The 70,455-nt window shown below is 37.0% G+C and overlaps 8 protein-coding genes and 4 non-coding genes across 12 annotated transcripts; 8 read left to right on the plus strand and 4 right to left on the minus strand.

Annotated features, from left to right (window-relative positions):
- Positions 1-23,044: 23,044 nt before the first annotated feature.
- On the plus strand, positions 23,045-23,579 carry LOC112178764 (40S ribosomal protein S28). Its single transcript, XM_024316977.2, has one exon. It carries the CDS (start codon positions 23,127-23,129, stop codon positions 23,322-23,324), a length of 198 nt encoding a protein of 65 aa, XP_024172745.1. The 5' UTR covers positions 23,045-23,126; the 3' UTR covers positions 23,325-23,579.
- Positions 23,580-25,454: 1,875 nt separating this feature from the next.
- On the plus strand, positions 25,455-25,529 carry LOC112181038. The gene has a single exon (XR_002928650.1). It is a non-coding gene; the product is annotated as a small nucleolar RNA Z267 (small nucleolar RNA).
- Positions 25,530-25,633: 104 nt separating this feature from the next.
- Positions 25,634-25,719, plus strand: LOC112181039. Its single transcript, XR_002928651.1, has one exon. It is a non-coding gene; the product is annotated as a small nucleolar RNA R44/J54/Z268 family (small nucleolar RNA).
- Positions 25,720-25,915: 196 nt separating this feature from the next.
- On the plus strand, positions 25,916-25,996 carry LOC112181065. The gene has a single exon (XR_002928675.1). It is a non-coding gene; the product is annotated as a small nucleolar RNA snoR122 (small nucleolar RNA).
- Positions 25,997-33,077: 7,081 nt separating this feature from the next.
- On the plus strand, positions 33,078-34,980 carry LOC112175852 (probable pectinesterase/pectinesterase inhibitor 51). The gene has a single exon (XM_024313597.2). It carries the CDS (start codon positions 33,099-33,101, stop codon positions 34,746-34,748), a length of 1,650 nt encoding a protein of 549 aa, XP_024169365.1. The 5' UTR covers positions 33,078-33,098; the 3' UTR covers positions 34,749-34,980.
- A 2,675-nt stretch (positions 34,981-37,655) lies between these two features.
- Positions 37,656-39,387, minus strand: LOC112176528 (thioredoxin-like 1-2, chloroplastic). The gene is made up of 4 exons (XM_024314496.2): positions 38,908-39,387; positions 38,615-38,797; positions 38,319-38,483; positions 37,656-38,216 (listed from the first exon to the last, which is right to left on the minus strand). The coding sequence occupies exons 1-4, from the start codon at positions 39,094-39,096 to the stop codon at positions 37,950-37,952; spliced, it is 804 nt and encodes a 267-aa protein (XP_024170264.1). The 5' UTR covers positions 39,097-39,387; the 3' UTR covers positions 37,656-37,949.
- Positions 39,388-42,382: 2,995 nt separating this feature from the next.
- Positions 42,383-44,024, minus strand: LOC112176530 (photosynthetic NDH subunit of subcomplex B 4, chloroplastic). The gene is made up of 6 exons (XM_024314499.2): positions 43,828-44,024; positions 43,700-43,744; positions 43,395-43,557; positions 43,258-43,313; positions 43,101-43,172; positions 42,383-42,706 (listed from the first exon to the last, which is right to left on the minus strand). The coding sequence occupies exons 1-6, from the start codon at positions 43,933-43,935 to the stop codon at positions 42,575-42,577; spliced, it is 576 nt and encodes a 191-aa protein (XP_024170267.1). The 5' UTR covers positions 43,936-44,024; the 3' UTR covers positions 42,383-42,574.
- Positions 44,025-44,126: 102 nt separating this feature from the next.
- TRNAI-AAU lies at positions 44,127-44,200 on the plus strand. The gene has a single exon. It is a non-coding gene; the product is annotated as a tRNA-Ile (tRNA).
- A 72-nt stretch (positions 44,201-44,272) lies between these two features.
- LOC112176529 (2-hydroxy-palmitic acid dioxygenase mpo1) lies at positions 44,273-46,313 on the plus strand. The gene is made up of 4 exons (XM_024314497.2): positions 44,273-44,745; positions 45,658-45,720; positions 45,844-45,915; positions 45,997-46,313. The coding sequence occupies exons 1-4, from the start codon at positions 44,407-44,409 to the stop codon at positions 46,111-46,113; spliced, it is 591 nt and encodes a 196-aa protein (XP_024170265.1). The 5' UTR covers positions 44,273-44,406; the 3' UTR covers positions 46,114-46,313.
- Positions 46,276-48,045, minus strand: LOC112176527 (pentatricopeptide repeat-containing protein At4g21065). The gene has a single exon (XM_024314495.2). It carries the CDS (start codon positions 47,896-47,898, stop codon positions 46,393-46,395), a length of 1,506 nt encoding a protein of 501 aa, XP_024170263.1. The 5' UTR covers positions 47,899-48,045; the 3' UTR covers positions 46,276-46,392.
- A 9,044-nt stretch (positions 48,046-57,089) lies between these two features.
- LOC112176838 (NAC domain-containing protein 100) lies at positions 57,090-58,994 on the plus strand. Its single transcript, XM_024314926.2, has 3 exons — positions 57,090-57,627; positions 57,765-58,042; positions 58,122-58,994. Exons 1-3 carry the CDS (start codon positions 57,420-57,422, stop codon positions 58,698-58,700), a joined length of 1,065 nt encoding a protein of 354 aa, XP_024170694.1. The 5' UTR covers positions 57,090-57,419; the 3' UTR covers positions 58,701-58,994.
- Positions 58,995-64,060: 5,066 nt separating this feature from the next.
- On the minus strand, positions 64,061-66,006 carry LOC112179486 (ATP-citrate synthase alpha chain protein 1). The gene is made up of 8 exons (XM_024317904.2): positions 65,984-66,006; positions 65,791-65,896; positions 65,247-65,423; positions 64,997-65,158; positions 64,766-64,846; positions 64,453-64,504; positions 64,259-64,373; positions 64,061-64,121 (listed from the first exon to the last, which is right to left on the minus strand). The coding sequence occupies exons 2-8, from the start codon at positions 65,887-65,889 to the stop codon at positions 64,061-64,063; spliced, it is 747 nt and encodes a 248-aa protein (XP_024173672.1). The 5' UTR covers positions 65,890-65,896; positions 65,984-66,006.
- Positions 66,007-70,455: the final 4,449 nt, after the last annotated feature.

Genomic DNA, 70,455 nt, shown 5'->3' on the forward strand with positions numbered 1-70,455 from the left:
AACGTGGAAGATTAAGTCATACGCAATATCATATATACACTTTTAATTAACCCTAAATAAAATTTTTCTTTTCGATAATCACTTCCAGAACGTACATTATGTCAAACCCTAAAGTAATATAGCATTGAATATTTTCTCTTTATTTTGTCAATATTTTCCTGTACGTGTGGTTTATGATAGTCAAATATGCTGGGATAATCAGATACACACGTAGAAATTATTGGACTTTAGTTAGTTAATTTTTTGAAAACTTCTTACGTATTCAAATCGACCATATATTTGTAAACAAAACTATGTTATGTGTCTGCTGAATTTCGTGACCAGCAAAATATTTATAGTTCAATGTTCATGTTGTGAACAACTAAACTTAAATAGCAACTTAAATTATTCAGAGCACCGCCGTGCACTTGCACAAATATAAATGAATGGTTAGATTGCATTAAATACACTTTTTGTTTATTAAAAATAAAGTTCATAATCAATATCAAGGGTTGAGATTATTTTATAAGGGTTGGGTCATTTACACCGTCGGTGCATAAAATAATTTCCATTGACTGAATTCGTATATATTAATTATAGATGAATCAATATGGGGCAGCTACAAAGATCTCAAATAGTTATAAGCTGCAGCTAGTTTGTCATGATCACTGTCATCGATTTGGCACTTGGCTAAACTGCGCAAAAACCTACCGGAGGCAGAGAGCAAGAGAATCACATGGGTGATGCAAATACTCTCTTGCTGCTTTGCACATCGATCGGTTTACTCTTAACGTGGTGATGACGAACACGTAAATTATCCTTTGTAACAAACAACTAAGGTGCTAGAGGTAAGCAGTGTTACATATATACCAAATCTAAGCTGCTTGTTCGGAGTGTTCTATAGTGGCTCGGAATTAGTAATCGTTAAATTAATTAGTTCATCATATAAAGTAAACTCGCATAAAAAAAAATCATATAAAGTAAACTGAAAATAATGACATAAAATAGATGTTGGTTTAGAACTTTTTATATTTCGGAAACTTTCAGCCTCTGGAAAGACTGAGCTTAGCTACGTGGTGGAGGACCGGAAAATTGACTGATCGAACTGAACAAGAACGGCAACAAGTCAATCAGCTCATTTACTACATTTCATTTATTGATCCCCAACTGATTCTGCAAAAGCTGCGATATCATAAATAGTTATATAAATCATTTGTAGTTGCATGCATGTGCAATTTCCAATGGATTAAAATAATTGTTCATATAATTGAAGAACCGCTAGCGTCCTCATGAGAAACTTGTACATTCACTACATTGATTTGATATACACATAATCCATTGAGATTTTCAACATGGACATGGATTCCCGAAGTTCGAAACGTGCATTATTAATGAATTGCATCCTGTATATGAGTTGTAAGCTCTACTTGGCTTATATATATATGGGCGCATGCATGCACAAATATCTCATCTTATCTTCTCAGTTCTGATCGATATATAAGTTCATAACAATGTCTATATATATGTTTACATCAATATGCAGATGATATGAAAAGATAGTACCACCCTAAAAATAGACCTCAACCAGATTAATTTGTCTATATCCGTCTAACTAGGAAATTATTCGATGGCTAGGTCTTGTATCCATTCGACAGAGGCAGTTTTTAGCTAGCTAGTGGATTAATAATATGATGATATACGAATTTTGTTTACCGTTGAAAAAAAGAAAAGAACTAGAAGTAAATTAACAGGGAAAGAAAGAATGAAGGAGAGGTGGAAAAATATCGATCGGTGGATTTGAAATTAAATGAGGCCACATACATAGCTCTTATCGAAAAGAGACGTGAAAGGACCGGGTTTCATATATTTGAAGGACCGATCGATCATTCTGAGTTTTTCACAAACGTACACGTACGTTTTGCACTACTTTGGGTTCTTTTCTTTCTCTCTTTTTTCTGGAAAACTCGTTTAAGCTAGCTTTGTCTTCTTTGTCTTATCTAATGTTATTTCTTTTTCAATCACGGATTCTCAATCTCATGAAATATCTATCTATCTCTGGAAAACACAAAATATGGAAAAGTTGACACCGGCAGTATTCATGCATATACGATGCGGACGAAGATTTGTGCGTGTAAAGCCGCTTTTAGGGCTCCTCGACTCTCCATTTGTGTAATTTACAGGTCTACAAGTGGGTGCAGAACCACCTTCAAATTCATAAGTACATTTTGTTTTTACGGTAATATATTGATATATAAAGTGCATGATATGTATAGAATACAAGAAATATTATGTGATGGCATGGTACTGCTGCAGCCTGCAGCTAATTCTTACAGTTTGTTCACGGTTAGTATTATTTGGGGTTGCAGAGCGAGTAGGTACTCAGTGCATAGATTTGAATGAACCGAATAAACATCATGGCATGCATCCACTGCTTGCTGGAAATACTGATCAATATACATGAGCTAGTTTGGTTTTTCTCGTTTGAATTTGAATTTAGTATATAACTATATAAATAGTTGCTGGTCAATATAAACGGCAAAAAGGATTACAAAGAAATATGGCACAAAAACATTATGTCAGAGAAAGAAATGTCAAATAATTGACCAATAACTGAATGTTTTTGTGAAACGCAAAGGTTACTTTAACAAAAGAAACATCCTTTTCAGTAACAGAAACCAAAAGAAATTAGAAGCATGCAACACGGAGTATATTATTCCAATCTGATGGGAAAATGTAAGAATAAGTTATATGATTAGTTCTAATTAATCATACCTACTTACTTTGACATGAAAATGAAACTTTACTTTAATTGATGGAAATGTCGTTGTACATAACCGAGAATTTATCGTTATAATTTTTTTCAATGCTTCCCCCCAAAAGAAGAAGAAGAAAAAAACAACGAATCAAGAGAAGTCAAGAAGATATATACACTATTTGGTGAGATTAGTCATCGATCAAAATCCAATATACTTGACGGACAATTCTTAGGTTCACACCTTGAGTGAATGAGCATATTCACCCTCTATTGGGATTAACGCATAGTAACTGTATAATTTTCTAATCCAACCATCCATGTTATATAATGTAATACAAAGATTAGCTCTATAAAAAAATCAATCAAATTGAAGACTTTTTGGTTATTCATTTCTATATGAAATACATTGACGGTTTCTTTATAATAGTAGAAAGTGTTGTTATAACCATCCATTCAGAGCCGGCCCTGAGGGCTGCTGCCTGAGGCAGCCGCCTTAGGCCACCACTCTCTGACTGGCCTCCGTCAAGTTTTTTTTTGTTTTTTTTTGTTTTACATATATTCGTCTATGATTATATAATTTGTTTTCGCGTATTTGCTACAATGCGGCCACGCTAGCGCAGTGGTAATATAGATGTGCTGTTGTTTGTAGCATCAAGGTTCGAAACACAGTGGCCTATTTTTTGTCTTAATTAGTTTCTTTGCAATTAAACTTTTTTGTTCCTTCTTTTTACAGCTTATATGGAAAGAATATTTTGAAATTAAATATTAATGTACTTGCCCATTGTTTTTATTGGTTTCTTTTGTAGTTAAATATATTCTGTTCTTTTTTATTTTTTCAACTTCTAAGTGAAAAATTATTTTGGAATTGAATTTAATTATATATATAAAAAAATTTGTCCGATTATATGAATTTTTTTATGTGAGGCCACATTTAAATTATTTGTCTCAGGCCATCAAAATGTCAGGACCGGCCCTGCATCCATTTGTTTGATTCAATTGGATAGTTACACGATTTCTAATTCGATTGATTTTTTACAGAGATGATCTTTCAAGACTAATTTAATATATGGACCGTTTGATTATAAATTTATTATTTAAAAGTATGTTAATCGATAATGGGGTGAATATACTCATTCACCATATGGGTGAACCTAAAAATTATCCATATTTGACCATGATATCTCCTCTATAACTGTCTGGGCACTCTACGTAAAGTACTAATTACCAGTTTATTCTAGGATTTTAGTTAAGCCTAATTGCTCGAAGTTGACCCGATTAAACACACATGCATGGTACGTACGTAATTAATTTATATCTTACTTAACTTCAAACAGCATTTCTTTTGGTTAGTAGTAAGTACGAAATTCTTAACGATCATTCAAGCACATACAATGGATGGTCATTTTTGTCATGACAAGGACAGTGCCGTGATGTATATGCCATTTTGTGGACTAATGGAAACTAATTACTTTTTTAATTGTAATGAGATTTAGTTGTTCCCCGTTAATGGAGGCTAGGGATTAACGTCAAGCCCCACGTTGTGGAAATTTGTGAGAAATACGATCAACTCGAGTTCCATACATATAATAATCTACATCAATTCAGCGGTATCAAAAAAACTGCAATATCAAAAACACAAGACAGTTGAAACAATTATGACATAACGAACTAAATGAACACGACATAGATCAAGCAAACATTGAACATTTTTTTTTTTTAAACCCCATCGGCCCATCCCATCCCTACACTTGATGACCTTCCGGATGAAAACAATTGCCTTACCACCCCACAAAATACATATACCCAAGCATTAGTAAACGAATTAGGCAGGTTGGGATTAGGGCATCCACGAGCACGAGCATGAAATCAACTCTAGTGAGACGTGGTCAACGTGAAGTAGGTGATGGAATCAGGATTAGGATTAGAAGTGTGACATAACTTTTATCCTCGATCAATAATAGGATGGAGGTGCACTAGAGAGGAATAAACTGAAGGTTGTCATAACTGACTAGGAAAATCGTTAAAGGTACATGCAATGCATGTATCAAACAAAAGATAATCTTTTGCGGTGCCTTTTCATATTGCAAGGGTAATGTTAATTGACTCAAGGCCTGAAGCAGCTGCCTCAAATATACATAGTACATGTGCCGACAAAGTAAGTATCACAATGGGTATTATATCAAAGGCAGATCGGCCCTGATCCAGTGGGCCAAAATTTTGCAGGAAAGGCTACGCCCAGTATGGTTGTCTAGCAGTTTTGTTTGGGCCTTGAGACCCGTTGTACCTAAAACATTTGTATTTAACTCTATAACCTACAACCTATTTTTCAACCGAGATTATTCTAGTTAGATATCTAAATTTGATATATTTTTCAATTATTAATAAACTTTGTCAATTCATATGAAAAGACAAATAAAGACAAAGAAATGAATATTACCTCCTCTATTAATATAACAAATCGCATTAATATAACATTCAATTTTATTCTGGAATTTCCTTATATTGCGTACCTATATAACCTTATAATTTACTTAAAATAATTTATTTCTATATATTAATAATAGGAATTGGAGTGGTAATACATCATGAGAAGAGACCTATTCTATCCTCGGGTTTTTTTTTTTAATATTTTTTTTAAGGGAATGGAATCTGGTTCCAATATATTACGACGTCACAGCGTCAAGCTAAAGGGTTCCGAGAAACCACTCATAGTACAAATACAAGCACAATACAGACTGCGCAGAGCAGCCAAACTCCTACCAAACTGCACAAAGCAGCCAAATTATTACTAGCCTAAACGAGAAAAAGAAAATGCAACAAGTAAAAAAAAACTCATCACCTAACCAACCCTAAATTGAAGCAACTGACAAACTCCTACCAAGCTGCACAAAGCAGCAAAATTATTACTAGCCTAAACGAGAAAAAGAAAATGCAACAAGTAAAAAAAACTCATCACCTAACCAACCCTAAATCGAAGCAACTCACAGAACAAGCATTGACGCCTAAGACTTGTATGGTGTACATCGCCACTCGTTAAATCAGCACACAGCAACGATCAAGGCCAATATAGGAGATGAGCCGAGCCAAGCTCAATTATTCGAAACAAAGAAAATGGAAAAAACTACTACTCTCCCAAAAACCTAAACCAGGCCCGATCCAAGAAAAGAAAGGGAATAAGAGAATGGGCTGTCCAGCTAGACCACTAAGAGCCGCCCAGGCAGGCGGAGGCCCACTGGCCAAGGCCCATCTCTGATTCCTCTCCTTCCCAGTCCCGACTGCTTCAGACTCCAAGAGAGCAGCCTCTATTCACCAGTCCGGCGGCCGGCTGTGGACCTCCACCATGGCCATGGTCAAGACTGGACTTCGATCAAATGGCCTGTGCAACCCCGCCGCCTCCTCACTGCCGAGCTCGGCAGGATGGAGCAGAAACCGGATCCAAACACCGTCTCAACCCGAAACACCCGAAACCACGACTAGAACAGGACACACCTGGAGCGAACAACGCCGTCGACCGCCGCTGCCCACGCCTCGATCAAAGACTGTCACTGCTTGGATCGAAGCCTGCCAACACGATCTGATAAGCCACCAAATCAGGAGCCCCTCGCCGCACCCACGATCAGAGAAGCCTCCGATCGAAAACAGCTGCCGTACCCCACGATCGTCGCCAAGATCCCACCTCGAGCCGTCGCCGTACCTCGTCATGGTCGTCCGCTTGCCTGAGGGGAAAGCGCCGCCGCCACTCCACGAAACCTAGGTTTCGCCCGTCTAGGTCGCTCCGCAAAACGCGGAGGCCTCATTTTATTTCTATATATTGGTAAATCCTTTGGATACTAAATGAATATTCTATCCTCGGGTATTGGATTGCCTCAACTGATTGAAACCTTGGTAATTTAGATCATAAAGGCAGATGTTCTATTACTATCCTGCAAGTCTGGGAATTGAATCTTCAAATGAGAGGAAAGTTCTCTTGGTTGGTGCGATTGGAAATTTGGAAGAGAGGTAAAGAAGTGAGGGTAATTGTGGAAGAGAAATTGTCAAATAATATTAAACAATTCAAATGGAGTGTGGTCTGTAAAAGTTGGAGTGCATATTTCACTACCCAAAAATATTTGTAATTGTCTACTTGTTCAGCCTTCTAAGAATCACTTTCTAGTTTCGTCTCATTGAAAGTACACCAAAAATGTATTCAACTCACTTACAAATTCTTCATGGTTGAATTGATAGAGACCAAAACAAATGTTAGAGATATATATTTAATTGTTCAAATGTGTTTTGGTAAAATTAAGGAGGTATACTGAGCTCTTTAAGTATTTAAAAAAGTGAAATGGAGGTTTGATAAGTAGGAGATGTCTAAATATTAAATTTAAAGTCTACGGAAAATATACTGAGGCTGGACAAAGCAAAGGCTGGTAAAATTAAGGAGGTATACTGAGCTCTTTAAGTATTTAAAAAAGTGAAATGGAGGTTTGATAAGTTACTGATGTCTAAATATTAAATTTATAGTCTACAGAAAATATAAAAAGTGGGGAACATGTGAATCAATTCTGAATAATCACTAATATAGCACATTCACATATATATAAACACAAGGCTGAAGGCATGTTAAACTAGTATATATATTGGTTAGAATAGAGAACATACCTAATGCCGAAAAGGAGTCGAAAGCCATTGAAGCAAGGTTGGTCTTCTGCAGTTGCTCTAAGTCTGAGTTTACTCTTAATGGGGCTGAGTTCCTTTAAGCTCGTGTGTAGAGAACGCAGGGACCAAACCTTATATATATATAGGTAAGCTATCAGAATTCTTCCCATTAACGAATCCTAATACTTCAAGTAATATCCTCTATCTTGTATCAATATATTACCTGATTCACAAGTATATCAAGTTCCCTAAATAATAAGGATACAGATACAATTCCTTATTACAACAGGGTAAGAATCCAATGCAATCTCAGTTATTCCATTTACAAGTAATCATATACAGTTGCTCTAGGTGATTAATGTATGTCCACATCTTACATTCTCCCACTTGGACTACATTATTCACTCAACTGCAGACAATTAAAACAATGATATAACCTCTGAAGTGTGCACATGAAACTGCATAAGATTCAGAAACTTGATACAAACTCAGTCAAGCCAAACAGTAGGAAAAGAGCTAAGGAAAGAACATGATTTTTCAAAAGCATGCTGATGCGCCTAAAGCAAGCGCATAATTTAACCCTGAAATATCGTTAGTAGTATAAGCAAATAGGGATCGTTCTATTCCGGGGATTGAGGGTACACCTGTCATTGTGAAACAATTAAACAAAAGTATTATTTACAAAAATAAAATAAAGAATATAAATATATACAATTGTATAAACAAATAAAGAATTAAAATAATAAAGTATTATTTACAAAAATAAAATAAAGAATAAATATATACAAGTAAACACAAATAAGGGGGGGATTAGGATTCTTAAAATTAAAATTAAAATAAATAAAATAAAGAAAACGTAAAAACATATATACAAGGGTGGAACGCAAGGAACAAAGATCAAAATCAATTCCATGTAATCAAATTCGATTCAAACCCTATAATTGTTCTTCCAAGTCATGAGAGAGAAGTTGATCATGTGAAACATTCGAAAGCAAATAATTTCCCATATTTTACTTTTCAATGCTAATTAACCTAAGCGAAAGCACCTAGATTAATCCTATCAAACATGCAATCAAGCCCTAGAAAGCTAGTCAATCATGACATGTTCAACGCATTAGACATAGAGAAAGGCTATCAACTCAAGTGTACAACTTAGTTATGGAAAAGTCCACCTAATTGCAATCCTCTTCAATTAAATTCGATTCTTGTCCAGAACCTTTACTACTTTTGATTCAAGTTACACAAAACGAAAAGTCGATTTCATGTTCTTAAACCTAGCACCAATTACATGCAAATCCTATAAGTGTCGACCCAAATAAGATAAACATATAAAAGTTTTCTGTAAAGCAAATTTAATCGAACAAACTCACATAAGCAACTTAGAATCACAATTATAGAATTCGAAAACTTTATTTAAACATAGAAATTGGGCTTAAACTTTGCCCTAAACATTATTGTTAACTAGAAACAAGTTCATACGAAATCAAACAAGGAAACCAAAAAGGTTACAAGGAAAAGGAACGAATTACACCGTGAGTGGAGATGGAGATGGAGAGCTAGATGGTTGGATCTTGAATCTTGGAAGCAAGCCTTCAAGGTGGATGATGGAGGATATGATCTTCACGGCTCCTTCTTCTTCTTCCTCTCCTTGCTTGAAAATGCAGAACTTTGCAACTAGAGAATGGAGAAGGAAAATGGAAAGGAAATGGAGAGACAAAGAAGATGAGATGGATGAAGGAATTGGTGACTAAGGAAAATGGAGAGGAAATGGTGAGACAAGAAGATGAAATGGATGAAGGAATTGGTGACTAAGGAAAATGGAGAGGAAATGGTGAGACAAGAAGATGAAATGGATGAAGGAATGTGTGGGAAAATGGAAAGGAAATGGAGAGACAAAGAAGATGGAATGGATGAAGGAATTGGTATTTTGAGAGTGAGAGGAGAAGTGTATTTATAGCCCAAAAAATGATGAATGGAGGGTGGAGATGAACATAAATGAAAGGCTAGATATGTTAGACAAATTTGTAAAAAATATCTTCCCACTTGTTTATCACTTGTTCAACTTGAATTGATTTTCCTCCTCAAGATTTTCCACTTGGTTGCAACTTTGATTTTCCTCCTCAAGATTTTCCACTTGCTTGCAACTTTGATTTTCCTCCTCAAGATTTTCCACTTGGTTGCAACTTTGATTTTCCTCCTCAAGATTTTCCACTTGATTGCAACTTTGATTTTCCTCCTCAAGATTTTCCACTTGCTTGCAACTTTGATTTTCCTCCTCAAGATTTTCCACTTGATTGCAACTTTGATTTTCCTCCTCAAGATTTTCCACTTGCTTGGAGGTCCTAAAAATAGAAACTAATAAGAAAAATAGAAACTTTCCTAAAATGAAAAATGGCAACTTTCCTAAACTGAAAATGGAAACTTACTAAAAATGATAAATAGAAACTACAAAAATATAAACTTTCTACAAATAGGAACTTTCCCAATCAAAGAATGGAAACTTTCCTAAACAGGATTTTAATAAGGAAATAACGTAAGAAATGTAGGGAAATGCAGTTAAAACGTCGCATTAAAATGCTCCTATCACATGCCATCCCATAACTACTAAACTAACTGCATAACTCACAGGAGTTCAATTGATACAATTTTAACTAAATTCATACATGCACTTATGAGTATCTGTCAAAAGTAAAGTGTATTATTTGTGTATGATGGTCCAAAACAAAGGATTTTGACTATCAAAATCTCAAGCACTACTGAAACCATTATAATCCATAATTTAAAGTACTTGCAACTGAAGTAGGAACCTGCAGAGTTGTTTCATTCAACTTATTCCAATTGTCACAATACAAATAGCTATTTGCAGAAAACTGAACACAGAAACATTACAAAACACAAGGCTGCAGCAAGAAAAGCTTCTGAATAATACCATGGTTTTATTGAAATAAAATCCAATCATTACATGAGCTTCAAATTTCAGACAACAAAAGAGAAAATAAACTCAAATATAACAGTAGAACTACTCAAGTTCCAGCGACACCAAAAACGAAAACAGACTAAAATTAAAACTCCAACAACAAAACGTAATGCTCCCACTGATCCTAGCTAGGCATCTAGAGCGGGAAGAACTCCCATATCAGCAACATGTTTCTGAAAAGCTGCTACAGTCAATGCCTTGGTGAATGGATCAGCTAATTGAGATAAGGTAGCAATCTGTGTTATCTCAATTTCTTTGTTCTTAACTCTCTCTCTAACACTATAATATTTTATATCAATGTGCTTAGAATTCGTTGACCTCTTGTTATTCTTAGTGAAGCAAACGACCGCAGAATTATCACAAAATACTCTCAAAGGCCTGCTATTAATGGAATCCAATAACTTAGTATGCAGCAGAAAGTTCCTCAGCCACAACCCTTGACATACCCCTTCATAAATAGCAATGAACTCTGCTTGCATAGTGGAGGTAGCTGTAAGCATCTGTTTGACACTTTTCCAAGCAATTGCCCCTCCTGCCATCACATAAACATACCCAGAAGTAGATTTCATAGATTCCGGATAATGCCCTGCAAAGTCTGAATCAGTGTACCCTACGACATCTAAGCTTTCAACTTTTCTGTACACCAACATATGATTTTTGGTTCTCTACAAATATCTCAAAATTTTCTTCCCTGCAACCCAATGTTCGTGTCCAGGATTAGACTGGAACCTAGCCAACATCCCTACTGCAAATGCCAAATCTGGCCTTGTACACACCTGAGCATACATTAGGCTGCCAACAAGTCTAGCATAGGGTCTACTACTCATTTCATTCCTTTCCAATTCATTCCTTGGACACTGACCCTTATGTAATTTATCACCCTTGGAAATAGGCACTTCTCCACCAGCACATTTTTGCATTTCAAATCTAGCCAAAACCTTGTTAATATAGCTCTGTTGACATAATCCCAGCAAACCCCTCTTTCGATCTCTTTTAATTTCAATTCCTAACACATAAGAGGCTTCACCAAGGTCTTTCATATCAAAGTTTTTAGATAGAAAAGTTTTGGTGGTTTTCAACAAAGTCAAGTCACTGCTGGCAAGTAATATATCATCAACGTACAGAATTAAGAAAATAAAATTCTTGCCTACAGTTTTCATGTAAACACATTCGTCGACAAGATTTTCAGTGAACCCAAATGAGGTAACCACATAATCGAACTTCTTATACCACTGCCTAGATGCTTGCTTCAGTCCATATATTGACTTTTTTAATTTACAAACTAAATGCTCACTGGCTTTTTAATAAACCCTTCAGGTTGCTGCATATATATGTTTTCTTCAAGTTCCCCATTCAAAAAAGCCGTTTTAACATCCATTTGGTGTAATTCCATGTCGTAATGGGCAACTAAAGCCATAACCATTCTAAAAGCATCTTTTGTTGAAACTGGAGAGAAAGTTTCAGTGTAGTCTATCCCCTCCTTTTGTGTGAAGCCTTTCGCTACTAACCTAGCTTTGTATCTTTCCACACTGCCATCAGCATTCCTTTTGGTTTTGTAAACCCACTTACACCCTACGGGTTTATAGTTTGCTACAGGCTCGACTAATTCCCAAACTCCATTATCATGCATACTCTGCAACTCAGCCTCCATTGCCTTACCCCATTGTTTAGAAAACTCACTCTCATTGGCTTGTTTGAAGCTATTAGGGTCATTATCTTCCCCCCAATCAAAATCTGGTTCCTGAAGATACACTTCATATTCGGTTGGATCAATGGTAGGTTTTCTAACTCTGTTTGATCTTCTCACTGGTTGGGGTACTTCTGTGTTTGCATTTTGAGGTGGCTCAGGGTTATTTTGAGGTGGCACAGGTTCTGGTGCATTAGGAACAGGTCCCTGATTATTTAAAAGTGGCTGCTGCAACTCATCTACAGGGAGTGAAGGTGCAAAAGGCAAGACTGTAACAACATTTTCTATTTCTGCAGTAGTAATTTCTTCAAACTCTGATTCCAAATTTTCTAGTTCTTTGTTGTGTAACACCTCATCTAAAAATTTTGCTTTATTGGTCTCGATGATTCTGGTGTTATGGTGAGGGGAGTAAAACCTATAACCCTTCGATTTCTCAAGATACCCTATGAAGAATGCACTTATAGTTTTGGGGTCTAGTTTCTGAATCTGAGGGTTGTAAACCTTAACCTCGGCCTTGCAACCCCACACATGAACATGGTGTAAGCTTGGCTTTCTGCCATTCCAAAGCTCAAAATGTGTCTAGACACAGCTTTGCTAGGTGCTCTATTGCAGAGATAGTTGGCTGTTTTTAGAGCCTCACCCCACAAATACCTAGGTAGTCCAGAAGTACACATCATACTTCTGACCATGTTCAACAAGGTTCTATTCTTCCTCTCTGCGACACCATTTTGTTCCGGTGTCCCTGGCGTGGTATACTGTGCCTTAATACCATGTTCTTCAAGATACAAAGCAAAAGGACCTTTGCTTTGTCCAGCCTCAGTATATTTTCCGTAGAATTCTCCCCCCCCCTATCAGACCTGACCACTTTAATTTGTTTTCCCAATTGTTTTTCTACTTCTGCACGATAGATCTTAAAGGTTTCAGAGGCTTGAGATTTTTCTGAGATTAGGTAAATATGACAATACCTAGAGAAGTCATCTATGAAGGTAATGAAATAAAAGTTTCCACAGATGGTTTGGGTTTTAAAAGGTCCACATATATCAGTATGGATGAGTTCTAAAAGATTTTGGCTTCTGGTGGCTTTTTTCTTTCTAGAGTTGGTCATTTTCCCCTTAATGCATTCTACGCAGTCACCTAAGTCATCAAAATCAAGTTCAGGTAAGATATTTTGCTTAACTAGAATCTGTAATCTTTCTTTCGAGATATGTCCTAGTCTCCTATGCCAAAGGACTGCAGATTTCTCATTAAAAATAAATCTTTTAACACCAATAATGGAATTGTTTATTGTTGTGCCATTTACATTGTTTTCAATAGATAAAATCTCTTTAGGAACTGAACAATGCAATTGTAAATAGTCATTCACAATGGCACCAGAAGCAATAGGTAAAGAATTTCTTGAAATCTTTATTCCATTATCATCAATGAGAAACTTACAACCAAGTTTAACTAAAAGGGAGACACTAATCAAATTCCTTCTCATGGAAGGTACAAAAAAGATATTATCTAAAACGATGAAATTTCCAGATCCTAAATCAAGCCTAACAGATCCTACTGCCTTGACTGCTACCCTCATGCCGTTGCCTACACAGATTTTTTGTTCATCACTTCTTGGGGTCCTCTTCCTTATGTATCCCTGCAAGGAATTGGTTATGTGTATAGGAGATCCTGAGTCAATCCACCAACTATTTGGAATGTTTTGAATTAAATTTACTTCTATGGAAAAACTAGGGATTAAATCAGAATTACCTTTTTTCAAAAGCCAATTTTTGAAACCGGTGCAATCTTTCTTAAGGTGGCCAGGTTTTCTGCAGAAGTAGCATTTTGTCTGATAGGGCTTGTGGACTTTAGATTCTGAGGCTGGAGCAAGGGCTGTTTTAGGGTTAAATTTCTTCTTCCCTTTCTGGTTGTTCCCCTTCCATTTAGATTTCCCCGTAAGATTGACAACTTTCTCACCCTTTTCTTTCTTAATTCTGTCATCTACTTGCACACAGATTGAAATCAATTCATTGATGTTCCACTTATCCTTTTGAGCCAAATATGTGGTGTTGAGGTGTTCAAAACTAGGAGGCAGCGAGTTCAGGACATGGTGAATGATCATCTCATCAGAAACTGGATTTTTCAAGGTTCTTAGCTTGGCTGCATAATCTACGAACTTCAAAATATGCTCTCTTACTGTCCCAGACCCGGTGTACCTAGTATTCATTAATTTGTTCAACAATATAGCAATTTGGGCTTTGTCACTTTCTGTGAACCTTTCACCGATTGAAACTAGAAACTCTGTAGCTAGCTCTTTTTCCTCAATGCTACCCCTGATTGTTTCTGACATTGTTCTTTTCATGATGTTCTTGCAAACTCTATTAAGCCTATGCCACTCATCATGGTATTTTATATCTTCGCTGGTACTAGCTATGGTAAGAGCTGCAGGAGGGTCCTTATACATAGGCAAGTCTAAATGATGAATACACAAATAAATCTCTATGTCTGCTTTCCATCTCTTGTAGTTGGATCCAGTCAGTGGTTCTATGTTGATGAAGCTATAAGGGAGAGAACCTATAGGAAGCATTACAATATTGTGTAAGTTTTATACAAACAAAGTTTTATGATTAAAGCTTAAGCTGCTCAATAAGTGTTTTCTGTTATAAGTTTTATGAATAGGTTTCAGCAATCAAGCAAACAAAGAAAACACCAGTACAAAACAATAACCAAATTTGAGCAGAGTAAATCAAACATAATGCAAGAAACATAATTGCATCAAAACCCCATTATAAACTTTGCTGAAAACATGCCAGGTATCACATATGAGTAGAAAACATGGCATAGCTGAATCACAAGGCCAAACCAGATAACACATTGGTATATAAAAATCAATCATCACCTAAATGGCAGAAGAATAAATTCTTATATCTGAATATGTGTCATTCAATTTGCAATGTGCTATTTCTGTGTCTTAAAACTATGCAAGGAAAAGACCTTCTATAGAAGCTACAATCATAGCTCTAAAACACAGGAATACAAGTCTTGATCGGTTTATACCGAATGACTCACCAAGAAAACTAAAGAAAAAGTGCTATGGCTCCATCTCCCTTAGCCTTCCCAGTAAGTCACAGATCAAAGTATCAGTTGATATTTCAAACTTAGACATTTCATTCTTGTCAACTGATTATTTATAAACAACAATATCAATACAGGGAGAGAAACATAGATTTGTTGTTATTTGTATAAGCAACAATTGCTTGATAAAGCTGCATCTAGACATAATTTCACATATATAGACAATATCCATCAACATTTATATAGAAGGTTCCACAAAATATCTAAACGATGATAGTTCATCTAAATATGCAATTCGAATGCAGAGCCATCGCAATTTCTATAAGGGAGTTTTGAGAAAATACCAAAGCAAAAAACTCCAATCTTGACCACACAGATAGAACACAGCGGAAGCAACTTTAGTGTGTAGCCGCACAAACGAACTTATCTGACCACAAATCACTGAGCAATATTGCTTTATTTGCCCAGAATCGAAAAATCCCAATTTTGGGATTGAGGTGAACCCTGAGATCTCATACCCAGCAAGCGCGAACTGGGACCGTTGTAATATAACGGGCAATTCGTTGTTGTTTTGTTATGTTATCAAATAGGCTGAATATGGGCTCTCAGGTTTCTTCTTAGGTGAATTGGGTCAGAGACTAAAGGCAAGCCTTGGCCTGCTTAGTTCGAATTTGCTTGTTCCCCACTTTTTATTTTATTTCATTTTATTATGTGTTATGGAAAATTGAAAACGTTTTCAGTTTATACAAAATAGTTTGACATGCATAATTTTCCAAAGTGGTTTATAAACATGCAAACGTGGCTCTGATACCACATGTGAATCAATTCTGAATAATCACTAATATAGCACATTCACATGTATATAAACACAAGGCTGAAGGCATGTTAAACTAGTATATATATATTGGTTAGAATAGAGAACATACCTGATGCCGAAAAGGAGTCGAAAGCCATTGAAGCAAGGTTGGTCTTCTGCAGTTGCTCTAAGTCCGAGTTTACTCTTAATGGGGCTGAGTTCCTTTAAGCTCGTGTGTAGAGAACGCAGGGACCAAACCTTATATATATAGAGGTAAGCTATCAGAATTCTTCCCATTAACGAATCCTAATACTTCAAGTAATATCCTCTATCTTGTATCAATATATTACCTGATTCACAAGTATATCAAGTTCCCTAAATAATAAGGATACAGATACAATTCCTTATTACAACAGGGTAAGAATCCAATGCAATCTCGGTTATTCCATTTACAAGTAATCATATACAGTTGCTCTAGGTGATTAATGTATGTCCACATCTTACATAAAGGTCCAACTAAAACCACCCTACATTGTTTAGACCAAAAAAAAAAATATATATATATATATATATATATGACATCCAATTCATACATACAAGAGTTACATTTACAAAGAAATTTGGCTATAGTATTCACTCTTTTGCAATGAAGATTATGAAGCATACTGAAATCACTTCAATTTAGCACCTCAATTTGATGAATTCTCTCGATCTTTTTCGATAACCTTATGGAGCTAACAAACAATTGATGGAATTTTGTTTAGGTACTAAACTAATGTAATTTGGTGATCTTATAGGATACGAGAGTTCAAAAATCAAATTCTCATAAGTCAAAATTTACATACTGTTGAAGGAAAACCTAATTTGTGTTTAGCCCAAACTCTAGGTTACTTGACCTAGTGGTAATAGGATTTAATTAGAAGGATCTAGAATCCTAATCAATGTAGAATTACTTTCCTTGTATGATTGAGATTCTATGCATTGTAATCTTCTATATAAAGAGGCCCCTATTATCAATGAGAATACACAGAAAATTTCTCTTAAATTCAGTTTCTCTACAACACGTTATCAGCACGAGCCCTAACCCTGAAACCCTATAATCGTAGCCTTCAAATCCCAGAAACCTCCGCAGCTACAGTAACGTGCTACAGTACTTTTCGGCTGCTACAGTACCCCCACGGAGCTACAGTACCTATGCTACAGTACTTCCGACTGCTACCGTGCCTATGCTACAGTACCCCCGCTACAGTACTTCGGCGACTTTTCTGTCCGGCTTCCGGCGACTTTTCTGGACAACTTTTCTGTCAGCTACAGTAACTTCCGACTGCTACAGTACTTCCGGCGACTTTTCGGTGACATTTTTCCCCGGCCATCTTTTAAGGTAAACTTTTCTAAAAGTTCCTGTTTTTGAAGTTTTTCCTTCAATTTCATCTTCTTTTCTCGGGGACTTCCAACATCCCTTCTTCTACCCCCCTTTCTTCTTCATAGGGGAGACCAAAAGCCGAACTGTGGGGGTTCGCGCTCACTCCAAGCTTGGAGCTTGTAGAGTCCTCCAAACTTAGAGTTTGTTGAGAAGAAAACGATTGACCATATACATCGTCGTTTCGATCTAATCCAAAACCCCTCTTGGAATTGGATTTTCTTGGAAGCGACTACGCTCAGAAAATTCCTAATTTCTTGGAAGCGACTACGCTCAGAAATTTAATAGTTTTTCGTGGTAGCCTTTTTCGCTCCGAAACTAACCCTAATCTTGTGTTGTTTTTCAGGATGAGTTACCTGAACAAGTTGAGCTTTGTCCCACTCGAGACAACTGGCGCAGGATACCATAGGTGGGTCCGAGTTGTGCGCCAACATCTTAAGGCTGATGGAATTCTGGAAACCATCCAAGAGCCTGGTCAGAACGTGCTCTCAATTGAGCAAGCTACTGCTTTTGAAGCAAAACAAGCTAAAGCCATAATTCTCATGACAAGGCACATGAATGACGCGCTCCAAAATGAATACCTCAATGAGGAAGACCCAAGAAAGCTATGGGTAGAACTAGAGCAGCGATTTGGCAACGTTCGTGACTCCCTGCTTCCTGATTTAGAAGTGCGATGGCATAGCCTCCGCTTTTGTGATTTCAAGTCTGTGCTTGATTATAACTCGGAAGCTCTTCGTATCAAGTCTCTGATGGAGTATTATGGCCAAGCCATAACTGATACGATGTTGATCGAGAAGACTCTCTCTACCTTCCCCGTCTCTGCATTGATGATTTCAAAGAATTATCGGATTAATGTAAATGCAGGACGTATCACAAGGTTTCATGAGCTCATTGGCGCCATGAACGTAGCTGAAAAGCACGATAATATCCTTGTGAAGAACTATAATGCTAGACCCGTGGGAACTAAGCCTATTCCGGAGTCTAACTATAGTGGATCCCCAATGGAGGACGCAAGGAGCGAAACCCTAAGGATAGGGACAATTCTGGACGTTCTGGTCCATATATTCGCCCTAAAGAGGAAGGAAATCGCCAAGAGAGGCGTGCACGGAACCGTAGAGGTCAACGTGTGAAGAGAGAGAGAGGCGGAGCCTCCGACCATGGTGGTAACGACACCAAGAGGATAGGTCGTTCAAATCGCGCCCCAATGGCGCCTCGATCAAGGGAGCCTGACCATGATGATGTTTTTTTTCGATGTGGATCAACTGAACATTGGGCTAAAACATGTACCGCACCCCAGAATGTTGCAAACGCATACAAGACGTATCGTGAAGCAAGGGAAACAAATTACATGGCACAAAAAGATCAAGATGGTGATCTAGATCTAAGGGTGGAAGACTACAAGGATCAAGACCCAGAAATTGGCGATTTTGATTAAGTCTTTTTATTTTCCAAGAGATATAGGCGATTGCCATATTCCTTTTTATTGGATTAGATTTTCTTTGATCATAGAAACAATGATGTATTTCGTTGGCTTATGAATAAAATTTCGAGTTCTTTTCATTATGACTCAATTTTGATTCTGAGCATATGACTTTGTGACTACGATGGCTAGACCATCAGTATTAATTTAAGGACATGGAATAGCCCAAGTTCCACTTGCCAAATGGCACCTTGATTACAGTTGTCACAGAAACTCTCTACGCTCTTAGGGCAAATAGTACCCTACGAATAGCCAACGAATTCCATGCGAAAATGCATGTAGAGAACGGAAATGAGTTCCTTTGCATTACCTCTAATGATTGCGAACAAAGACGCATCTTAGAGACGTTTATGTGTCTCTCTAGTGGACTTTATGTCACTATTCGAGCTATTAAATCCAATAAACTTATGAGAGAAGATCTCTTGGATTTAGACACATATTGGCTTTGTCACGATAGGATAGATCATCTTAGTCATGATATGATGATCCGTCTACAAAAGACTTCACATGGACATCATCTTTTGAGCAACATGAAGCAAGATACTGCCATAAATGGCACCAACCATGGGCATAACGCCATGGTTGTTCCTCCTTGTGGCCATGCGCCATACATGCTAATTTCCATGGCTCCCACGCCATGATGGGAGATGTAGTCACACATTTTGCTTCTAATAGCGCTACAGACGCTTAGGCCTAACCAAAACCCTCATTGGTTGCTTCTATGGCCCCTCGCTCATTTTACAAAGCCCATTCCTTAGGGAAATTAGGACTGAGACCGTCCTATGCAAAGGATATGACAATACTCATTCTGTTCTTACAAAGAATCCGTAGGGATTTTGTGGATTGATTCAACCAACTTGCGGACGCTTAAATATTTCATGATGTTGGTTGACACGCAAACACGCCGGTCACGTGTTGTGCCATTGTCCACCTATCAATGCTCCTTATGCTACACTCCTAGCACATATCATGTGACAACGGGCTCACTCCCCGAATCATCCTATTCAGTCAATTGGATTTGACTATGCTAGAGAGTTTACATCGAAAGACTTTCGATGGATATTGCAATGGGTTTGATGTTGGACATCACATTCCCATGTACACACCCAATTGGTCTCACGGAAACGACTACGATGGTAGTCCGAACATTGGTAATGCGCACCAATCTTCTTACATCCGCTTGGGGTGATGCAATATCGCATGCAGCCTTGCTAATTCGTCTACGACCTCACGCCACTCAATGTACCTATGCGTTACAGCTAGTGACTGGGTACACGTATTTTGTACTTACGCACATTTGAGTGAGCCATTTATGTGCCACTTGCGCCGCCACAGCGCTCTATGATGGGTCCTTACAGACGAATGGGCAACTACGTTGGATTTGCGCTTCCAACAATCGTCCGCCACTTAAATGCCCTTGCTAGGCGATCTCCTTACCGCTAGATTTGCGGATGTCACTTTGATGAGACAGTCTTCCCGTCGTTAGGGGGAGATAAGAACATGAATGTTCAACAGGAACGATAGGAATTGTCGTAGTCTGTCCCCACTATGTCTCATCTTGATCCCTGTTAAAGTGACGAGATCACACAAATATGCTGCAAACATGCCTGCAAGGAAGGACGTCCCTACGAGAGGACGTAAGCGCCACCCTACACGGAGGTAGGCATGGCGCCAATGCCAAAGAGAGTGGCACTCTGACATTACAGGCCATGGCCCCAGCTAGGATGCGTGGGAGGCCCGTAGGTTCGAAGGATACTTTGGCACATTCCAATCCTTTAATCATCATGACTCAAAATCTGTCTCATGAGTATCTTCCGGGTTATGGTTATCGTTGGGGGACGTCTCAACGTCAAACCTTATTCCTGAGAATATAGAGCTCTATGAAACTTACACTAGTGTACATGAGACGTGGGATAGAAACTCCATCATAATTGATGATGTAGTTACGCATTTTGTTGCGCATGAGTTTGCTGAGTCCGATGATATCGAACCACGCTCCGTTGATGAATGAATGAATGCCAACGTAGAGAGTTTTTGGCCTAAATGGAAAGATGCGATCCAGGTTAAGATGGATTCTCTAATGAAGAGGAAGGTTTTCGAACTAGAGATGCCAACACCTCCTAACATAAAACCTGTTGAGTAATAGGTCTTCGTTAGAAAGCGTGATGAGAAAAGGAGATGGTAATCTCGCCTTATGGCGCAAGGCTTCTCACAAAACGCCCTGGAATCGACTACGATGAGACATATTCTCTCGTAATGGATGTCATTGCACTCCACTACCCTGTCAGTTTGGTAGTTTCCGAATAACTGAACATGCAGCTTACAAATATGGTCACTACGTATCTCTATAGGGATCTAGATACGGAACATACATGAAGGTTCATGGCGAACTTCATTTACCCAAGTCAAGAGGTTCTAGACCATGGAGCGCGTTTACAAAGAGGTTGAAACGCTCACTAAAGTGACTACTTGATTGGGAAGGGATATGCCCACGCGTTTATATAACAAGTTTCAGATTCTATCGCGGTTCATGTTGGACATGATCTTCATTAGAAGCCCTTAAAGAGTTAAGGGAAACCGCTGAACACATGAAATCCGAGTTTGAGATGAAGGATTTTGGGAGAACACGATTATGTCTCGGTTTGGAACTTGAGCATCGTGTCGATAGATGCTTAGGCATTTTGACAAGGTCAAGCCTCCAAGCACCCCCATGATCGTCTGTAGTCTTGATCCTGAAAAGGATCCTCTTCGTTCGAAGGATGATGACGAAGATGCGCTAGGGGCAGAAATTCCCTAGTTAAGTACAATAGGCGCATTATTGTACTTAGCTCAATGCACAAGACCGGACATCTCATTTACCATGAACTTGTTAGTTAAGATATAGCTCTGCGCCAACGCGACGCCATTGGATTAGTGTAAAAGATATCTTTCGATACTTGAGATGTACGATTGATATGAGCTTGTTCTATCCCTACGAAGAGATGATGGATTCGGACCCATCACACACAAGAAACGCCGCCAACGCTGGCCTGCGTTCTCTATCCCCATCCCAAAACGACATGTGTTTTGGAAGGTTTTGCTGATGTTGGGTATCTGTCTGACCCACACAATGGTCATTCCCAATCCGGTTAAGTGTTCACCATGGGAAAAGACCGTGACATCTTGGAGGTCTACATATTAGACCCTAGTCGCTATATCTTCGAACAATGCAGAGATCATTGCTCTTCACGAAGTGGTTCGTGAATGTATATGGATTGGATCCATAGTTACGCATGTTCGAACAATTGTGGTTTGAAGTCTACCACAGATGAGCCTACAAGCGTTTAGGATAATGCTACTTGTTTTGAACAAATGAGGCAAGGCTACATCAAAAGCGACAACGCCAAGCATAATCAGCAACAACAGACACTCCTCGAGATCAAAGTGAACTAGGTTCGATCTGAGGACAGTGAGGCAGACTTGTTTACTAAGTCATTGCCCAATACCACGTTCGAGAAACATGTTGCAAGAATTGGCTTGCAGAAATTATCTGAACTCCCATGATCGTAGTCATCAGGGGGAGATGCAGACATCAGGGGGAGATGTCTACATGTTCGTCTCGAATCGTGAAGGGTGTGTTGTGCTCTTTTTCCCCTTCGACCGAGGTTATTTTTGTCCCACTGGGTTTTTGTTACTCGGCAAGGTTTTTAACGAGGCAACGAGAGAAGCACCGCGTTTGGGCAACACAAGGGGGAGTGTTGAAGGAAAACCTAATTTGTGTTTAGCCCAAACTCTAGGTTACTTGACCTAGTGGTAATAGGATTTAATTAGAATGATCTAGAATCCTAATCAATGTAGAATTACTTTCCTTGTATGATTGAGATTCTATGCATTGTAATCCTCTATATAAAGAGGCCCCTATTATCAATGAGAATACACAGAAAATTTCTCTTAAATTCAGTTTCTCTACAACACATACCATATTCTCATAAAATTCTCATAAATCAAATTCTCTTTTCCTCTCAAATTTTATCTCCGTGTTTCTTGCATTTTGGGGTAATAGAAGATGTCATAGTTTAACTGCGTAGCTGTGAAATAGGGAGAGGCTCAGAGGCCTATAACAAAAGAAAAAATCAAAATAATAAAAGACAGAGGCAGGCCTTACATATTTACAAAGAAAAAACAAAACCCGGGGCAGAAATTAGAATAACAGAAATACCAGGCCCCGATTTGCAAGTCAATAAACCACAACCCCGCTCACTATATATCAAAACCAAAACCCTACTTGGTTGGCCTCTTGTCTCATTCAACCTCCAAGCCAAAAGCCGCCTCCTCTCCTCCAGACCCTCGTCTCGAATCTCAGCATGGAATCGACTGTGAAGCACGCCCTGGTGGTGAAGGTGATGGGCCGGACCGGATCTAGAGGTCAGGTGACCCAAGTCCGAGTCAAGTTTCTCGACGACCAGAACCGGTTCATCATGAGGAACGTCAAGGGACCGGTCCGGGAGGGCGACATCCTCACCCTGCTCGAGTCCGAGAGAGAAGCAAGAAGGTTGCGTTGATGGGTCTTGGTCTCCGTCTTCAAAGCTATGTTCTTTGCTTTTTACTGGGTTTATGTTTTGTGGTGTTGATTAGCGAGAAAGACTGGTTCTTGTAGTGTTTTGGAAATTGGGTTATGAGCTTTTGACGTTTTGAGTTATGAATCCGAGACTTGAATTCGTTTTGATTTGGTTGTGATTGTAAGATTTATAATGTGCGCACACTCATGCCTTATTCTGATGATCATGATCTGCTATTTATATGGTTCTCTTGTTTGCTGGATGTGCCTTCTAAATATTAGATGCATGTATGGTCGTGTAGAGTATTTACTATTTAGAATGAAAGGTTATCATGGGTTATTGTGTTGGTAGAATACACGGCTGATTAGTTGTTGTTTTGATTGCAATCGAATAATTTAGCGTTGCAAGTAATAATGCAAGTGCTGGGGTGATTAGTTGTTTATCCTAGAAGGTTCTCTAGGTACTACAATTCATACTCTGTTTAAAGGTTGTGCAGATCAATCCCGTTGCTAACGTCTGCAAGGTTATTTTGATTTTACACTTCAGTATATGGCTCCTACTTATGGAGAGTGCCCTTCTGCTCATTACTTGTATGTGTCTTTTAGAGTTTAGACTAGTCGGAGCCGTAGAACTCTGATAATTTCATGAGTTGGTGGGATCTGCAGTTCATGTAGGATGATTTTTTGAAGTTGTAGGATGTGTCCTTTAGAGTTTAAGACTAATCGGAGCCATAGGGCTCTAATAATTTCGTTAAGTGGTAGGATGTGCAGTTCGTATAGGATAATTTTGTTAAGACTTTTGGAGTTTAGACTAATTGGAGCCATGGAAACTTTGATGATTTAATGAAGTGGTAGGATGTGCAGTTCATATCGGTGCTGCAACATGTAGGTTTGACCTAAGACACTAAGCCATGTTGACATGAAGAAATTGATACACTGCCATTAATTGGAGGACATGACAGGCCTTTGTGCTTTTTGGCTTTTTCTAGCGTGGAGCTAAACCCTTTTGCTCATATTGTGGGGATGAGGATGAACTAACCCTCCAACTAGACCTTTAATCACTGGGCATTTTCTGTTTATTTGAGAAAGATCACAGCTTGTTAAATGCTAATACGCTGCCACCAGAAGGCAAATATGATTTGTGAAGTGGAAAATGTAAAGAAAAAGGGGTATGTTATTTGCGATTGGGGATGAAGATATTCACAGATCATAGACATTGGCAACATGGTACGATGATCCACCGATATGGTTCATTACTCCAGTCTGCCTTGAGTATGAGGCCCCAGTTTCAGTTTCTAACTATGATAAATTTCAGTTTCTAACTATGATAAATGAGATGAATATCTCTGAAGAATCTTTATCAATCAATGATTAAGGGAACGTTTTCTTCCTACAATGTTACTTCTGTTTAGAATCAAAACCATTTCCTTACAGCTACATCAGATAGAACTTAGAATCAACCAATTTGGCAAAGACGCCATCCATTGAGAACCAAGTTTACATCAGAGTGTTTAGCTATCTAATGTGCCACAGTTACCGTATTCTCTAGCCACGTATCTAACATTCTCTCGAAATCGCCATAGATGATTCTTGTCGTCGTCCTAGATAACCCTTTGGTGCCGAAGCTGAACTCGAGGTCATTAAGAACAGAGGCAGCAGCTCGTCATTTTGATAACTTTGGATGATATTTATCGTAATGTACTCGATTGTGTACCTTCCTCATTGCATGGGCTAACGTCAAGGACGTCTTGTAAAAGATGGTCCAACACAATGCCGGAGAGGTCGCTCATCGTAGAATCACTCTCCGTTCTAGTTCGGCCGAAGAAAATAATATAATTAAATGGTGTAGTTGGGCCTTTGGGTCTCTCGTTTTAATTAACAAACTATCCATGTTCTTTTTCTGGGCCGTGTATTGTTGTGCCCTAATTGCCCTGTCCTCCACTATATATACACCCACTATCACCTAAAACCCTAAATCACAACCCTCTCTTCTTCTACGCCTTTCTGCTCTAGAGTCTTCCTTAACCTTCATGTTTGAGGTTCATAACCCAAACCCAGTACTTTGGTTTGGCTCTATTTACTTACTCTTATTTGTTTTAGTTCCTCTTTCTGTCTGTTTTCTCTTTTAGATTTGCCGATGCCTGTGATGGTGTTAAATATACTTTGCAGATTAACTTCTATGAAAAAACCTTCAAATCTGAGGCAACAGGCTTTTGGATCTTTATATTCTACACGGTTTTCTCTCTTTTGTTTCTTGCTCAGATCTGGGCTTTGATTGTTTGTTACAATGATTCAAATTGTTTGTGTTTTTGGATTGCAAGTGATGAGAAAACAGACAGGGACATCTGCACTCCACGGAGATTGATGACTTGTTCTAATGGGAATCTCTCTGATGCTTTGATTTACTCTAATTTCTTGTGTTCTCTCTTGATTTTTTTTTCATTTCAATTTTCACCGTTTAATGCTTACCCAAAAGTTGCAAGCTTCTTTCAGAATTAATCCAAAATTTTGAGCCTTTATCAGTTTATGAATGCCTTTAACCCCAATGGGGACTTTTCTGATGCAGAGGCTTTGCGGTTTTAATGGTTTTCTCTTTGCCGATGATGTATTTATGCACGTATTATCAGATATCAAAGTGTGATGATATATGTCATTGTTGTCACTACCTCTGAGGCAATATATCACTCTGTTTTGCTCCTGATATCTTTTATTTATCTTTGTTAATGTTTTGAACTTGTTTTTCTACAAATGTGTCCTGATTTCAGTAGTGTCTTTTGTTTTTTGCTATTGGTTGAGAAGGCCTGATGATTGAATCAAAGAACGGAGATTTGAAATGTGCTTTTGTGGAAGCTTGATTTAGTTCTGGCTCCAGAAGCACTTCATGAAATTACTTTCACACCGCTGGATAGTATATGAAGGCTTTTTCATTACCAATATTCTCGACTTTTAATGGGATTTTGTCCTCGGGCACAGTTTGTGTCATTTGAGTTTCTACTTTGTATTTTTTTTTTGTATCTTCATCGTGTGGTAATTCTTTATCCATTTCAGGCTTTGACAATTAAAATTCTTTTCTTCCTTGGTTCAATTTTGGGCTGCCATGATATCCTCCGTCAACCAATTAAACAATCTCCCATTTTCAATGCTATTTTGATTTGTTCAGAAATACATAATTCAGTTATGTACTTGTGATGTTGGTCTTCCACAAAACCCAATTTAGTAAAATATGAACAACACTAGGAACTTCTAAAAGGACATCAACGGGAACATTTGTAAAAACAGAACTCATCTCTAAACATATCTCAATGCTTGTTCTGTAGTTGCACCTAGCTTCTCCATGCAAGAAGCAATTTGATATGTTATGTATGATCGATCAAGGGCTTTTTTATTCATGAACAAAAATGTTGCATCCAGTTTCAATTTGGGAGTGTTATCATTTATGAAAAATCTTGGACTATGGACTGATCTCAAGCTCTTTGAACAAGTGATGAACAAATCACCTGAAAGCAGCTCCTTGCATTCTACAATTTCAGATTTTCAGTACTTGAGAATGTTCTGGCACATGTCTCTGGAGCGTTCGATACCACAATGTACGGTACATGATAATGTCCTGGCACTTGGGGCTGTGCCGCTGTGGGTAACATAAAGCTCAAACTGTGTATGAACTGTGAATTAATGTAATCCATGACATAACGACTGGGCCGTTGGGCTTTCAGGTTCTTGTTCGTGGCAAGCTATTTCAAGTGGTGCGCCTCCACTTCAATTTTTTTGGCCCATTGCTTACTCGGCTCCAAAAGGAATTGTTAGACATAGAACCCAAATTTATTGCCGGTAATGAGTGAAATCCAATTTCGGCATAGGCATGAAAATGAGACAAATGGTATTTATAAGTTTATAACTAGGTCTAAATCAATGGACATATTGTTCGACATAGTATTTTACACTATCTAAAAACACGAAAATGTTCACTTGGTCAGTTGCTGACCAAGAAAATAAATCTCAATCATCCAAGGGCAGAGAAAATTATTATTAAGTTGAGGTGTTTTATTTTCCACCCTTAGATGTAAATCTAAGGGTTGTTGAGCATAAATTCTTTGGTCAGCAACTGACCAGGTGAACACCACTGTCTAAAAACATCTAGTGATTCTGATTAGTTATCTTTAATGACATGACATTAAAGAGGGTGTATTCAATTTAGATTTTAAATGATTTTATCTGATTTTTTATAATCCGTGCATTCTTGTGAATTTTGCAGAATACATGGATTATTTTAATTCCATACAGATTTAGACAGATTCTAATGTATTATACTAGAAAGAATTGTTTGGATTTTAACAAGATTTGTATTGTATTCCAAAATTTCGACCTTTCGGGCCCAAAAATCCTCTTCTTCTAGATTTCCAGATTTCACTAATAATGTACTGTAAATTTGTACATTGATAAAAATTAATGTATGCCCATACCAAGATGGGTCAAGCATGAAGTAGGGTTGGGATTTGGAACTGTAAAATAGGAGGAACCGCACCGAAAATCTCAGTACGGTTCGGTTCGGTTCTTGGTGTTGTTTACACGGTTCGGTTCCGGTGCTTGTTTTTAAAACCTCCTTGGAACCGAAATATAGATGTCAATGTATAATTGGATAATAAGGCCGAGCTTATTTCTGTAAAATAGACGCTTTCTTATGTGATCAAGCACTACTTCCATTCGATCAAAACCCTAAAAATTTATCTCTTCCCTCAAAGGCTCAAACTCTCACTCTCTCAGTCTCTATCCTAGATCAGATCCGACTCTGACTCTCTCACTTTCTCAGCCAGTCAGATCTAGTCTAGCGAGACGAACCCAGACGAGCGAGAGTGCGAGATGAACCCAGAAACATCGCATCTGCGATTTGGTTAATGCAGCTCCGCCTGGGATTTAGTTGATGATCCGTCTTCGATTTGGGCCATGGCTCTATGTAAGCTTTCAATCCTTTCATTTTTCTCGCTATACTCTCATCGCTCTGCAATTTCCCGTGAAATCTGACCACTTTTTCCTTTTCGTTTGAACCCAGTCTTGCAGTGAGTGCAGTCCAGCGACCATAGCCTGTGGCCTTGTGATTTCGAGTGAAATTGTTAAGCTCTAGAGTCCATAGCATGTGATGCCCGTGAGCACTTCGAGTGAAATTGGTAAGCTCCAGAGTCCCTTGAAAGCTATGGTCTTTGAAGTGGGTTTATCGAATCCCTAGTGAAATTTGAGATTTGATGCCGTAGAGTTAATTCTGCTACTTTAATTTGTGTTTAGTGCTTGTTATGTGCTAATTGGGTCTCTGGTTTATATAAATATATGTTCTTTGTATAGTTTTCAAGAAAAATTTAGTTTCCTGGAATTGTGATGATTATAATTGAATGTGGTTTGAACCATTGTGGTGGTTAATTCTGTTGATTGCATATTTGCATTGCTTATACTAGTATTAAACTCTTACTGTTGATGCCGGGTTTTAACTAGTTGAGTGGGCACAGTTAGGAAAATGGATACAGTTATTGTTATTCTTATTTTTGTGATTTGTGCGTTGTTGAATCTCTCACAGATCTAGACTTCTGTAGTTACAGTTTTTAGATTTCCATAAGATGCTCCAAGGCTTAAGACCAATATTATCAAATTGGTGGTGTCTTTTGTACCAAATGATTCAAGGGTATTTTGTCAACTTCATTTCTATCTGTTTGTAGGGAGGAGATTGAAAAACAAAAGGCTCATGAGCGATACATGAGGTTGCAGGAGCAGGGAAAAACTGAACAAGCGATACATTTTTACTTCATTTGAAGTTCAATTTTTTTTTTTTTTTTAAATTAACCTAATACCATTGATTGCATATTTGTAATTTTCTATGTAGATTTAGTATTGATGGAAGGCTGGAAGCTTGGTTGCATTGAGGAAGAGGATGCCATGCTGGAAATATGTTTGCAGTTGTGCATTGATGAAATATTGATGCGGCTGCATTGTTCAAATTGGACAATCTATTGTTTATTTTTATTTGCTGTAGTTTGCTGGGAATGTGTATTATTGCAGACTTGCAGCTTTGCATTGTTCTGTAATCTGCTATTTTGCAGTTCTGCAGTTTGCAGATTTTGAGTTTGTAGTTGTATTGTTGGAAATTGTTTGAGTGTTAAGTGTTTGACAGTTTGAGAGTTTTGGAAGTTTGCAGGAAACTGAAATTTGTAGTTGTATTGTTGGAAATTGCTTGAGTGTTGAGTGTTTAATGGTTTAACTTTAATGCTTTCATCAGTTTCATCTTTCATGCTTTCAAAGTTTGGGAGTTTGCAGGAAATTGCTTATTTGCTATGTTGATATTGATTGTAGATAATGTTGAGTTTGAATGAGTGAATAGATTGTGCAATATTGAATCATTTGAATGTCTGTATGGAAATCAGGAAAACTGGAAACTAGAAACTGCTAAAAAGGCAGTGTTTCTATATGAAAAAACCGAGGAACAGAGTTTGGAACCGAAAAACCGAACTTGGAACCGAACTGATATTGGAACAGAAAAACCGACCCGAGAATGGTCGGTTAGGTTCTATATCGGTTCTTGATAAAAAAAACAGCAAACCCTAACCGAAAAGCACTTGTCCGTTCCGAATCCGGATTCAGTCATTGAAACTGCAGAACCGACCCGAGGACAGCCCTAGCATGAAGTCATGTATATTTCAAAAGGTGACTAGAGAAGCTAGAATTACAGCCACACAAAAATATACAAAGATTGTACATGCTGATTACGAAAACAATGCCTAGTTGCCTACACAGTATCCTCCTGTTCTTCACTATCTTCCTCTGTAAGGCCATTGTTTCTCCCCATAAAATGAGACAACCTTGAACTAATTGACTCATTGCTCTCCTCAAACATATCAAGAGAAAATAGGCATAATCCTGTTTCAGGGGGAAAAAAGATTTTAAGTGAGATATATATGTGATGTTTATAGTAAAGATAAACAAAGCAGGTAATTAAGATGAAAGCTTAGCTTCACGAGAGATGCAAGTAACAAGCCTTTCTTCAATGAGTACAAGACTTTCATGCACAATAAAAACAAAAAAAGAACTAGACACACTGTATTGAATTTGAGAAGGGAACTTCACTTGTCATATTGGTCTATAGCAGAGAAAAATAAATTAAGCAGGTTAAGACAAAAGCTTAGCTTCAGGAAAAACGCAAGTAACAAGCCTCTCTTCAATGAGTACAAGATTTTCAGACACAATAAAAACAAGAGAAGAATTGGACACATGCTATTGAATTTGAGAAAGAACTTCACTTGTCATCTTGGCTTTGACAAACCACTACCTGGAGAAGATTTGCTTGATAAATTATGCGGTTAGCAGCTGGCAAGAATTACATTTAGAATAATAAACTTGCTTATAAAGCAAGCTATCACAATAAGGATAAGGAACATCTGTGCGCATCCAATAAAAGGATGATATCTACCAAATCACATCAAGAAATAGTGAGAGGCATTAGTATATCTTTCTATTCTCTTCTGAATTCTCACAAAGCTTACAGTTTGTTATTATGGTGTAGTTCTAGTGATCCTATCATTGAGCTTTCTATTCTCTTGTGCCTTTTCACTAATTTGTTCTTCCTATGCACCTCATGTATATGTATCCTATCATTTTGATGTTTTAAATAAATGAAAAAAAAAAGAGAAAAGAAAACATATATTAGATCAGGATTCCCCTTAGAAACTCATACCTTAGTGATCCTGGCATTAACTTTCTAACATAAACAGGAAAAGAAAATGGTTTTAAATTTCCAGTTCTTCCAATATTGAGATTGGAAAATGCTATTATTGCTTTCCCGTAAAGGAGAAGTACCAAAAAAAAAAGCCGAACAAACATAGTGCAATCAAATATAGTTAAAACTATACTCCCACAACAACATACTAAAGCAGCTAAAAATTAGAACCAATTCAAGTTCAAAATATGTTCTGATTTGAGCAAGTTTTATAATCCTCAAGACATGATACAATTAATGCTATGCTAATAGCATTGTCTTGCAAAATCTGCCATTCAAGTGGATCCACAAATATCCTATTCAACAGCACAAACAAACATCACCATTCACCACTAAGTATTAAATTTCTTAGATACTCTTTCTCATGCGATAGCCATTGACATATTTCAAGGAATCACAAACTCTCATTTCATCCAACATTGGCAGTCAAATGACACTCAAATTTCTCAGAAGCATATCCACTTTCAAAATTCATCACAGAAAAACCAAAATTTAATTGCACTTATTTTAACTATCATGGTAATAAGCCCAAACCTAAATTTTTCAATAGCATTTCAAACTAGAATCAGAAAGAACCAACCCAAACTCGTGCTGAGATTCACAAATTGGTAATTTACCTTAATTTGGGGTTTTAGGGTTTTCCTCCTCCACTCAGGCGCTCACCAAATCGAGAACTGACTGATAGCCAATTTGGTCCGATTTCCAGTCTCAATCAATTAGAGACATGAAAAAAATGAAGACGCTATAAACCAAATGGATGTAGTTCGTCGTCGATTCATCTTCTATCGTTTAAGGTATTTTCATCTTCATAATGAGAGAGAAAAAGAAAGACGTCAAAATCTCACATCTTGAGAGTGGATTTCTGATTCAGTGTTTGATATTTATACCAAACCCCTAGAATCCTTCACAATCCAGCATCTAATAAAATTCTTGAAAGTCATTGGATTTTTGAATACCACAAGAGAAAGACTTTTTGAAATCTTAATTGAATACCATAAGATTTTAAAGGACTTTTTAAAATCTTAATTGAATACCCATGGATTTTTAAAATCCAAAACAATCCAATAGACTCCTAATTGAATACACCCCCTAAATTTCTGTCCAACAAAAAGTTAAAATTGAATTAAATTAAATTATCTTTTCATATTTATGAAAAAAACTAAAACACAAGATAAAAACTAGATTTTATCTAGAAAATCTAAATTGAATTAAATTAAATTTTCCTGGAGTAATTGTAGTTTAGCTTGTGTAGACATGGTTGATGGTATAATATTGACGCTATTTAGAGGCAATGCAATTGAATTAAATTAAATTGTCCTGGAGTAATTGTAGTTTACAATCCCCGTTATCTTACCATCAATTGTAGACATGGAGTGATTGCAGTGTTTTAAGATTTGATTAAATTGAATTAAATTACTCGAGGACAAAATTGAATTAAATTACTCGAGGAGTAATTTAATTCAATTTAATTGTAGACATGGAGTAATTGTAGTGTTTTAAGATTTGATTAAATTGAATTAAATTACTCCAGGAGTAATTGTGTTTTAGGATTTGATTAAATTGAATTAAATTAAATTGTCCTGGAGTAATTGTAGTTTACAATCCTCAATTCCAAATGAGTTATCTTACCATCAATTGTAGACTTACTGTTTTAAGATTTGATATAATATTGACGCTATTTAGAGGCAATGCAAAAATTAGAATTAGGTAATTTAATAATTTAATAAGAATTAGGTAATTCTTACTATAACTTCTTTTGACGCAATTAAGTATCAATGAATTACTATGGTATAAAATCTCATAAAAAACATGACACATTGTCAACAATAACATGAAGTAATTACAAAATTAGAATTATTAGTTTTTATGTGTACAACAATTTTCCTATTTTTATCAGGATCATGGTCAAGCTAGATTTTATTAAATTACCTAATTCTAATTTTTGCATTGCCTCTAAATAGCGTCAATATTATACCATCCAACCATGGTAAGAAGAATCAAATCTTAAAACACTACAATTACTCCATGTCTACCCGCGTCTTTCTCCTCACACTCGCTCTCTGCATCTCTCTTTCCTCCGCCTCAGCCTCCGCCGCCCGCTTCCCCTCCATCCCCAAGCCCACCGCCACCGCGGCCGTATCTCCGATCCAACAAGCCTGCAAATCCACCCGCTTCCCTGACACATGTCGGGCCTCCCTGACCAAAAAAATCCATGACCTTCCCCCAAACCCTACCCCTCTCCAAACACTTCAACTAGCCCTCAATGTCTCCTCCGACGGCCTCAACACCGCCAAAAAGATGGTTTCCGACATTCTCAAAACCGCCGCCGGCAGCCAGAACCGCACAACCGCCGCCAAAAACTGCCTCGATTTTCTACAAAATTCCGAGTACCGTATTTCACTCACCAATGACGGCCTCTCAAGTGGCCGTACGAAGACCGCACGAGCCGCCATGAGCTCCGCCCTGATGTACCAGTACGACTGCTGGTCCGCCTTCAAGTACGCCAACGACACCCAGTTAGTCGTCTCCACCATGTCGTTCATTAACGACACGCTGACCGTGGACTCCAGCAACGCCCTTAGCATGATCTTCTCCTACGAAAACTTCGGAAACGACACCAAGTCCTGGACCCCGCCCAAGACCGAGCGAGACGGGTTCTGGGAACCTGTCACGCCCGGATCACATAAGTCCCCTCCAGAACTTTCGATACCGAAAAATCTGATGGCGGACGTGACTGTTTGCAAGGACAAAGGTGTTAAGTGTTACCGGACCATACAGGAGGCGGTGAACGCGGCGCCGGAAAACTCCGACAAGAAATTCGTGATTCAGATAAATGCCGGGGTGTATGAAGAGATTGTTAAGGTTCCTCTAGGGAAGAGAAATGTTGTGTTTTTAGGGCAAGGGATGGGCAAAACAGTAATTACAGGTTCTTTGTTTGTGGGCCAGCCGGGAATTTCTACCTACAACTCCGCCACCGTGGGCGTTTACGGCGACGGCTTCATGGCCAGAGACGTCACATTCCAAAACACGGCGGGCCCCGACGCCCAGCAGGAGGTTCACCAGGCGGTGGCTTTCCGATCAGACAGTGATCACTCCATCATAGAAAATTGTGAGTTCCTAGGGCACCAAGACACTCTCTACGCCCACGGCAACCGCCAGTTCTACAAGTCATGCAAAATTCAAGGCAATGTAGATTTTATATTTGGAAACTCGGCTGCCATTTTCGAGGGCTGCACCATCCTCATTGCGCCGAGGCAAGTAAACCCCGAAAAAGGCGAGAAGAATGCCGTGACGGCTCACGGCAGGACCGACCCGGCGCAGGCCACAGGGTTCGTGTTCCGGAACTGCTTCATAAACGGAACGGAAGAGTACATGAAGTTGTACAACATTAACCCCAAAGTGCACTTGAACTTCTTGGGGAGGCCGTGGAAGGAGTTTTCGAGGACGGTGTTCTTGAACTGTAGTATGGAAGCTCTGGTTTCGAAAGAAGGGTGGTTGCCTTGGAGTGAGGAGTTTGCTTTGGCGACGCTTTACTATGGGGAGTATGGGAACTCGGGACCGGGGGCGGATTTGGCCGGTAGGGTGAAGTGGAGTAGCCGGATTCCGGTACAGCATGTTGGTGCATATTCGGTGCAAAATTTTATTCAGGGAGATGAGTGGTTGGTTTCCAACTAGAGAAGCGGGAGAGTTTTAAGAGTATGATATTGTAATAAACTTTTAACAGTCCATTCTCTATGAATTTAGATGTATGCTTGCAACATGAAAATCAACTACAATAATATTTGTTAGGAATATGTTAATAGAGCGTATTAGGATCATGAGCTTATTTCTCCTGTATATAAGCTATGGTTGCACAGTTTTTTTTTTTTTTTTTGCTCTCTCTCTCTCTCTCTGGATTCATTGTTGCAGAGTAACAGAAAAATGACAATGTACAGTCCTGTAAGCATTGTCTCTCTTTTCTTCTTCATCTCCTTCTTCCTTTGTCTTTGGTTTTTAATAAACCAAGGATTGGTTGAATTTATCAATATTTTTTCAATGCTTAAGATTATTGTTTTTTTCTCTTTGCCCGCATCATGATTGTGTTACATTTCACGTTTATTTTTCTAAGTATTCTATTTTTTTTATAGTTCTTTATTCATACTCCACCACCATGGGTGTTCACGCTTCTATTCGTACTTTCAAAATTAGTATTTAGACCTCTCTCTATTTTTTCAAGTGATTATTGACATTATCGATAAACTCATATGAAATGACTTGTAAGAGCAAAAAGAAGAACAAGAAAAAAATAAAAAGACATTTCTTATCTCAGAGCGCTGCAATTTAGTTTCCCCTCAATATTGCTCTATGTTCATGTCCGCTTAATGCAAATCTTCAGTTTTGAATAAACATGTGGTCTGTTTTACTTAATTTTAGTGCTCACCAATGTTGAAGCATGTGGTTTGTTTTATATTAAATGTTTGAAGAAAGACCATTATTGTTTGATTTGTTCCCTAGCCTTCAATTCTCTATTTAATTCTAATTTCTAAAAAAAATTAAAATGATGCACATTCCAAGGCTCTACAATATTACAATATTATAGAAATTGAACATGTTTCCAAACAATGCATGAATAATATTATATATATATATATATATATATATATATATATATATATGATCGAATACTATCACACCAATCTATATGATGTTCGCCTTTGATTTTGATATGGCTGTAACTCTGCAAGGCAAACCAAAACCCACTAGCTCATTGAAACAATAGCTTTGATGCAGCTTGCTGTTGTAAACCACCGACCAAATGCAGATGGGAAAAAAGACTGAAATTGCAAAATTTTATTTCAATATTGTCCGTTGATGAGGTAGCTGTTTTGAGTTTTTATTATGAAACCCTAACTCTCAAAGTTGAATTTAGATTTTATTGCTATGGGTATTTTGGGAGAAGTATGAAGGTGTAGTTAGTATATTGCTTTATTAACAAATGTTAGTTCGAGGTCTACTAATTAGGGAGCTCCATCATGTTAATTTTATTGAAATAGTTCAATTTCTAAAAGTTGGTCCAACATTTTTGAGTCGGTCAACGAATTGGATGTTGAAAATTCATTGAAAACTATTTTGGTGTGGTCAAATTAAGTTCACAATGAAATCGATCACTTTTTATAACACATTATTGATAAAAGTTTTAAATCTCGAAAAAAACTAATTGTATAATTTAAAAGCTTGTACAATTTAAAAGCATGACTTATGTACGACCTAAAACAACATATACTTTCCTATGTTAACACTGTTAACGCTTGAGCTTACGTGACATGAAATTTTGCAACCAATATCACAAAACACTGCTATAACGTGGTGAATAAGTTGCTGCTCCTAGAAACACCGATTATTACTAAAGTGGTGGAATATTATTACCAAGTCATAAAACGAATTATGAGATAATTTTCCACTTGGGGGAAGAAAGAGAAATATCCCGTCCCTCTTATCCATTACTGAATACGTACCGAAAGGTGTGCTGGATTGGATTTGCATTCAGTACAGAGCTTCCTTACTGCAAATGATAAAGATGCTGCCTGCCTGACTCAAACCACTTGACCATAATTTCAGATTTTGCAGTCATATTATATCCTTCTTCGGACCCATGCTGAGTCGGATTCTAGGTCATCCACATCATTGCCATTGTATCTGACCCATAAAACTCGTTTTCGACCTATATGCTGTCATGGCAATTGAGTACTTCTTTCTTTGTTGGAGATTTTGGATTGCAACATTCCTTTATCCAAATTTACCTTAGTAACTCGAATTCCATGTTTGGTTTTTACTAATTATTATTATCAAATGTGTTGACTTGGTTACAGGTTTATAGTGAATTCTGCGGTTGTCTATCATTAAATTTGATATATGAAGAGTTGAATATATGGACAGATTATATATTAATTTCAAAAGTTTGAATGCACAGAGACTTTTTCAAAGTGCTTATAAAAAAATTGCTTCCTTATAAAATATACACTCTTTTCTTCAAAAAAAAAAAAGGAACAAAAAATTGCATATTTTATTTCAATTCGTACGAAAAGGACATTAACCTAACTAATATACCTTAGCATGATAATGATGGGTCTTATTCTACACCTCAAATGTCACACACCATTTCACATATTACTTTCTCAGTTTCTCTGTCACCAACCAAATACACAGTTAAAATGAGAAGAATGGGTTTTTCACGTGAAATCTTCATTAAACTTTTGGAAATGAAAATTTGAGGAAGAGGAAAATGACATTGAAAAGGAATATAAACTTTGGAAAATAGTTTATGGGCCTCAGCCCCCAAATTGATTCCCAAACGCCAAGTGTCAAGAAGATCCCACCTCCAAAGAAAGCCAACGCACTACCCAAATCCAGCTTTTGTTTCTTTTTCAAATTCAAAATGCAGAACCAAAATCAAGCTTTGGCTGTTCATGGCATACCAGCATTGTCAACAATTCAAGGCCGGCCACGAATGACTAACCCAACTTATATCAATTTTACTCGTGTTTTGAATGAGTCTGAGACTCATGGCTGGAATTATTGACAAAAAAGTCTAACTTGGAAAGATCTTTGGCAGGACCCCATTCAAGATTCACTAAGAAAAAATGTTGTAGGTAACAAGAACAAATTGACACGGGTAACAATCTAGATCTGTATTAAGCTCTCAATCAGATCTTACTGCACCTGCACTCTCAAATCCAATAACAGATTAACCAAACTTGCAGGGTTCAATGTAAAAAAGATATGAACTCTCCTGCTTATGGAAAACCTAATAATAATGATATATATACAACATCAAGCAGAAAAATTGATATGACAAAACTGGAGCTGCTTTACTCCAACATGCCTAAACTGTAACCTTCAAACCTTCAGCAAAGCACTTTCTTCTTCTTCGAGTTCTACGCCATGGTTATGGATTACATTGCTCCAAACACCAGACAAATCTATGCTTTTCATGACCAAATCCTCCTCAACTCTCTCTTCTTTGGTTGATGGTGGAGAAGATCTTGCTGATATTTCACCTATCTCAGCTAAGTGTAATATCTCAGACTCATCCAAGCCTTTTGCTGGGCCAGGACTACAACCCTCAGCCCCATATTTAGCTAATGCATCTTTGAATTTCTTGATCTGTAAAACAACAAATCCAATTAGCATAATTCGAAGCATAAATACCCACTAATCCTTTTATCGAATATTACAAACCAATATTGACAGGATTGCAAGACTTACAGTGGCATTGGTGCAGCTGAAGCTACAAACTCGCCCTTCTGCGCCTCTATAAAACCTAAAGAATGGTAGCACATGAATGTGGAGACCATGGCACATAGTCTTGAGCTCCTCATAGTTAACCTTAAGAAAAATTGCATCTGGGTTCTGTTCAGCCAGCTGACAGATCTGGACAAATTCACAAAACTATTGGTAAACTCATATTCCAAAATGCTCCAAGTTAAAAATTAGATTTGCTATAATTTCAAAAGGGGATTTCTAAATTGAATTATAATTATCATCCCAAAAATGATATATACCTTGGGATGGAGAGCTCTACAACCTCCACAACCAGGTGAGTAAAAATCCACTACAACCAATCTATCACCAGCATTATGCAAAGAATCAATGAGTTCTTGAGCAGAATGGATCTCCACCATGTTGGGTTTTAGGGTTTTCTCCCACCATTTCATAGCTTTGCTTACACAGATTGATGCTTGTGCCTGAAACCAGATACATATAAATGAGTTGTGCAAAAGAACATGTAATGTTTGAACACAGAAATTCACAGAATTGAAAGCTAAGAAGAGAGAAAGCAGAAAGCTTTACATACATGAACAGAGAAATTTCTCGGGGCCTTGACCCTCAAATTCTTCAAACCCTTGTGATCTGAGATGGGTTTTCCCCAAAAAACAACACCCAAAACAGGAAAAGCTCTTGAATTTGATTCTGTGAATTTGGAGCGCAGACTCATCTCATTTACCCCAGAAATGTACAAACCACACTTTGATGAAATTGCCATGTTGAATATGTCAAATCTGAACCCTTTTCCTTACACAAACAGCTAAACCCGCAAGAACCCACTTGACCTCTTGCAACAAAAACCCAGTTTCCTGAATCAAAATCCCTCAATTCTCTCACAAACTTGATCAAGACCTGTGCTTTTCTCAACGAAAAGTGACTAGCTTATAAACAAAAAGATGCGGTCTTTTTGACTAGCTTGAATTGGGTGAGACAGATGGAGAGAGAAAGAGCTGTGGTTGTTAATCTTGGAAAAACTTGGAGGAGGAAGAATAAGAAGAATTAGAAAGAAGCTGTATATAGAAAAAAAGTGAAAAAAGGGTTGGTGGGGTCTTTCTGATTTGGATTTTACCTTATCCACATTTTTCTTTTTGGATAAAATTTTGGATTAAGTTGCCCTTCTGTTCTGTTTTTAAACAATCAGGTATTCAGGTACATTACCGGAAAATGTTTACCGCCATGAAAAAATGGAAACCGCGTAGCTGACTGTGTCTGCCTCTTCAAATTTTGGATAAGATGGCTCTTTTCTTACTGGACATGGAAACGAGTAAATTTTTTTTTTTTGACTTTGTCTTCTCAATAAATTTCTCAGATGCTATTTTGGTAGCAAAACCTATTTTGTTGTTGAATTCTATGTATTTTTTGTAATTTTTGTCAAATCCTATTTGAAGAATATCAATATCTATTTCTCTCTTGATCAATGTGAGTTGAATGATTAATAACGTTTTTACTTAATTTTTATATCAATATTGCACAAAAATTATCTTCTTTTTTTGTTTGATATTAGAAAATTTCATCGACAATCTAACACACCATTATTCATTTATCGGATGTTACTTAATTACAAAGGAAATTCTTTCATAATCTAGATAATTTTCTTTTGTTTTGCTGCGATTGTGCAAATGCAAGAGAAACTAGTAATGACAAGATCTATCATAAAGCTAGTAATGATATTTTGGAGTGGTGGCACAAGCGTTTAGGTCACATGAATTTTTGAGATCTTCTTAAAGCTAAGCTCTCCCTTGCAAGGATTGCCTAAATTGGGAGGCAAGTAAGAAAGCACATGTCAAGGATGCTAATCGGGTGATGCACAAGTTGGTTGGTGACTCGAATATTATTGTTGCAGTAAAAACCAAATATAGTGAAGACAAGAAAACGATCTGGAGCCAATTTCTGTAAGCAAGAGCATAGAAACTTTCCAACCCTTATTGAGAAAGGAATGATTTAACTGAGTAAAAATATAAATTCATACAGAAATTACTTCATATGAAAACATGGCATCCTGAATTCCTGATGAGAGCCATAACATGACTCAAGGCACTTTGTTTGTTTCTGGTGTTTTGCCTAGTAATCTTGCTTAAAAACAAAAACTAGGAGATGCTGTGTGCACAGTGCTGTTACACCTCATAATGACAAATGTTGAACAAATCGCGGCATATAACCACCACATGGTCATGGATTAAGTAATTAAGGGTTTGAAATCAGATCAGGATATTGTCTAATTTTTCTATTAACAATCATGTGCTGCTGATTCCTGATGATGTAAGGGTCCAACCCTAATCCTAATGAAACCAAGTTGCCTCTAAATTAACTTTTGATGATACCAAGGAGTTCAAATTGAGATCACATCTCTTAGAATGCAAGTCAGCTCCTGTTGGAGTAAGAGATGTCTAATTTTAAATTGGATTCATAAGAGAATGAAATCAAAGTATATGGAACTTGTAACTTGAAGGTGATCCAGATTGACTGATCTATTTAATCTCACCTTTAAATCATGTTTATATATATATATATATATATATATAGGTGTATACTGCATGTCTGTATAGGACCATCAAAACCCACATTCATTATGGAGGGTCATGCATGAAAGTGCATAGCTTAGGCCATCTCCAATAAGGAGGGTTTTAGGTGACCTTAAGTCCTTTTTGCTAAAAAATGGACTCCAATAAGGGAAAGTCCAAAGGGCTAGAGGTGGAGAGAATTACATTTAGCCCTATGGGTGGCCTTTTAGCCCTTGGTGGGACCCACAAAAAATCAGCCCAATCTTGCTCTTTGTGATGCAATAGTTCAATCCAATGACTCATAATCATGCAAACAATTAAATCCAATGGTGAATAATTAATGAGTATAAACTGTATAATTATACATATTCACAACTAGCCGCTGGCTTCAATTTTTTTTTTTTTTAGTATATATGTATTTCTAAACAAAACGGTAACATTTGTGTTACCAAGAAAAAAAACGGTAACATTTGTGGAGATGGTTCACTTGTTCATAAAAAAACGGTAACATTAGTCTAAATTAAAATATTATTAAAATAAAATAAAATCATAAAAATTAAAAAATATAATGTAAAATCATAAAATACTTGATAGGACTAAAATTTAGCCCTCCGTGAAGATTGCCTTAGCTTAAATCAGATATTTTCTTTGGACATATAGTATTATGGTGCATGACAGCGAGAGCACATATGATGATGGCTACCTCCACTGCTTCTGCATGTGATCTGTTTATTTCAGTTCAAGTTCACCCCTTTCGGATTCTCCGATTGATATTTGATAGGGTGTGGATTTGATTTCATTGGGGGATAGAGCTGATCATACAAGCTAGCTAGTCTGCCCACAGGTTATGGAATTGTTTTATGTTATAAAAAATTGGCCCATTGTTTGGATTTTGGAACATTACTGGTTTCCCAAAACCAAGGGCCAACGCCAAGGTAACTTCTGGAACAAGTCCATGAGTTCTGGGAACTAATTTATTAAGCAAAGAAAGGAGCCAAACATTGACAACGTTCTCCCATACTCCCATACTTCAATTCACCAAGTGGATACCCTTTTTTTTTCCTATAATTTTTCTTTTCTTGGATTTTTGCTCCACGGCTGAGTAGCTGACCTTTAAATCCCAAAAAGAGTTCGGTTGAATTTAAATTCATTACACAAAGGACAGATAGGAACTGAAGAAATGAAGCCTACATTCTTTTCTCTATTGCAAACAAATTTGATGCAGGGTTTGAGCATCTAAAGTCATGTGGGAATTTCTCATATCCCACGAAGATCGGCACATATTACGGCAGCAGGATTTGAGTTTATATAATCCAACTAAAGTTGCTACTAGCTAAGTGGCTAGTAGGTTTTGCACTAGTCATCTATGAAAGACATTTTAAGCAACGTGATGCCTTTTTTTGGGTCGTTAAAGACTCTCATGGCCTGTATACTGAATTCATGACATTTAATTGTAGCACTTTCTTCATATATGTACACTTGAAAAGCTAGCAGGTATTGTCATTTCAACATCAGTTTAGATTTTGGTGTTATATTTGCTTCAAGCATATTTCCTCTTTCCTCTAAGAGACGCATACAGACTGTAATAGTTATGGTTGTTTTTCCAACTCATCAATGAGATGAAGCCTTCAATATGGTATATTTATAAGGGTGGAACAGCATCCATCAGCAAATGCATAAGAAACTAATGACTAGCTACTTGACAAGCTGCTCCTCCTTCTTAGCAGCCTCTTCCAACTCTCTCAGCCCTCCAACTTTCTGCTCTATCTCCTCAATCAGCTCCTCCCTCCACAATTCTGATCTTGCAGATTCTTCAATGTCTTCTTGCTGCATGTATACACATATCACCATTAATTAATTCATACCCATGTGTATATGGGAGTTGCCAAAACAAGTACATTGAATAAAAAACAAGCCAAAAATCACTTCACAAGATAGGTCATTGAAAATCATTTCCGAAAAAGAAAAAGAAAAAAAAAAAGATAGGTCATTGAACAATGTTAAAAGTTAAAGCTGAAGCTAGCTTCAAGTTGTGTCATCTGCTAGAAATTAAAATCCAAAGGCTGGCCACAACAGTCAACAGGATTGGTCAAATATTAAGTAATCAAACTATACTAAAAAGCATCAAGAGAAACAAATAAGACGCAAACGAATTATTCTAATCTATGTTCTCTAGATTAACATTTGATCAAGTAGTCATATAAGAGTAACAGGCAAGTACCTTCTCATATATCCAATGTCCAGTACCATCTCCTCCATCTTTCCTGTACTGCTCTGAATCATAATATGGATCCTAAAACAATAATGTCTCAACCGTTAGATTAATTATCTTCAAAAGTAATGACATTATAACTTTAATGTTCGTTTAAGTGCTTTACCTTCATGGATCCAAAGAATAAACACCCCCAAACAGTGAACATGATGTAAGCAGTATCTACAAATAGGAATGGAAGAATTGACGAAATAAGAAACTAAGCAATAGAAGTGATAAAATAGACTTTATCAATATACTTACAGACACTTTTTATGGAGTCATCACTGAGATGCACAATGGACTTGTGGGATATAAAGTCTCTCTGGCCTTCAATATGCTCCACTAAAACTGCCATCAGAGGCCAATCTGGGAAAGCATTGGTTCTGCTCAAAGGGGCTCTTTTACTTTTTTTCCCAACCTCAAGCTATGCAAATAAATTCAAGACATGAGAGTGTTACCTAACAACTAGTCCTACATCCCAAATTAGTACTACATGATTTGATGTACTCAAATTTTCTTTCTTTTTGGGCTAGGAAATTCATGAACTGCTTTTAACTTTTAAGTACCTGCTTGCACCCACCGAAAAGTTCAGAGCTTGAAAACTGCCTAAGCTGCAAAAGAAGGGTACTACTTCAATTAGTAAAATGCAATTCCACCATCTAAAGTAGAAGCTCATGTGGATTGGATGTGTTACCAATCTTGTAGATGAGCTCATGTGGCTGATGTCCACTTTTGTTGTTTGGAGAGAAGAACTGTGAATATGTGGACTAGTAATGGTGAAGCCCATGATAGCTTCTGCCATCAATGTCTTGAATTCTCAGCTGAGAAGATGAAGTTGAACTAAATTGAAGCCAGGTTTGTGTTTTGTTGGGTTGGAGGGAAAAGTGGATAAGAGAACCATTTGCATCCACCCATATTTTACACATTTTCAACCATGATGTCATTTGTTTACTTAAAGGAATAAATTTTTTAGTTTCTAAACATCCATCAACTGGCCTATTAGCTCAGCTGGTTAGAGCGTCGTGCTAATAACGCGAAGGTCGCAGGTTCGAGACCTGCATGGGCCAATTATATTTTTGCAAATATAATTTTTTTTTATGGTCTTTTTTCTTTTTCCAACAGACTTGAAGTTGCCGGCAATTCCAATGTGCTATTTTAGTCTCCGTCTTCTACCATCTATCTACTTCTTCATCCTTCTCATACCCCAGTTTCCTAAACTGAATACCCACTTTATTTCCAACAAAAAAACAATTGAGTTTCTCAAGAAAATTTCATGGGGGGAAGAGGATTGTTTGATCTTGAAAACCACTTTGCCTTCTATGGCGCATATCACAGCAACCCAGTAAACATTTTCATCCACACTCTGTTTGTGTGGCCAATTCTCTTCACCTCTCTTGTTCTTCTCTACTTCACACCTTCCCTGCTGAATTTCCCAGCTGGGGTTTATCATGGGTTTTTGTTTAATTTTGGGTTTGTTTTCACTGTGATCTATGCTTTGTATTATGTTGGATTGGATAAGAAAGCTGGGTCCTTGGCTGCTTTGCTCTGTGTTCTCTGCTGGGTTGGAGCGAGTGTTCTTGCTAGTCGCCTTGGGTTTTCTTTGGCATGGAAGGTAAGGGCTTTCTTTTTTCGGCTTGTGGTTATTTTTTCATTGCTTTGATTTTGTTTCTTTTTCGTTTGATCAAATTTTCTCTCTCTTTTTTTAGGCTATGTATAATTTGTGGGAGGGTAGTGGGAAAATAGTAAAAGATGTGGTTTTGATCTATTTAAGTTGGAAAGCTCTGGACTTTGCTTCGTTTTGCAATTCAAAGACATATGTTTCTTCCAGAAACACTGTTGGTTGTCTTCTTCCAGTAGATAAAATACACATGAATCACAGAAAAAGTTATATGGGGACATTTGAGATGGTTGTTGCTTGATTCCTCCTGATTTTTGCCTCTTGTTTGTTTTTGATATGTAGTAAATCATTTTCACATTGGAGTATTATTGATTTGATGGCTGGAATAGATGAGAACAATAGTAAATAGTTTGGGTGATCATTGTATCTGTATCTTTGATCAAGAGTACAGTGCTAAGTCTTGACTCTTGATTATATATTTGTGGAAGAATGGAGGTCTCCCAATGGAGAATTTCATTTCTGTCTGAAATTCACTAAATCGACTTGAACGTATGTGGAATCCCAAGTTCTAGTTGTAGCATTGGAAACCAGTTAGTATGCTCAGTGCCTCAGTTCAATAATGAGGTCCATCTCAGACTCAGTAGTCTGATTAGTTTCTTGCATGCTATTGTGGTAAATATGTACAGTTGGTGATTCTTGGCCATGAAGTTTGGTTCTACATAGTAGCAATAGGTTTTAATTTTCTACATTCCTTGCTAGTGCCTGTAAAGTTGATAATAACTACAGAACTTATAAAATACAAATTCCTTTCTTACCTCAAGATAGAATCAGCATTGATCTTTCTCCCTAAATGCTATTATACATTGAGAATCAAAGTCCTAAATGTATGGTAAATTACTTTTTCAGGTTGTGTTGGCAGCTCAGTTGTTCTGTTGGACTGGACAGTTCATAGGCCATGGGGTGTTTGAGGTGACTAATTTTGTGGTTTTCAACTATTTGTTGTTTTAATGCTCCAAAGTCCTAACATAGTTACATCATACTGTAAGACTTGCTTACCAAAATGTACATCTGACAATAATAATTCTTTTTCAGAAACGAGCACCAGCTCTTCTGGACAACCTTGTCCAAGCATTTCTAATGGCCCCTTTCTTTGTGTTACTTGAGGTAATTCCTTAAATGCTATCTGAATTTGAGATGGTTTCTCTGTTTGATGATGACTTAATCATGATATATTGCATCATGCAGGTCCTTCAAACGGCCTTTGGTTACGAACCTTATCCAGGGTTTCATGCAAATGTTACAGAAAAGATAGAGGCTAATATCAAAGAGTGGCAAGAAGAGAAACAAAAGAAACAATCTTAGATAGCTCACATCCAGAGAACAGTTCTGGTTAACACTGTAAAGAATAAGATGAATGTGTTGGTCTGTATCCGTATATGCCATTTGTCAAGTAGTTTTCACCCGATATTAGGAAGAATAAAACTAAAACTTTAGATATAAAAATTGTTTACAATGATCAACGACTTTAAACTTGTCCTTGAATATCATGTCATATTCTGATCTACTGATCTCTAAAATTTACAGAGTATGCTTTCTGAGTAAAATTATCACAGGCAACAATATTTTGATATGGTTCTAAAATTATGAACTAGTAACTGCTGCATTTATATCTTCAGAATAGGCTTCAGTTGAGTCCATTTTCAACTTCATATGAAGATCTGCGCCAACCAAGCTATTACCGGGCTCAGGTTTCTCAACTCCCCTGTACTGCATTGACCTTCTTACTCTCATAGCTTCGTTCCACTGGCCTAAACTTGCATACATGTTAGCCAGAAGCACATAATCGCTGCTATGATCTGAAGCCAACTCCAACAGATGACTCCTGACCTTCTCTCCAAGCTCGACCTCACCGTGCACCTGACACGCCGACAACAATGTCCTCCATACAATGGCATTACACTTCACCGGCATGCTCCTTATCAACCTATAAGCCTCTTCCACAAACCCAGCTCGCCCCAACATATCAACCATGCATCCGTAGTGCTTCACTGTTGGTTGAATCTGATAGTCTTTGCTCATAATTTCAAAATATCTTCTTCCTTCATCAACCATCCCTCCATAACTACAAGCACACAGAACTCCCAAGAAAGTAACACCATCCGGTCGCTCAAGCTTCTCCTCCAACATTTTCAAGAACAGGTCCAAAGATTTGTCCGCATGACCATGCGTCGCAAGCCCGAGAATCATCGTGTTCCAAGATACTATGTTCTTCTTCCCCTTCATCTTATTAAAAGCATCATACGCTTCTTCAACAGCTCCACACTTCGCATACATGTCAATTAACGAATTAGACACCGTCACAACGTTGCCAAGATCCGTATGATCAACCAAACAATGTACCCACCTCCCAAAATCTAAAGCACCCAATGTAGAACATGCCGAGAGGGTCACAACGACAGTGGCCTCGTCAGTATCTACACCCCTATCCATCATCCTCAAGAACAAATCTAGCGCTTCGTTGCACTTTCCGCAATTCACATGACTATCAATAATGGTATTCCACGCCACTAAATCTGGGCTAGGCATTTCATCGAACAGGTGGAGAGCAGTTTTTGCATCCCCAAACATACCATACATATGGATTAGAGTGTTCCTCACAAACACATTAGAATCAAACCCATTTTTCACAGTAGTACAATGTATCTGCTTCCCCAATATATCCGATCCCAATTGCCCAGAAACCTTGAGCAAGAACGAGAGGGTAAAATTGTCAGCTACATTTCCTTTCTCCTGCATTCTCTTACAAAACTCAAACGCCCTTTCAGGCTTATCAGTCTTCCCAAACCCTCTAATCATGGTGTTCCATAAAAACCCATCTGGGCTTTCAATGCTGCTGAACACAGAGACCGCATAGTCCATGTCTCCGAGGTCCGAAACCGCGCAAAATGAGATGACCTTGCCGAGAACACAGAGGGTTTGATCGAGCCCGGTGTGGGTTATATGGGCATGGAGTTGCTTGACCTCTTTCATGGTGGTGCACTGCTTGAAAAGGGTCATGACCCTTTGTGCCTTGTGAAATATGTTGCTGCGCATTGTTGGCTTGGTGGGAAAGGAAGAAGAAGAAGAAGAAGAAGAGAGGTGGAGCATTTTGGGTTTGCCAAAATTGATTTTGGCGCGTTGAGGCTGTTAAATGGACCACGATCTTCAAGTGTCAACCGCCCATCGATTATAAATTTTGGTGAAGTATCCATGGTGTGTGACATTGAGGTTTCAGTATTCCGTCCATTGACACACATTCTGAAAATCATGCTCTATGAATAATGAACTTATGGTATGGGAGAATCTCAAGAAAAAGTAGTGTTAACAAGGTTTAACATGTTTCAACATGCCATTACATCTCACATGTGCTCTATTTTTTAAAACGATTTTCTTCATTTTCCGACTTTAGAAAAGGAAATACTTTTAGTCTTGACAAAATATATACTACTGTAATACGTATAATGACCGTATGGTTAGTTTGAAACTTTTGAATAGTGCCAGGTGATGATATGATACGTTAAGAGTTGGATCCATTTCAATGAAATTAGAATTATTGATTCTCACCTACATAGAACATAATGCTAATGTGGATTCTATCTTTTGATTCTTTTTCCATTATGGACGGTTACTTTTGATTCACTTTTTCCTTGTTTAGATGATACTTTTGGATTGCTCTCTAAAGAAAGTTTATGCATCTGCAAATTTCAACCTGGTTTGTTCTATGGTTGGGCTTGCCTTTTAATGCACTGAGTGGGTTTGGTTTTTCTAAACCATCGATCATGTCATGCATTTATTTTCTCACATGGGTTTGTAGTTGGGTGCATGGTGTGCAGAGGCTCAGATGGTAAGTAACAAATTGGCAGATTCTCTTTTAGGGCGAGGTTCCAACCAAAGTTGGTGTGCTGCAGATATGGCATGTTTGATCACCGGTCGTACAATCAAACTCAGAGAAACACTTAAAAATCACTCAATCAAAAGTCTCAAATGGCCATTTCTGCTTTGGCTTTTCAGTCTAGCGTGAGTAGAAGAAGCAAAAGTGGTTTTGCATTTTTGCGGTGGAGCTAGCTTTATCAATAAACCCTTGCTGTGATTAATTGTACTTTCTTGGATGCCATAAGGGGCGAACTATTATGGAAAACTCTGCACAAAGAGATACAACTGCATCGATCGATCTTCTTCAAGCTGTGTAATTCACCTGCTTGTGTATTATTGATACTTTATGTCTTCATCAATCACTATTAGAGGATTATAGCTAAAGCTTTAATTTACTTCAAGCTAGGCTAGGCTCAACTTGTCCAATCTTTGGGAGGACAAACTAAACCCTCATAGTATGTTTGTATAGTATGGAAAGTGTCATCTTTTAATATACTTGTTGAAGCAATATGCATTAGCTAGGTTAATCAATAGCTCTTTGGCCTATTCAGTACATTATCCCCGGGCTTTTCTTTTCTCAAGAATGAAAAAAAAAAAAAAAAACAAAAAACAAAATTCTTTGAAAAGCAACTGCATTCTCGTCTTCTAAACATCTACATGTATATGCTAATATTGCATAATGACTTAATTTAGTTGTCACAGTCTCTTTCATTTGGTTACTTTGTCCCACCGAATTCAATTATTAGGGAATTGATGTTGTCAATCCTTTGAATGTAAGGCCATCACAGTATTTTTTATACTTCCAAAATTCTAGATCTGGATTAAAGTCATTAAACAAAGAGTGAAAGCTGTAAGGAGGCCCTGGCCCTGGCTACATTCATAAAAAATGATAAAAACATAGAACTAAAAATCCTTTTGACATCATCATATTGCTCATTAGTTGTACCAAATTAATGGTCAGATATTTGAATGCCTAAACTTGTGTGGCTTTAAGATGATTTGATTTCGTCGACATAACAGATTTCATGAAACTATATATTAAAGTACCCATAATGTTGTTATCAATTACAAGAATCAATACTTATATACGATCGATCATAATGTAAGGATCGTTACATTGTGAAAAAGAAACAAAGATATAGGCATAATTAATTATACTAAGGCTTTTGACACCTGCATATATGAAAAACTTCGTAAGCTATTAACACTGATTGATTGGTCTATTGACACTTATACTAAGGCTCTGTGCATAAATCATTAGAGTTCATATATATATATATATATATATATGATTTTTCTCAAGTAAGGATATCCTTACCTAAAATTATAGAACGGATTTTCAATTTTTGGCCACTTTTTAATCACATATTCACACCTTAATCGTTCAGTTTTTAGCTCCTAATGTATAGATCACTTATACAAATTTTCAGCCAAATTGATGATTGTTAAGACATCCAAAACTGCAATTTACACGAACGAACCGAATATGTCGAACCGAAACCGTTCGTTTTCATTGTTGTAACTTACAGTTTTGAATGACTTAACGATCATTAATTTGACTGAAATTTTGCATGGATGATCTATGTATTATGAGTTAAAAACTGAACGGTTAAGATGTAAATATGTTATCGAAAAGTTGTCAAAAACTGAAAATCCATATCAAAGCTTAAGTAAGGATGTCCTTAGCCAAGAAGGACTGTATACACACGCATCTATTTACGCGACAGTTTGAAGTGAGCAAACTCTCTGTATTTCTTGATGTCATGAAAATATTAACACATTCGTCTGATATGTATGTCTCTTTCCCTCCTATTCCCAACCACTTTCCCGGCCCCTTAATTTGACATAAACAAACATTTACTTTAAAACACGATGATATTATAATATTTTTGTGGCATGTACGTGCATCTTTCTTCTTCTTCATCTTCCTTCTTAATTTGCTTCACCTTTTCCCTACAAATACCTCCAACCAGAGTCTTGCTCCACCCCAGATTCTATTTGTTGAATGAATTACACATATTTTGCTTAAGGATAATTATCTTATCTTAAATCCCTTATTAGCGGCTTCTATTTGACTATAAATAAGTATGGCCAAGACTAATTAGATTTTTTGAAACTCTACTTTTTCTCCAACCAGCAAATATCTCGGAAATTGTCAACGATCAACATCTTATTATATCATATACTAGACACCAAACACACCCTATGGGTGTGGATAATTATGTGAGAAGTTATTCCACAGAATGTGGAGAAAATTGCTGCACATATTTTGTTTTTTTTTTATAATAAATTTCTCTTGTTTTTCTTTTATTTGTGAATTGACCATTTTGTCTTTCTCAAATATTTCAGTTCAAATGTTTTTTAATATTTGAGGGATATTTTGGTAAAAAATTTCTGTTTTGGCTGACAAACTCTCTTCTCTTAATAATAGTATAGATTTATCTGCCCCGTAGAGGAATTCTGAGAAAGACCCTTGCTGGCCTAATCTAATCCCCCAATGCTAGCTCTCACCAAAACATAGAAAACATGACAATCGTGATTAGTGAGTCATCACCCCGAAAATTTTAAACACGTTTTTGAGTTTGTAACTTGTATTGGTTGGCACAAAACTGGGTGCTTAAATCTGCCGAGTAGTCTAGATAAACAAAACAGAGTATCTTCGATCAAAATAGGGCTAGGTTTCTGCCGCAAATTAATCAGACTATACTAATGTAATTGCAAAGAAGCCACGAACAAATTCAATCGAATCCAGACGTATATAAAAAATTTCCATCACTGCTAGGGCTGTCAATGGGTCGTGTCGGGTTGGGTTCGTGTCGGGTCAAGATATTTGTCGTGTCTTAAGATACAAACCCAAACCCAACCCATTTAATAATCGTGTCAAAAATCTAAACTCAAACCCAACCTATTTATTAAACGGGTTACCCGTTTCCAACCCGCTTAACCCATTTAACAAATAGGTCATGTCGTGTTAGACAAAATGACTCATTTAAGGGTTAACAATGCGACCCATTTAACTAAAAAAATGCATAAATTGATTAAATTCACTAAAAACTCCACAAGACGAATAATATAAATTATTAAATCCAATAATTATAAAGCAAAATATTTCAAATTGTCTAATCCTATGATCAAATACTCCTAACGTCCAAAATTTCAAGAAGAAGTATAACATAATCGGGTTATACGGGTTCACTTCGTGTTGGCGGGTTGACCCGTGGCCAACCCATTTATTAAATGGGTCATGGCGGGTTGACCCACGACTGACCCGCTTTTTAATCGTGCGGGTTCAACCCGCTTTATTTCGTGCGGGTTTCGAGTCGTGTTATCGGATCGTGTCGGAATTGACAGCCCTAATCACTGCAATCACATCCAAAGTTAGGCAGCGCATCAAAATGAGTCAACCATATTCATTCATCAGTACCAAAAAAAAAAAAAAGAGACGTTGAATAATATTAACGGTGATTAAGATCTTCGTCGTCTTCATAATCCATATCAAATACCCTGAAGCCAAGGATGTGGTTTTCAATATTCAAAGAATGACCTTTGCCTAACTCGATCATATATAGTCCCCAATAATATAAGTCTTGGCTTCTTTACCAACCAGATATTGCCACCTCTCTGCTCCTTTGCAATTCCTTATGTTGGGACCAAGGAAACAGGGCCCTAGGGTTTGATTAACTAAACTAGTCCTGGCTTAGTTAAGTCTCATTAATCAAATATCAAGAACTTGTCGAACCAGAAGAGGCCAAGTGGCGAATTGCCTGACTGTGATCGGGTGCTGTCAAATCCTAGCTATCGTGATACAAACGTGGAAAGATAAGGACATCGCCGATTGGTCCATTTTTGCGAGACTACTGACCGGATTGAAATTCCTAAGACAAAGCCAAAACCCTAGCACACGCGTCGAGGGGTGACATGTTTCCAGAAAAGGAAAGTCTGGTTTTGTTACGAAACCCTGAAGTGGCAAAAGTGCATGTACAAAAGTCAAAACAATTGGAATCATTATTGGGTCAAATTACAATAACAAATTACAATTAGGAAATGACATATATTGAATATTTTCCATCACTTTTGGAACAAATTCTAAATGCAACTTCGGCGTTGAATTGTAAACTTCGTTTTAGGCCCCTTTTAGCCCACACTAAGTAGATATTTAGGCCGCTTCCGAGCCAGTTTTTAATTAGTCGAGTTGGTTTTAGACTTTTAGGTCAGACAACTTGGAGAAAAGCTGGTTTGATTTGATCCTCATGGTGACCAAAATTGCTGACCTAGCTAGCTAGCAATTCAAGATCATATTTCAAATATTTCAATTGTTATTTAATTAAAACATAGGGAAAAAAGCTAATAAATCAATATGGAAATCACCATTTTACATAGACATTTTACACTATACTCTTTTTTTTTCCATAGGGAAAAGAGTTAATTTCGCTCATATACTAAGTGGACAGGACCTACGATATATGTGTATTTTTTTTTATAGAATATAGAGAAGTTTTATATACACATCCCCATTTACTAGATACACACCCATAATTTTTTTTTTCCATCATCTTCCTTAAACTTCCTCTTATGCACTTCTTTCTTATTAGGAAACTTTTATTTACACATATCTATTTACTTATGGTTTTATCCAATTTTTCTTTTAAAATTCATCTTTTAAAACAAATAAAAGCACTACGTCAATTCATTAAATCGACCACCATCCACCTCGTCATCGCATCACCTCTATCTTACCGCCCACCATTGATCCACCAGTTGTTTACATTGTTGAATGTAAAGTGGATGGAATAGAGTCCATCTTTAGGTTTCAATCTTCATTTTGACCCTCACATGGAGAATAATACAACAATTGGATTAATATTTTTGATAGATTATTAAACAAATGCTGACAACAACAAGTATCTCCTACTCAATTCCTCACTTCATTAATTGTGTTTGTATGATGATTTGATTATACTTGTGAAGGTTAATTGTATATTTTCTCCTTTAGCCTCACTCCAGTACCTTTGCATTCTCACCTTCTTTGAAACTAGAAGAACATGTAGTAAGTGATGGTCGTACATGGGAGGTCATATAATAGTATCAGATTTTGAGTATCAAGTAATTAGATATGTACAAATAAAAATTTCCTAATAAGAAAGAAGAGCAGAAGAGGAAGTTTAAAGAAAAAGATGCACAAAAAAATTAGGGGTGTGTATCGAGTAAATGGGGATGTGTATATAAAACTTCTCTAGAATATGTGTATTCTAGTTCATAGTTGTTATATAAAAAAATATTAAAAAAAGTCAGAAAGTGTAAAGTCTGAACAGTATAAACATGTACTTTCTTTAATTAGGTTGTAAATTATTTTTAGATAATTTTTTTTTTGGAACAATGAATAATTTGTTGAAGTGATCATAAAAATATTGGTACTTACATGTGGTTGACAAATAGAACACTTAATAGTAAAGATTGATTTATATACAATGAAGCCAGTGGGAAATTCAGAATTTTTATTTTATTGTTTGAGATTGTCAAGTAGTGATCATCTCACAATGTATCATTCTAATTTGAGATCGATCACCACCAAATATAATTTGCACCCGGTGATCATTCAGGCGTATGATGGCCTAGCGAACCTAATACAGTGGCAATGGAGTCTCTCTTCTTCTGGGTTAAGATCGACAATATTCCTCCTGCATTGGAAGTCAGGACCACATCGTCAATGTGGCCTATGTTGCGGGAAATTTTTAAGACATGGACACGAAGCTTTTTGACAGAAGTCACAGAACGGGCAAGAATAGGGTAAGAGTCTCTCATGATATCTCTAAGCCCTTTTTCCTTGGATAAAAAAAAAAAAAAAAAAACCCCTAAAGCTGGCACCAAATGTGGTGGAATAAATCTCGTTCTTTTTCAAGAACTTGGTTGGTGAGTGCAAGACCTGTCACTTGATCTATCATGTGGATAGAACTTGCAAGATGACCAACACACTGGAGCAGCAGCAACAGGCCGCCGACCCCTGAAACATGTGACAAAATAATTGGACTGTGCAATCCTTTTTGAAACTTTGCAGATATCTTCAATAATGGAGTTTTTCGCTTTAAGGGAGTGCAGACCCCGATTTTACCCTTATTGCTCGAAACCTATTTGGCATAAAAGACACTATGAAGCAGCGCAAACCGGTCCTTATCCGGAATGCACATATGCAGGATGCAACTGGCACTGACGAAACCTTAGCATTGATCCCAGTTGATGAGCAGCAACTGGATCCACTGAAGCGAAGCCGCCCTCCCTCACCATTCTCCTCACTAAAGAAAATGAAGTTTATGATGGATGAGTTTAATGGCAATACTGCACCCATGAAGAAGGTAAAGATTCCTGCTCTTCCATTCACTGCCAAATCACTTGGTTTAGTTGAGACTCCTAGTGGTATGCTAGTGCCAGCGGAGGTCATGATGCCCAAGGATGGAGGGCAGGCTGCAAAGACTGATGGTAAGAAGAAGAAGGGTTGTCATCTGGGGTCAAAGAACAAGAACCCCCCAAAGACCAAGAACATACTAGCTGAAGAAGTACTAAGTGTGTTTTGTCTGGGAAAACCTCCTAGCCCTAGTGTTAAGGGCAAGTAAAAAATTTGAATTTATTTTTCTTTTATTTTGCCAAGTAACTTGTCTTAGGTTACATAGTTTCTAGACTTTCTTGAATAAGTAAGCATGAGTACCGTTAGATGATCGGACCTAATCTATGTATCGTTGTGGTTGACCATAAACTCTTTATCTACCCATAGATGGTAGAGGGATATGTAATGGTCCTTTCTGTCCTAAGTATTAATATATCGACATGATATTCTTAAAAAAATAATAATAATATGCACCCATCACGTGTAAAAGTTCTATGAAAGAGGTCCTCATAAGATTTTTATGAATTTAAGTCAAATGGGAATTCCTTAAAGCAATATTTGAGAATCTACATTTAACCATAAATGAAAAACAACAAACGTTACAGGTTCAAATTGTTGATACTAGCACTAATCTTCTCAACATATTGGACAAATTAGCTTAGATGCATTAACAAACTTTCTTTCACCTAACCAATAACCACTTAATGGCTTTAATCAACAAGCACCTTTTACGTCACCCCTTGCAAGAAGTTGAATACTTTATTTAATTGTTGCGGTCAGGGGGATCATATCGTGTGTGTTTGTGATGCGTTTAATCTGTTATGATCATATTGGTACTGTCAATGGTTACCAAAAGAAAATTAATAAAGTTCAAAATTTAAAGTTTAAGGTTTAGGTAAATTGACTCTAATTTGATATAAATTCATGAGTTAAGCGATATCAAAGATCGCAATAATTAGGCTGTGTTTTGATATCTAAACAAGTTAGAATTTTTTTTCAATCGTTTTTTCCCGTAGATCTTTTTGAAATCATTTGTCTATTATTAGTTGAAGTTCTTCTTCGACCTAATTGATGTCACTTTTCATTGACAATCACATAAAAAGTCTGTGTAGTGCCTGTCGGCTAATCGCCATTTCACATATTTCTGATTTTTCTTATGAAAATAAAAGGGCTATAATGGTCTTTTAGACGGAACTAATTTGCAAGAGGTGAACAATTTTTTAATTTTCTATGCATTCACACTCACAGCTGTATCACTTATCAGCTAACATAATGTTCACTACAAAAAACAACAGATTATATTCTGAGCTCCTTGATGGTTTTAAACTTATTGTCCAAAATGAAAAAATTAAAAGAAAAAAAAATTAATTATGATGTATGCCTGTGATCCTTGTACACAAATGAAACGAACAACATCAAATCAGAAGTCATATCAAAGTATCAAACTAATGAATCAAATCATGTATGGACAATTGCGTCTGTGATCTATAGTTACACTGTAACTTAATTTAGTGCACAATTTGTTTTGTGTATTTGATGATTAATATTTAAAATGTATGTCAATTCATTATTTTGGCATTACAAAATAATTGTATTGCTCACTTATACCACGAATGCTCTCTTTCTATTAACTTCAAAGTCTATTTAATCTATAATATAAAAATAACTAAGATACGTGTGGTAATCAATAATCGTTTAATTAAACATGTGAATCAAAATTTAATGACAACACAACAAGCAAGCATACAGTTATATCTACATTGTATGTCTTTGATTCAAATGATGAAATAGTTATTTGAAGTTAGAAAATCTAATTAGTTGAAATTAGTAGGGCATTGACAAAACTAAAACATATTAAATTGGTAATAAATCAATTAAAATCACATGCATAGTACTTGGATGGGTTCATTTGTCTTTGGTCAAATTTGAGGAGGGTAGAATTGGTTTAAAAAAAATGTTAAAGAGAAACTAAAACGACCTTCCTAACCAGAGTTGCCTTCCATACCACGTTTCTTTCTCTCCAAACACACCAGTATTTAGGGGGCTTCTGTTTCTCGTATTGCTTTTCTTTCTCTTAAAATTTCATCCTTCTCTCACAACTTGTTCCATGGCTTCTCTTCTTTTCCTCGAGCTTTACCCTTTTGCTCCTTGACAACAAACTTTTTGCTTCCGATCTTCCTCGGTTCTGTTTCATGTTCTGAAAATCTGTGAGCTGAAAGCTGTATTGGTCACAACTCATTGAAGTTTGAGAAATCCAGAGGACTCTATTTGTAGAAATTGAGGTTTTATTTTGAAAACCATGCCGTGTTGATCAAAACCCTGATTCTGAAAAAACGGTTTTCGACAAGAAAGCTAGAAGTGAGGTTTTAAGGTATCAATGATGCAAGAAATGGAGAAGTTTGCTGTTCAAGCTGGAACTTTCAGGGAAGATGATCAGATTGATTTGCCACCGGGGTTTCGATTCCATCCAACCGATGAAGAGCTTATTTCTCACTACCTGCACAAGAAGGTTATCGATTCCAACTTCGGCTGCAAAGCAATTGGTGATGTGGACTTGAACAAGTCTGAGCCTTGGGATTTGCCATGTAAGTTTCTCAAGAAAAAGAACAGTTTCCCATTTGTTTTGAACGTCTATTTCAGTGTTTGCAATTTTCAATTCGATTTGATTATGGGGTTTTGGTTTTTCTTTCGCTTGATTTTAATTTTTGGTTTGTGGATGAAGATAAAGCGAAAATGGGAGAGAAGGAATGGTACTTTTTCTGTGTGAGGGATAGAAAGTATCCGACTGGTCTGAGGACAAACAGAGCAACTGAAGCTGGATATTGGAAAGCTACTGGGAAAGACAAGGAGATTTACAAAGGGAAATCCTTGGTTGGCATGAAGAAGACCCTTGTTTTCTACGGGGGCAGAGCCCCAAAAGGTGAAAAGAGCAACTGGGTCATGCATGAATACAGACTGGAGGGTAAATTCTCAGTCCACAACCTCCCCAAATCTGCAAGGGTATGACATTTCTCTCTGTTTCACCTTGTTTACTCTGTTTTCCTCTGTTTCTGACCCTGTTTTGATCTCAAATTTGCAGAACGAATGGGTGATTTGTAGGGTCTTTGAAAAATCTGCTGGTGGTAAAAAAATCCATATTACTGGACTTGTGAATTCCGGTCCTCATGGAACTGAAATGGGTTCTTCTGGTTTACCACCTTTGTTGGACTCAGCGCCTTACAACGGCGCCAAGACCAGACCTGCTTCAGAGTCGAATTACGTGCCCTGCTTCTCCAACCATGAGTCCATTGATTCTCAAAGAAATCAAGGGATTGTTGATTACATCAACAGCAATCCTCTTTTCTCTGTTTCTTCGAATCCTTTAAACAACAACAACGCTTTCCCACGAGTCACGTATCAGAATTCACTCTGCTCTGCTCCCGTTTCATCTGCGAATTTCCAGTTTCCGAGTTCGGTTTTAATGCAAGACCATCTGAGGGCCTTGCTTGAAAACAATGTCTCATTCATGAGGCAGAACTTCAAAACAGAGAGGGACATGGTCAGTGTGTCTCAAGAAACAGGTCTTACTACTGATGTGAACCCTGAAATCTCTTCTGTCATGCCAAATCCTGAGATGGGTAGGAGGCCATTTGATGATCAAGATAACTTTTGGATGTGAATCTGTTATGTGTAGTGAAAGAAAGAAGTACAGCTAGCTTCAGCTACTAGCTTATTATTATTGTTAACGTTTTATGAGAGTTGATTGATGGTTTGGGTCTGTGAATATGATATTTTCTGAATTAAAAAGAGAATTTGATGAAAGTGAGGCCTACGTTATGTAGTAATGTGAGAAATTATTATGATGTGAAAACTGCTTTTGTATTTAAATCTAGCTTGTTGAAACTGTTCAGATATTGGCATCATTCTTGTGAAGGTGCTATACAATATTGGTGACATAAGCGAATGAGATTCAGTTGGTGGTAATGATCTTATTTTGTATGCTCTAGTTGCTGCAATCTTGCACCTTATTAGTCCTCTGGAAATTTATAATGAAATCAGTGACATCACTCAGGGTATGATGGATCAGTTTCATTCTTTGTTGTTTTTTATCACAATATTTTGGATTATCAATTTCTAGTTGTGGGGAGGAACTCAGCTAATTTCGGGTGTCCGAGTGTTGACCTTATTTCTCTCTCCTGAGACATATAAAAAATGCCAAGGATCAGTTCAAGTAGGAAATGGTGAAGGTGGAAATGAAAATGAGTTGAGAAAATTAGGTCGATTTCAGTCTGTTTGAGCTCTCCAACGTAGTGAAAAAGGAACTATAACATTCGAGTTCCATATCTTTCGGGGTAGGTTCGATCTCTCTCTCAATATGTGGCGCTTCAGTTCATTCATTTGTATGTTCATGGACTTGTAGACTTCAGTAGGCATGGCATTGATGGCAACGAAGTAGATGGCATGGAGAGCCGGGATTACAGTATCATCTTCGAATCTCAAACAATTATCATCCTATATTCTATCAATACATTTCCATTTATGTCAGAGAATATGTTCCAAACCCTCGCAAGCATATCATATTCACATTTGTATTCAATTTTCCACTGTGGATAGAAATCACAACATTATCTCCCTTCCATCTCCAATTCAGACACCAGACGTTGGAGGTCGGAGATCCAAGTTGATGTCATTAATTTCTTATCAAAATTCCTCTTTTAGCTTTGGAAACCTATTGAAAACCCGACCTAATAGCTAGAATACAAGAAAAACTTACTTTGACTTTAGAGAGTAGTTGACACTGAAGTGTCTCTATAATATATATATAGTGCGAGTAAGATCATGAAGATTGATTTAGTGTGCCCTAGGAATACATGCACAAATATATCTAGGTATTTTCTTGATTTGATTAGCCCATTGACTAGAGAACCTTATTAAGAAAAACAACCCGATCCCTACCAAAAAATTGTTGGCTCTTGCTTAATGTCATGACTTATTGCCTCTACTTCATATATAATAATCAATTGACTAATCAAATTTTTTGCTTTTTCAAGTCAAGATCAGTTCAATCTTCAACAGAGATGAAATCTAAAGTTGACATATACTAAAATCATGAATGGCCGGTGGAAAAAATTGCAGGAAGAAAAAAAGAAAAAGAACTGTCCTTACATGAACTTCATCATGTTCACATTACTGGATATATACGAAACAAATCAAGAAATTAAACCAAGTCGTAGTATATTTAAAAGAAGGAACACGAGCTGGATTTATATGTAATTTCTATTTATACACCTACATGCAGACTCATTCATACGTTCAATACCGGTTCAACAGTTTCTTTCCTCTAGCTAGTTACCTAGCTCATGCGCGATGATCAGTTGATGATGCGTTCAGTTATATCAAGCTGTAAAGCACCATTTAGAAATTCCATTTTATCAAACCAGTGAGTTTTACAGAGCATGTGGGTTTTAGTTTTTGACACGTGTGTGCTCAAATTTCCAACCACGAGAGAATTTGAGTCCTGCACGACATGATCCCCATCACCAATGATATTGTTTGAAAAATGGAGCCAACAGTTTTGTCTCTTACACATAGTTTTAGTGTCATCACGTGTAGTCGTGTATTTTATCAATTATCTTAATTAAGACCCACAGATTGTAATAAATCACCTCAATAATGTCAAGGTCCCCTATATACTCAACAATATGCATCAACACATTACACATATGTATGTTCTTACACCCTCCTCTTCATTAAGACAATATTAACTGTAAAAGCTTCGTGTACATATAAACATAGGCAATTAGGCATGAATAAATATGTATATAATCAGTTTCATCGAAACAATGCTATTTGGAGAAAAATATATTCTCATACATAAATCGCTGTAAACATATATTATCATGTTTTGAAATTAGAATCGTTATGTAATCTTATAACACATATATCACCAAAATCAACCAGAAAAACGTTGGAAGCAGTTTGATTAATTTTGTTTTGGGTTGCAATTTCCAGTCAAATTGTATTTTTACAAAAGCTTCTTCTTCATTCCTTCCTTCCCCCTTTTTTTTTTTTTTTTTTGAGTCTCATGCTGAATAAACCCCTTCACTAACAAATGGGTGTGGTGCTTTTTGTCAAAATAACAGTAGAAACCCTACGAAATGGAGACCCACATGAACGTGAGGTAAGAATGGGACAAGAGTTAGGCCTTTCTAACGGTTGACACGTAGCCTTTCCTAAACGGGCATAAGCTTCAGGTTTTGCTGCCCTCACCTGATAGCCAAGCGATGCAACACTTTGAGGCACCCAAAACACGCCACGCGTCTTCGGTGTCGTAGGCCCGCCGCCCGGCTTTGCTCGCCTGGAGACTTTTTGACGGAGATATCGAAAACCCTACTTTTTTTGTCCAAAAACTAAAGTTGCCAAAAACCGGATGTGCTCGTTCTAAATCGGAGATTTTCACGATTGAAACTGATTATTCTTTAACTTCTTCGCAGAATATTGTCCGTTTGAAAATCAATTAAATAGAAAATCAATAAATAAATTAACTGATCAAATAAAAAAATGATTTCAGTATAAAATTGAAGTTCTCCTAATAAATTTCTAATTCGTACTAGGTTTTTATTGATATTATGATATACATATAGTTTGTTGTAAATGATCTTTAAAATGGCTTGGATTCAATATGTGTGGGACTGTTGGACAAAGACTAGGCACCGTACCCTTTATATTTGTATAGAAGCCTAGTTTTGGACTTATGGGAGAAAGAAACAAAAATATGAATGGATGGTAAAAAGTGTAGTAATATTGTAAATTACGTGGGGATTTTCATTACCGAAATGATGTGAGTAATGTAAATTTCTCAATAAGGGGAATGAGCTTGAAGGTCACTTTAATTAGGTTGGCTCGGATAGGGTATGATGTGAGTCAAGCTCACCCTTATTAACCTTTTATGTAAAAGTTCATAATTTTGCGCCGGATCTTAATAAAGAAGTAGATCGAGACAGGATTGGAGGCTTCTATTTTATAAACATCATGATTGATTTTCATTACCTTACAACAATGAGTTTCAAGTTTTTCTTATTCTTCCTTTCTTTTTCGTTTGAAAGTTCACTACGTTAATTATCCTACTTTTATGTGTGTGATAATTTCAATGGAAACTGTCCTTCTCTATTGAAGGATTCAGTTGAAAACTTGAAATGTGAATTATAGCCAATACTCTTGTGAATGAATGTAAGCCAAAAACATTTCTACAATGCTAGGGAAGATATGCAAGTAAAAGTTTAGTGAACTTATATTTGGTTTTTCTTTAGAGCTCACTACTACAAAAACTGCATCACACAACGGTGGAAATCTGTTGTGTGATGTGCACCATGTCTGTCGTCTATCTCGATGTTGTGTGATGAGTACACTCACACAACGGTGAAACACCGTTATCTGAATACCATAGACACAACGCATTGCTTATAACCGTTGCACCAGTTCTGCGCATGCCAATGCCAGAAATTAGATGTGGCGCATTTTCGATGGTGATCAGACAACAGAATTAAGTACACGCTGTTGTTGGTTAACTTCTCACACAACAGAAACATAACACTCAGACAACAGTAGTAAGTACACACTGTTGTTGGTTAACTTATCACACAACAGAAAAATATGGCGACTGTTGTTGGTTGTTCCTTCACACAACAGGTATCATAAGTAATTGTTGTATGTGTGAGGCTCAGTGTTGAATTCTTCACAAGTCATACAACATCTTATTTCTATACTGTTATGTGATTTAACATTGGACAACGGATATGTATTCGTTCTGTTGTGTGAGTTTTAATTGGACAACAGATATGTATTCGTTCTGTTGTGTGAGTTTTAATGAGACAACAAAATTTGGTTGGTACCGTTGTGTGATTAAAATTGATTTGTTGTGTGATTAACGATATATACGTATTCATACAACGTAATGTAATTGACTGTTGTCTGATTATTTTCAATTCTTTACCTGAAATATTTCCACAAAAATAATTCACAATATAAAAGATTTAAGCATTCAAATACTCTAATTCAACAATCTAATGTACCAAAAGAGGTAGCATTCATATATATATATATATATATATATATATCCATCCATTCCATAAAATCATAGAAGGCATTGTAGCTAATTACATTGAAAGAAAGCAAAAGCTAATTACATTGAAAGAAAGCAAAAGCTGATACAACATGTAAGTTCCAAAAACATGCACATATGCTGCATGTGAATATATGTATCAGCATATATATATAACTGAACAAACTGCCCTCGATCTCCTTCAACCAATTACTTGATGGCTCCTACATATATGACTTGACGACAAATTTTGCCCACTCATTCCGGATTACATCAATGTCCTCTTGGCTATACATGTAGTTGCTTCTCCTCTCCCACTGAAACAGTTTTAAGTTAACAACCCAACATTACCATACAGATCATTCAAACAAATAGAGAATACCAACTTTAGTAACACAAGTATATATATATATATATATATATATATATATATATATATATATACAGCTCATTCCTAGCGCGTACCTTACGAACAAACGATAGATCCTTATCTTCAATTATATCTCGCATGTATCTCATCACGAAGTACCCACACTCCGTAGAGCTAGGTTGGGGAGGAATACCCTAAGCAAGGCAGATACATTTAACAACAAAAGAACATAATCAAAATCTGCAATAGTTTAAAAGGTAATTCAATTCCAACCTAGCTCAAACATACTTACCGCTAAATTCTTCCACAAAATTGAACTCCTGCCTTTCTTGCCTCTGTGTGCATTATACATAGCAATGGCACTAAAGAAAAAAACAAGTAAGCAGTGGGTAACCGCCTCTTCAACGGATCCATGAAATAGACAGTGTTTTCCTCCGGATTCACAACAGTAAGCATCCAATGATTACTACATATAATGAAATAATCAGATTTGTGTTCTCCACCCATGTTTATCAATACTTACACACAAATGCAAAGTTTTACGTATATAACAAAGAACCTTAATGAATCACTTTTCTGTAGGACTCATAACTCTTCCAAATGGCATTGGAAATTCAATATTGCCCCACCTGAAACAATTATATCATGTAAGGTGGTGTTGAAGGTGGTACGCTAAAACAGAAGAGCCATCAGATTGCATTATATAGCTTTGGCCAAATAACAGAGCTGGGAAGGTAATAATATAACAAAAGAAAATGAACTGTACTTTTTGAAGTTCTTGAAAGCAGCAATGTCATCCAGCTCGCCTCTCATATCCAAAGGATATGGCTTTCCATCAACCAATGCAAAAGGATTAATCTCCAGAAAAGTGAAGTCGAGATCTGGAACATACTAATTGTAAATAAGGTTCTTCTTACAAATGTACCATGAAATGGAATTGTCAAAGACTTTCTAACACACCTTGAAATAGAGCAAATACGGACTTGATAAAGTCCTCAATTTCGCTCTTAATCTGGATTTAAGAATACAATTTGTTAATGATTACCAATATGAGCCCAAATAACATGAAATGAACAGCATAACATATTATTGCACCCAGCCACTAATAAATTAAGAATAATCAAATAACTTAATTTTTTTTTTCTAGTCAGAAGTAAACTGGGCATTGATGTATTAAAAGATGGAAACCTATAGTGTAAAACATGAAAAATGACTTCCTGCGAAGACATAAACAAAAACTAATATACCATATCATTGAGCACAAAGGTATTACCTCCAAGGGAAGGGTTGCAACAAGTGGAGCAGATACATCTGGTGTAAGGGAAGCTCCCGTTGGGACAAATATGGTCTTGACCTGTACAAAGTATAAGTTTTTTTTATAAATAAGAAGGTTCAAGTCTTTCCTACAAATCTCCTCCAGGTTCTTTAGATTATCATAGAACAAATAAAGATGTATTATAGGATTTCAGATATATTCAGTAACAAAATGACATCCGAAACATACCTTATCCCAGTTCTCCTCAATGTCAATTCCTCCACACTCTGAGAAGCTTATGCTATTCCCAAGTCTATCTGAGACGATGTTAATATAAAACTCTTCATTGTGGGGAATGAAGGGCTCGACAATGAATGTTGTGATGGGTCCTTTGCAGCCACCCATCTCAACCTGTAAATCGGAAATGAAACATGTAAGCGGAACTCTCCCAATTGTCAAAAGGAGCGATATGTATGAAGCCATAGGAAACTTAAAGTACCTCTTTGCCTAGGCGCTCCTTCACAAAGGTGACGACTTGGGCGAAATCCAGGTTCAAGGCAACCAAACCACTCTTCCCACGCTTTCCAAACAACATGTCAGGCTTGACAACCAACTTGGAAGTAGAGAGCCAAGTCTCCTTCTCAAGTAGCTCATTGAAATCAGTTGATTCGGTAATCTAAAGATCGAACCAAAAAAGAAAAAGGAAAAAATCAATAAGCTACAACTTGCAACAAAATTTATGTTCAGCAACACATCAAATTTTCTTCTTCTAGACAGGGATCACACAAACAGATTGCTTAAATCTTTAACAATCTAGTTAAGGGTATATGTGGTCTAACAATTGGCTAAAGATTTGATCTTCAACAATCTAAAAACTCTCCTCAATCTATTGAGCTCAAATTAGATCTAACTACTTTAAACATTGTACTCTGTAACCACCATTTACACAATACACATGATTTCTTCAAATGTATCACAAATCTTTCAAAGCTTGAATCTTTAAGATCCAAAATGCTTGAGCAAAATCTGAATCAAAGACTGACCTGGGCAGATTTGAGAGGCAATTCACGGCCAGCGATCCTCTTGAAGTGTTCCTTCAACAACCTCTTGGAGTCGTACTCTCGGATCTTCTTGCGTGCCATTTCTCACCTGCTATGATTTGCACCACAAAATCAAAACCAATCTACCAAAAGAGACCAACTTTATTCAATTCTCAAGGGTTTGATGCAACCTTACCTTGAAAGAAGAGTTGGGTTTTGGACCTTTGGTGTTGGGTTTGTGGGAGTTAGGTAGGAAGATGCAATGCTAACTGATTTCTGTAGTGCCAACAAAGAACCTTAATGACTCAATTCTGTATTAATCTTTTGAGATTCCACAGTCAGACCAGAAAAGTACTCATCATAATCGACCTCATCATAATCAAATGGGCTTCAAATTACATCACTGAAATCAACAATTTGCGGTACCCGGTTGTACAAATTACAAAACCCATAATTCAAATGAAAGAAACACAAGCTACTGAAGCTAGCAGCCAACAAAATCAGATAATACAAGCAGATTATCAAGAATACTAACACCTAAGTTAGAGAATCGATCAAATTAGAGATTATCCTTCCCAAAACTCAACCATCAAATAATACAAGCAGAAATGAAAGCCCAAGGTGGAGATCAAACCTGGAGATCGATCAGCGATGCAGGAAGAAGCGATGCAGGAAGCACAGAGAGCGATCGAATCGCGATCGGGGTCAGGGCCGGCTGTCGGGCTGAGGTTGAATTGCGATCAGGACAGAGTGAAGGACTGCCGGACTGGGAGGCGGAATGAGATAGAGAGGAGTCGATAGAGTTAGGGACTGGGAGAGAGGCGGAGTCGATAGAGTTAGGGACTGGGAGAGATGAGGGACTGGGAGAGAGGCGGAGTCGATTTTTAGGGTTTCCGAAACATATACAAAACGACGTCCTTGAGCCTTTGGTGAGATGGGTGGATGTCAAATCGGTGTAGACTCAAAGACTGTTTCTTGACTGCGGGTTTGGGGTCGCCGAAGGCATCGTAGAGGCAGTTGAGGATGACCGGGAGGACGTCGGCGGCAAGGGTCTGGATTGTTTTCTTGAGATCTTCGACTGCAATTTGGTAACACAAGTCAGACTAGAAACCCGATATCTGGGTTTGGAGAGCGATTGAGAGTGATTGAGAGTGTTCTGACTCGGGCTAGAAAACTGGGTATCTAGGTTTTGAGAACTATTGAGAGTGATGGAGAGTGTTCTGACTCGGGTGATAGTGATTGAGAGTGGAAAGAAAGTTTCGAGAGGGGAAAGAGTGATTGAGACTGATTGAGAGTGATAGAGTGATAGTGATCGAGAGGGGAAAGAGTGATTGAGAGTGAGAGTTCTGATAGTGGCCGGGTTCTTTTTTTCTTTCTCTCGACAGTTTGCTCGGTAGGTTTGGCTGGTGAGAATATTTGCTTGGTTTGGTAACAGATAATGTCATAGATATTTGCTTTGCTTGGCTGGTGAGAATAAATTTGTCATAGAAGAATTAAGTTCATCACACAACAGATAATGAAACAACTGTCGTACAAGAGTATGTAATGTCAAAGTAGAGAGGGAAATTTGGCTGCCTAGCTAGCTCGGTTTGGAGGGAGCAATTCAAATAGATTTGAGCCTTCACACAACAGAATGTCTACATTCTGTTGTACCATTTGTTATATCATTCACTTGATATACCTAGTAGAAGGTGCCAACTTTTTACAACATTGGCGCCTAGTCGAAATTTGGAGCAAAATTTGGCGCCCAGCTCTAATCATACAACAGAAATAGCAATACTGTTGTATCTTGCAGTATTCACACAACAGAACATGCATAATTGTGTTGTGTGATTAAATTGGTGGGTGGGAATTTTGAGCTCAGTGATGGCGGGACATATGCCGCTAAATTTTGTATAATTCAGATAACGGAACATGCATAATTGTGTTGTGTGATAGAACTCTGAAGAAAAAGTTCTTAATTTAGTAGTATTCCCACAACAGAACTTCATTAATAGCGTTGTAGGATGGAATTCACGTTATCAGACGACAGTCAATTTTTAATCTCTTGTCTGATAGGTGTTGTGTGATGCATATTTTGTAGTAGTGGAGATCTCAATTATTAAAGACTTTTTTTTGTTTTCATTTCATTTTATTGATGAATATACAAGTTATGTTATTTTTCGACCAGGGCCTTGAAAAACTTAGGACCGGCCCTGCCTCCCATTCCAGAACAGTCTCTGAGATAGATTTCCTTGCTCATAGAGTCAACATTTTTTGTTGTGTTTGATTAAATTCTTTATACTCTTTACATCTTTATTTTATGAGAAATTGTCTCTTTATCCTAATTCTAAGGACAGTAATCTCCTTTAGGCTCCGTTTGGTTGGCAAGAATGTCCAAATAGGAAAATGATTTATTTTTCTTTCCATACCCATATGGAATGAATCATAAGTTTTGGTATTTCCATGTGGGTGTTTGGAACATTATTGAAAATTAAATTCTGGAATTAATTTTCTATTTTTATTGTAGTGTTTGGTAAGTCATAAGGATGATATATAATAAAATTAGAATTTTCAATAACACCTTTTTACTAATTAAAGTACAATGATGACAATCAACTTATAAGAAATATTGGTAGGGGTATATAAATTTTTTAGAGGGATAATATATGTAATTTTGCCTTTGACAGTGGGAAATGAAATTATAATATCATCACTGACTAGGTATTTCAATTCAGGTTTTTTTAAGGAGTCAATTTCCACTCAAATCTCTTTTTTTATTTTATTTTATTTCCTTTCCAATATCTAATTACAACCAAACGACACCTCTAAATGGAAAATGAAATTAATTCATATTCCATACCATGATTTCATGTCATCCAAACGGGGCCTTATTGTAATGTCCCAAATGGATTGACGTCATAGCACCGTGAATCTTACGAAGCTCAAGTATTGACAAAACAATACTCAAACTCCTTAATATAGACAATAGCTTATTTTTAATCTCTACATTGTAAAAACCAAACTAAAAGCCCAAAGATTGAATTTGAGTACTTGTTTCAAGGAAAAACTCCAAAATCCTGTTAACACACTTAATAGTTGGAATAAAGATATCTCAAAATTTTATGTGAAAGAAGCTAACAAAATTCAAAGTATAGTAATTAAGCTTAAAACCAACTTCAGCAAAATCAAAATAATTAAGAACTAGTGGTCTTCAAGGAGTGTCTAAAATCTAAAAAGTTCAATAGTATACTTTAAGGACAGTTTCCAAGCAAATGGCAAGTAGCAAGTGTGATCAGTTTGACAGGAGGAATAATCTCAACTTGACTAAATAACAATTTAGAAATAAGAATTGAAAAGATACAAGTTTGCATCACAAATTGGGCAAAGAGGCCTGGTTATATGCATACATGACCCCGAAACAAGTTGTCGGGAGTGATTCAACATAAATGACTGATCTAGATATTTATATAGACCAAAATGAGCCTTTAAAACAGATCTATAACAAGCTAAGTTCAGCTTTCCAAGATAAAGTTTAAGGGGGATAAAGGCTAAAAAATGCAAAAGAAACATCAAGGTCTGAAATAACAAATATAGACCTTAGAGGACAGAAGTTGACAAGCTCCAAAACGACAAAAGCCACCACTTCAGTTCTACTCCCTTTCAACTTCGAGCACAGTACTTGAAATGAGTAGGGGTGAGCATCACTTACATTCATATACTTAGTAGGAAGTAACGCTAGCTAGGTTTGAAAACAAACTGAAATTTGGTGCCAACAATGCTATCAAAACAACAGCAGAAAACTAAAAATTGGTATATAAATTTATGGTAAAAAGATGCATGAAAGGGTACCCACTTTTCTAAAAAAATGATGATCGGTCTTAATATCAACTACTTACTTGCTAAGGTAAATACACAAACAGCGAGCAAGAAGTAGCGAGAGTGGTCGTTTATGCCATACCACCTAGAAGTGATGCCACACCTCAAAGGATGTTAGACATCCTCCAATCCGTTTAGCCCCTCCAGAGGTTTAGGGGATCGAAACCCAAGGTAGTCACTTTGCTCCGTTCACTCTCAGGTCACCACTAAAAAACAATGCAATTTCTATGCATAAAAACATAGAAATCTTTTCGGGAAAAACTCTAACCAGTGAAGACCCCCTACCTGAAATCTTTGATGTATAACTCCCAGCAATTACCACATAACTAAATTTCAGTCCACTTGAGTCCTTGATTCTATTATGAAAATGTAAACCATCATCAGTCCTAAAATCATTTCTCCTTTAAGACTAAATCACACTTTTATAGACCGAATAATAACTAGAGCTTCCAGAGCTTCCATGTGTGGGCTTATTCCAAAAAGAAGATACTAATCAGAATGCATTGATTAGAATACACAGAAAATTGTCCTTTGTTGTTACTTTTGAATAAGAATGAAACCTTTTCTAAGCCTTTCGGATTGAACGTTAAAGTTTCAAGGCATGCTTTGCTTGTCTAATTTAACTTACTAAAGATCAAGGACTGAAGAAAAAAAAAAGTGTAAAAGTTCTCAAATAAATTGTTTTGAAACAATGAGCTACAAGTTTGAGAAATTTTCATAAAATTGGTAACAAGAAAGAAAAATTCACTAACAATCATCATTTCAATGAATTCAATCACAACTCTCCAGATTTCAAGTAGACCTGCAAAG

This window comes from Rosa chinensis, chromosome 7, assembly GCF_002994745.2.
Source record: "Rosa chinensis cultivar Old Blush chromosome 7, RchiOBHm-V2, whole genome shotgun sequence".
NCBI classification, from domain to species: Eukaryota; Viridiplantae; Streptophyta; class Magnoliopsida; order Rosales; family Rosaceae; genus Rosa; species Rosa chinensis.

What these genes read in the sequence shown, in the direction of transcription:
- LOC112178764 (XM_024316977.2), top strand. Translation starts at nt 23,127, where the DNA reads ATGGAATCGACTGTGAAGCACGCCCTGGTGGTGAAGGTGATGGGCCGG.
- LOC112175852 (XM_024313597.2), top strand. Translation starts at nt 33,099, where the DNA reads ATGTCTACCCGCGTCTTTCTCCTCACACTCGCTCTCTGCATCTCTCTT.
- LOC112176528 (XM_024314496.2), bottom strand. Translation starts at nt 39,096, where the DNA reads ATGGCAATTTCATCAAAGTGTGGTTTGTACATTTCTGGGGTAAATGAG. An exon ending in GTAGAGCTCTCCATCCCAAG is followed by an intron (nt 38,484 to 38,614) that starts GTATATATCATT and finishes GAATTTGTCCAG; the next exon opens with ATCTGTCAGCTGGCTGAACA. An exon ending in TCAGCTGCACCAATGCCACT is followed by an intron (nt 38,217 to 38,318) that starts GTAAGTCTTGCA and finishes GTTGTTTTACAG; the next exon opens with ATCAAGAAATTCAAAGATGC.
- LOC112176530 (XM_024314499.2), bottom strand. Translation starts at nt 43,935, where the DNA reads ATGGCAGAAGCTATCATGGGCTTCACCATTACTAGTCCACATATTCAC. An exon ending in TGAGCTCATCTACAAGATTG is followed by an intron (nt 43,745 to 43,827) that starts GTAACACATCCA and finishes CTTCTTTTGCAG; the next exon opens with CTTAGGCAGTTTTCAAGCTC. An exon ending in GACATTGGATATATGAGAAG is followed by an intron (nt 42,707 to 43,100) that starts GTACTTGCCTGT and finishes GTATACATGCAG; the next exon opens with CAAGAAGACATTGAAGAATC.
- LOC112176529 (XM_024314497.2), top strand. Translation starts at nt 44,407, where the DNA reads ATGGGGGGAAGAGGATTGTTTGATCTTGAAAACCACTTTGCCTTCTAT. An exon ending in GGTTTTCTTTGGCATGGAAG is followed by an intron (nt 44,746 to 45,657) that starts GTAAGGGCTTTC and finishes TTACTTTTTCAG; the next exon opens with GTTGTGTTGGCAGCTCAGTT. An exon ending in CTTTCTTTGTGTTACTTGAG is followed by an intron (nt 45,916 to 45,996) that starts GTAATTCCTTAA and finishes TGCATCATGCAG; the next exon opens with GTCCTTCAAACGGCCTTTGG.
- LOC112176527 (XM_024314495.2), bottom strand. Translation starts at nt 47,898, where the DNA reads ATGCTCCACCTCTCTTCTTCTTCTTCTTCTTCTTCCTTTCCCACCAAG.
- LOC112176838 (XM_024314926.2), top strand. Translation starts at nt 57,420, where the DNA reads ATGATGCAAGAAATGGAGAAGTTTGCTGTTCAAGCTGGAACTTTCAGG. An exon ending in TGAGCCTTGGGATTTGCCAT is followed by an intron (nt 57,628 to 57,764) that starts GTAAGTTTCTCA and finishes TTGTGGATGAAG; the next exon opens with ATAAAGCGAAAATGGGAGAG. An exon ending in ACCTCCCCAAATCTGCAAGG is followed by an intron (nt 58,043 to 58,121) that starts GTATGACATTTC and finishes TCAAATTTGCAG; the next exon opens with AACGAATGGGTGATTTGTAG.
- LOC112179486 (XM_024317904.2), bottom strand. Translation starts at nt 65,889, where the DNA reads ATGGCACGCAAGAAGATCCGAGAGTACGACTCCAAGAGGTTGTTGAAG. An exon ending in TGCCTCTCAAATCTGCCCAG is followed by an intron (nt 65,424 to 65,790) that starts GTCAGTCTTTGA and finishes TTCGATCTTTAG; the next exon opens with ATTACCGAATCAACTGATTT. An exon ending in TTGAGGAGAACTGGGATAAG is followed by an intron (nt 64,847 to 64,996) that starts GTATGTTTCGGA and finishes TACTTTGTACAG; the next exon opens with GTCAAGACCATATTTGTCCC.